The sequence below is a fragment of the Macrobrachium rosenbergii genome, chromosome 14 (assembly GCF_040412425.1).
Source record: "Macrobrachium rosenbergii isolate ZJJX-2024 chromosome 14, ASM4041242v1, whole genome shotgun sequence".
Classification (NCBI taxonomy): domain Eukaryota; kingdom Metazoa; phylum Arthropoda; class Malacostraca; order Decapoda; family Palaemonidae; genus Macrobrachium; species Macrobrachium rosenbergii.
Window position 1 is genome coordinate 50,928,648 of NC_089754.1, and position 72,089 is coordinate 51,000,736.

A 72,089-nucleotide genomic window follows, 5' to 3' on the forward strand; every position below is an offset into this window, starting at 1 on the left:
GTCTAGATTTCATAATTTGTACCTTTAGTTTTCTGTAGAAGAAAACTATTGTGCCGGCTTTGTCTGTCCGTCCGCACTTTTTTTCTGTCCGCCCTCAGATCTCAGAAACCACTGAGGCTAGAGGGCTGCAAATTGGTATGTTGATCATCCAACCTCCAATCTCCAGACATACCAAATTGCAGCCCTCTAGCCTCAGTAGTTTTTATTTTATTTAATGTTACAGTTAGCCATATTCGTGCTTCTGGCAACGTAACAACACAGGCCGCCACGGCCGGCTGAGAGTTTCACGGGCCGCGGCTCATACAGCATTATACCGAGACCACTGAAAGATAGGTCTATTTTCGGTGGCCTTGATTATGCGATGTACAGAAAACTCGATTGCGCCGAAGAAACTTCGGCGCATTTTTTACTTGTGTATTTGTGTGTATCTGTGAATTTCACCAATACACACACCGTACACCCTCAAGAAAATACCGCCTACCGAAGACCATAACGAACGAATGACCCATTCTTCTGTAATTGGTCTCGCATGAAAACATGGAAATTGGTAAGATTACTTATGGAGTTTAATGGGGGAGATTTGATCCCCGAGAATCTGCTGGGGAAAGTTTAAAAAGAAATTCCCATTGTTGACAAACTTCGTTGGGTGAAGGAGGTCCCAAAGTTCGAATTGGAATTAGGGAGAACAATGATGCTTGGCGATCAGGATTCAGTGATAAACGGACTGGATTTTTTCTCTCGAGAAGAAGCTTACTGAGAACAGCAAGATCTGTGCTTGATATAGAACAGTTCCCCGTCGCACCTTTGAAATCTTTGATCCTCGTCAGCAGGCATGTAAACAATAGGTAAATTTCCCAGGCATATATATATATATATAAAACAATAGGTATATATATATATATATATATATATATATATATATATATATATATATATATATATATATATATATATATATATATATATATATATATATATGTATATATGTATGTATTCCTTTGCCCTTTTCTTTCATCGCTGTTTCTCGGTACGATTCGTTTCTCCTTTAGGTTTTTTTTTTCAGTTTTAGTGTTCTGTAAAAGAAAACTATTGTGCCGGCTCTGTCGGTCCGTCCGCACTTTTTTCTGTCCGCACTTTTTCTGTCCGCCCTCAGATCTTAGAAGCTACCGAGGCTAGAGGGCTGCAAATTGGTATGTTGGTCATCCACCCTCCGATCGTCAAACATACCAAATTGCAGCCCTCTAGCCTCAGTAGTTTTTTCTATTTTATTTAAGGTTAAAGTTAGCCATAGTCGTGCTTTTGGCAACGATATAGGATAGGCCGTGGTTAAAGTTTCATGGACCGCGGCTCATTCAGCATTATACCGAGACCACCGGAAGGTAGATCTATTTTAGGTGGCCTTGCTTATACGCTGTAGCGGCCGTACAGAAAACTCTATTGCGCCGAAGAAAGTTCGGCGCATTTTTTACTTATTCTGTTCCTATACGGACGTGTTCATAATAATAATAATAATAATAATAATAATAATAATAATAATAATAATAATAATAATGACGATGGTGAAAAAAACTTCATAACTGAATTAGGTCTTAATAAACAGTAAAATTCATCGACTTACCTTTTTTTTTTTATCGAACTGCGTAGCATTGTTAAGGGGGAGAATGGGTTTTGTGAGCAGTAACATGGACACTGAGTTGTTGTCTCATTACTCATGAGGAACTTCGAGCATTCTTGCTCTCCTTACGAACTCAAGCCTCCCTAACCTCACACAGGTGCCATAATATGAGCCCCTGATGGAGGCTTTGAACTGGGGTGTCATGCTCGAGGCTCCCTCTGTGCAAAGCCTGACGTTGGAGAAGAGAGCAGACGAGCTTCATTGCCTCTGTACTGTATATATATATATATATATATATATATATATATATATATATATATATATATATATATATATATATATATATATAGATATATATATATATACTGTATATATATATATAAAATAATATATATATATATATATATATATATTATATATATAATCGAGTCATAATGAATTTCTGACTCACATCAGGATCGAACCCAGGTCTTTCAGTTGAAAGACGAGACTGCTGCCAACCAAGCCACACAGGTCATAAAAGATTTCGATCCTGATGTGAGTCAGAAAATTATACTGTATATATTAGGCTATATATATATATATATATATATATATATATATATATATATATATATATATATATATATATATATATATATATATATATATATATATATATATATATATATATATGTATATATACATAACTGTTATCCTGGAATAACACCGTGCTATATCCCCGTAGTGGGATAGTGCCGTCAGTGCATCTCATGTGGTGCACTGTAGGCATTACTTTAGGTTCTTTGCAGCGTTCCTTCGGCCCCTAGCTGCAAACCCTTTTGTTCCTTTTACTGTACCTCTTTTCATATTCTCTTTCTTCCATCTACTTTCCACCCTCTGCTAACAATTGATCCATAGTGCAATTCCGAGGTTTTGGTTACACCTTTCAAACTTTTACTGTCAATTTGCGTTTCAGCGCTGAATGATCTCACTGGTCCCAGTGCTTGGCCTTTGGCCTAAATTCTATAATCAGTTCAGTTCTGTATTCAACACCGTGGCATAAAACACAGAGCACTGGCCAAGAGGAAAGCGAATCAAAGAAGTGGGAATCGTTCGCCATTTTACTCAAAAGCATTTTCAAGCAAACTGCTTAGAAAAAGGAGGGCTATGTCACCAAAGGTATGCAACGGATTTTCTAATAAGGAAACGGTCCTGATTTGCTTACTCCCCCATCAGGGAATCGAACTCGGGACATCTGCTAGATTCATTAGCAGGCCTTGATAAAGAACGATATTTTAGCTGCCACTGTGGAGGGAATGAAGATGTATTAGCGACTCTTTGTTAAGTAGGAGATTATGATTTTAAACACAAGCTCATATGTGACAGTTTTCCCCATCACCCCCGCAGGGGTAACTTGAGGCAATATGCTATAAATAAACGACAGTAATGCTGCTCTTAGGTAACTTTTTTCTTAGGACTGATAATGTTATAATGTTATTTTGATTATTATAATGTATGCAAGTTTTAGTTTTCTGTAAAAGAAAACTATTGAGATGGCTATTTGTCTGTCCGTCCGCCCTCAGATCTTAAAAACTATTGAGGCTAGAGGGCTGCAAATTGGTACGTTGATCATCCACCCTCCAATCATCAAACATACCAAATTGCAGCCCTCTAGCCTCAGTAGTTTTGATTTTATTTAAGGTTGAAGTTAGCCATGATCGTGCGTCTGGCACCGGTATAGGTGCCAACAACACAGGCCACCACCTGGCCTTGGCTGAGAGTTTCATGGGCCGCGGCTGAGAGTTTCCTGCAGCATTATACGCTGTACAGAAAACTCGATTGCGCCGAAGAAACATTGGCGCATTTTTTACTTGTTTCTTATCGACGCAGGTTTTCAGCGTTTATTTATTTTTTTAAGAAGATCTTTGTCTTAACACGTTCGAAAACCAGCTGAACGTTTTTTCCTTCGGGTTTCTCCGTTGAGGCCAAATTAATCTGCTTGTCCTCTCCCGTCACGTCCTGCGCACGGGCGTTTCTCCCCCGTTAATTCGGCCGAAGTTCGCTGTGATGACAGAGCTGCGGCTAATGAGGTCAAAAGACATCACTAATGAAGTCCAGAGAACACCGATGTTTCGGTGTGAGGAATGTTTCGGGTCCAGAACTTTGTTTTTCTTGCCTCCTCGAACCTCATTTTTCCTCGTCTTCACCAGTTGCCCGATCGCGTCAGACTCCTGAGGTTCGCTGCAAGTTTCTGAGCCTTGGATGAGGCTGCTAGCCTCTTGCCCTGCTCCCACAGATGGTTAGTGAGTGAGCTCATTCACCAAACGCGTCCGGATTGGTCGGTGGGCACCTATTCAAATAATGACAGTTCCCAACGCTGCTAGCCTACTGTATACACATATATATATATATATATATATATATATATATATATATATATATATATATATATATATATATATATATATATATAATATATATATATATATAACTAGCCTACTGTATGGGCTTGTAAAATATGTAAGCACTAACGGTCTTTCCAAGTATTTAAATAAACAAATGGTGGTTGCCAAGAGACCAGGGTAGGTTAGTTATCAGAGATAAACTTGAATGATCTGTGAATAGCTCTTCTTCTTCTTCTTCTTCTTCTTCTTCTTCTTCTTCTTCTTCTTCTTCTTCTTCTTCTTCTTCTTCTTCTTTTCATAATGTTACTTTCAAGCGTCAGAGGCCTCTGCCCGAACTAGTTTTCCAGCTACTGATGTTCAGTTAAGTATAGATTTGTAAGTTGGTTGTTTATTATCTGTTAAAATCTTAGGCGTTTGACTGTAAGTTCTCCTTCCGTTATATATTTTCATTCTTCACGTATGGAAAAGCTTCTTTCAAATGAACATCGTGTTCTTTAGGAGGTTGATTTACAGGCCAGTGGACCCTTGTGGGATTGTTCCTTATTAATAGGGTTCATCTTCTGAATAATAATAATAATAATAATAATAATAATAATAATAATAATAATAATAATAATAATAATAATATTAATAACTGATCATGATACAGAGCCAGTGATTTTTATCACCCTGGGAGAGACGCGAACCCGCGACATCTGAGTAGAATACCACGACACTAACCACTATACCAACGAACCAGCTAAATATACGAAATACTTTACTTAGTATCTCCTTTTGCGTAATTTACAGCTTAGTATTAAGACTACATCTAGTCAATGGAAACAGGAAACTTTGGATTGGTTCGAGGCCTACGAGGTTCATTTGGAGGTTGACGAAAATTTATAATGAGAGAGAGAGAGAGAGAGAGAGAGAGAGAGAGAGAGAGAGAGAGAGAGAGAGTATACGGAATGCATTTAAACAAGACCATCTTATCCGGTCGAACAGAAAATTAAGTATACCTTAGTTTAACCAGACCACTGAGCTGATAAACAGCTCTCCTAGAGAGGGCTGGCCCGAAGGATTAGACTTATTTTACGTGGCTAAGAACCAATTGGTTACCTAGCAACGGGACCTACAGCTTATTGTGGAATCCGAACCACATTATACCGAGAAATGAATTTCCATCACCAGAAATAAATTCCTCCAATTCTTCACTGGCCGGCCGGAGAATCGAACGCGGTCCCAGCAGAGTGCTATCCGAGAACGATACCGACCCATCCAATGGAAACATTGAATGCACTACATTAGCCTTTGAATTATAACAATCCTGGAAGAAAGTATGAATTGAGTGAAGTCACTGTTCGGCAGTGTGATATCTCCGGTGGGAGAAAGCTTGAATAAGAGTGACAGCGATCGACCCGCCTTGACCTGCAAAGACCAACCGCCTTAGGCGTAGGTCAGAGGAATCACATCATCTTTGAAGTGACGAACGATAAACGTATAAAAGGAATAAAAAGAGATTAAATCTTACCTAAACCAGAGCATTAAGCGATGAGCATGCGCTTCGCTTTGCGGGTAATCCGATGTGCACCTACACAGAGATCTTACCTGTTACAGATTGGGTAATTAAGCGCAGGTATAATCAGCTTTCCTTTGTCATCGGCGTAAGACATTTGCGCGTTTTATACATGTATTTCCATGAAGAGGCCTAAGGGGAAGGCAACGTAATACAGTTAAGCAGCCCAGGCCGGCTGGAAACCAGAGGAAATGTGACAAAAAATGGTGTTTAATTATTATTATTATTATTATTCTGAAGATGAACTCCATTCATATGGAACAAGCCCACAGGGCCCATTGACTTGAAATTCAAGCTTCCAAAGAATATGGGGTTCATTTGCAAAGAGTAACGGAAGGTAACAGAAAATACAGACAAAAGAGATCAGTTATTAGAAACGAAATAATGAATTAACATATTAATAAATACATCGATGCAAATGTAAATAAAATACTGAAATACAAAGAGAATTGTTTAGGGCAGTAATACATTGCACCTTCGCTTGTATTTTTGAGGTTCTAGTTCCGATTGCAAATCCAATTTAACCCAGAAGGACCAATAGTATTATTATTATTATTATTATTATTATTATTATTATTATTATTATTATTATTATTATTATTATTTCAGTAGATGAAACCTATTCACACGGAACAAGCACATAGGGGCCATTAACTCGAAATTCAAGTTTCCAAAGAATGTTGGCTTCAGCCTCCCACCACAGACATCCACACTGCAGCAGTAACTGATCATGATCCAGAGCCAGTGATTTCTCATAGCCCCGGGGGAGACGCAAACCCGCGACATCCGAGTGGCATGCCACGACACTAACCAATGTACCAGCGGGCACACATCTACTGTAGATTGGTGATGGAATTTTGTAAACATCGACATCTCCAACTGACTACGATGATATTCTCGCTGAATGATGTACAAAGCAGAACAAAGACGTAGAATTGTGAAATGAAAGCTTATTCTGGATCGTGGAACAATCTTAACACAAATCTGTTCTATTCTGACCAACTTTCTGACAGTTGTTAATTAGGACTTAGGGACAGCTTGTTGAACTTTCGCTAGCACAGGCTTATAAAAGGGATTTATTTGTTCTATATTTGTTATAAAAGGGATTTACTTGTTCTATATTTGTTATAAAAGGGATTTGTTTGTTCTATCTTTGCCTAAAGTAGAGAATGAAAATTAATATCACATCAAATGAGCTTATCAGGCGTCATCAACATGGTGGTGGATTACAGAGTAAATTATAACTTGTTCTGTTTTAATTTGTAATCAGAGATTATGAATGGCATTAGTACAATTACCTACATTCTTGTTCTGTTGGCGTCCGGGCATTGCAATGACCCGTTGCCACCTGTTGTAGTGCACTTAGGTTTGTTGAATTGAACTGAATTGAATGTAGAGTTTAGGCCAAAGGCCAAGCACTGGGACCTATGAGGTCATTCAGCGCTGGAAAGGAAATTGAGAGTAGGTAGGTTTGAAAGGTGCAGCAGGAGGAAAACCTCAAAGCAGTTGCATTATGCAATAACTGTTATAAGAGGGTTGATAGCAAAATGGAAGAAAGATAATATGAGTGGAGGTACAGTAAAAGGAATGAAAGGGGTTGCAGCTAGGTGCCGAAGGCACGCTGCAAAGAACCTTTAGTAATGCCTACAGTGCACCGCATGAGGTGCACTGTCAGCACTAACCCCCTACGGGGACTTAAGTTTGTTGCAAGGTTAATGCCTGGTTTTCACCAGGAAAGGGAAGTGACAAGTATGATTCATAAAAGCTCTTATCATTAGTATCTGTTACTTATTGACTGTGCGTTCTACTCTGATTCTTTCGTAACACTTTACCATTATGCATCTTTAGTGTGTGCTTATTTATATTTTTTTTATTTGTTATGCATATCTCAGTGTTCTGATTTCGAATTACGGTATTCTTTTTCTTTTTAAATCATACGTTTGTCCAGGTCTTATAAGTAATAATAAGTCTTATGCCAGTGAGAGCTGTAATTGTTTAATTTCATTGTCAGTTATCAAATTATAGCACTCTCTCTCTCTCTCTCTCTCTCTCTCTCTCTCTCTCTCTGCATGTATGTAGTAGCACTCTCTCTTTCTCTCTCTCTGCATGTAGATAGTAGCTCTCTCTCTCTCTCTCTCTCTCTCTCTCTCTCTCTCTCTCTCTCTCTCTCTGCATGTATGTAGTAACAATGTTGAGTAGAATATTTTCAGTGTGTGTGGCATTTGAAGCCATTTCCATCCCATTTCCTTGGCATATTCTTGGCGAAAAGGTTCGCGTGACTCGAATCAAAGATAAGTCAGATACAAGATGATGCACATTAACACCCGACAGGCCACCATTTCTCGCATTGGCTCTGGAGGCGAGGATTCCTCGTCCCGTCTCGTTCTCTGGTTCCTCGTTGCTCGCTTGCGTACGAGGCTTCTAGGCGAGAAGAGGACCTCTACTACAGAATCATTAAACATCAGATCTTCCTTGGATTTTTTTTCTCCTTAGAGCAGGTGGCAGGATATATACATACATATATAATATATATATATATATATATATATATATATATATATATATATATATATATATATATATATATATATATATATATATATATATATATATATATATATATATATATATCTTCTTTCTTCTTTTTCTTTTTTTTAATTTATATATATATGCCTTCTTTACTTTTGATTTATAGATATATCGGCTGCCCTGCCTATATATATATATTACTCTAAGGCATTTTCAAGCAGAGAGTAAGGGGAAAGATCTTGCACTCCATTGTTTTAATTTCCTCGTGGCTATATACACTTTATTTCATAAGACATGGTTATTCCAGTGATGAAAAAATATATATATATATATATATATATATATAAATATATATATATATATATTTATATATATATATATATATATATATATATATATATATATATATATATATATTATATATATATATATATTATCTCTCCATCTCTTTACAAGTCAAGAAATCTATTTTATTCTTAAACAAATTGATTTTATTCGTCTTCTGATCTAGGACGAAATCCTCGTACCTTCCGCCTCTGTCAGAGGGTGCATGTATAACAGATCAGCAACCCCCCATTACATTCCCAAGGATTCCTTGTCACTTGTAATTATCCCGCGGACGCTCAGGTCTTTGAGTGTCTAGTCAGCCGGATAGGTGACCAAAACGCCGCGCGCCTAAAATAACCGCCAGCGACCCTTATATTATTATTATTTGTACCGTCCGCCTGATCGTTGAACTTAGCCGCTAAGTTAGCGGAGGTGAACTAGGGTTTGCAGCTATTCGAGAAAATGCGAGATGTTTACTTTTCACCGACGTTTGCGAAAGGGCAGGTATATAATTGTTTGGTAAGGAGCATTGCACGGAAATTTTAATGAATGGCTTTTGGGGGGAAATGGGAAAGACGTTACCGTATCAAGATTATTGCAAGGAAGTAATGGCTTTTGACATTGAGGAAAGATTAGCGCGAAGCAAATTATCTGGCAATGAACTGCCGATCTGGTTGTGACCCGTGTTTTGTATAGAAAGCGAGTCTTTCATTTGTGTCAGATGGAGGTAGAAAATGTCCTGCTTATGCGCGTTATGTAAGGGCAAAGACTCTCTCTCTCTCTCTCTCTCTCTCTCTCTCTCTCTCTTCTTCTTCTTCTTCTTCTTCTTCTTCTTCTTTTGGTAATGCGACTGAAACATCCAGTATATTCCAGCAAAGAACAGACATGGTTTATGGCAAATTAGAACCCACGAACTCCTATTTTATGGTGTAAGCTTAGAGCATCTAAGGTGCTTCTCATTTTTAGGTTGGATGTTCATTAATATATATATATATATATATATATATATATATATATATATATATATATATATATATATATATATATATATATATATATATATATATATCAATCGTCTAAACATCTGTCAGCTTGACGTCATATTATGATTCTAAAAAATAGCAAAGCATATAGTAGGACATATTGCACACAAGTCCTTTTAGGTGAGGATATATATATATATATATATATATATATATATATATATATATATATATATATATATATATGTGTGTGTGTGTGTGTGTGTATATATATATTTATATACATATATATACATACTTACATACATACATACACATGTGAGTTCATATGGTGGTATGTTGGAAATTGAGCCTGAATTCGCTCTTGTATGGAATTGGTTAGATTCCAAAAACTGTCGTAGAGAGTTTCGTTTAGATTTCCACACAAAATTTCTGTTGTGATTAATGAAGTGGAACGTTTTTGAATAACATTTTATGCATTCTACATTGTTTTAAGGATATTTTTAGATTGATCCTATCTTTACAATTCCCTATCATTCAAACACAGGCTAACCTGTCTTAGCCTTATCGAATCTTTATAAATGTCGATTTCCGTTTAGGGAATTCTTATTTTCCTCTGGATTCCCTTTTTAGTTTTCTGTAAAAGAAAACTATTGTGACGGCTGTGTCTGTCCGTCCGCACTTTTTCCGTCCGCTGTCTGCCCTCAGATCTTAAAAACTACTGAGGCTAGAGGGCTGCAAATTGGTATGCTGATGATCCACTAATAGAGACCAATAACCTTTCCAGATCCAGGACTAATAGAAAACCAATAACCTTTCCAGATCCAGGACTAATAGATCAATAACCTTTCCAGATCCAGGATTAATAGAAAACCAATAACCTTTCCAGATCCAGGACTAATAGATATCAATAACTTTTCCAGGTCTAGGGTTAATAGAAACCAATAACTTTTCCAAGTCCAGGACTAATAGAGACCTTTCCAGATCCAGGACTGTTAGAGACCAATAACCTTTCCAGACCCAGGACTAATAGAGACCAATCACCTTTCCAGATCCAGGACTAATAGAGACCAGTAACCTTTCCAGATCCAGGACCAATAGAGACCAATAGCCTTTCCAGGTCCAGGGCTGATAGAGACCAATAGCCTTTCCAGATCCAGGACTAATAGAGACCAATAGCCTTTCCAGGTCCAGGACTGATAGAGACCAATAGCCTTTCCAGATCCAGGACCAATAGAGACCCATAGCTTTTCCAGACCCAGGACTAATAGAGACCAATAGCCTTTCCAGATCCATTACCAATAGAGACCAATAGCCTTTCCAGATCCAGGACCAATAGCGACCAATAGCCTTTCCAGATCCAGGACTAATAGAGACCCATAGCCTTTCCAGATCCAGGACCAGTAGAGACCAATAACCTTTCCATATCCAGGACTAATAGCTCTTTCTGGAACATTTACCCCCACCATACTTTTATGATTTTTTTTTTCCTTTTCAGAGGAACTTGAACGCTGGCTGGTCTGTCTAACTTTTAATTACTCAGCATATAATTTTCTTACAGGCTTCCTTCTTCTCTTCATCGACCTTTCATTTCTGACAGCCTCTAATACTATTGACGATAATAAAAAGTTTTATTAAAGACGTTTTAATGGTTTCATTAATTCACAGAGTGAGAAGAGTTACCCTGTTGATTTTTTTTTTACTTTATTGCCGCCCACATCAGATCACTGATGTTTATTGTTCGTTTCGGTATTTTTGGTTTTCTGTAAAAGAAAATGTTGAGATGGCTTTTTGTCTGTCCGTCCGCCCTCAGATCTTAAAAACTACTGAGGCTAGAGGGCTGCAAATTGGTATGTTGATCATCCACCCTCCAATCAACAAACGTACCAAATTGCAGCCCTCTAGCCTCGGCAGTTTTTATTCTATTTAAAGTTAAAGTTAGCCATGATAGCGCGTCTGGCACGACTATAGGTGCCAACGACACAGGCCACCACTGGGCTGGAGCTGAGAGTTTCATGGGCCGCAGCTGAGAGTTTCATGGGCCGTGGCTGAGAGTTTCATGGGCCGTGGCTGAGAGTTTCATACAGCATTATACGCTGCACAAAAAACTCGATTGCGCCGAAGAAACATCGGCGTATTTTTTACTAGTTTACTCTATTGCCGCCCACATCAGACCGCTGATGTTTATTGTTAGTCTCGATGTTTTTTTCCTTCATATAAGGCAGGGAGGGCCGCCCATGAGGGCGCAGCTCGAGATAATTGAAGTATGATTCTCTCTTGCAGTATCTTTATTTTTTTTTTTAGTAATTAGAGTGAATTAGAGTGATCCTTGGAAAATGATTCAGGCTTGGCATCTCGCCTCTTGCATGGAGGCGGTTCGTGTATGGGTCTAATGCTGGTGATGTCTTTCTCCCGTAGACCGATTTCGCGGTGCTCATTTCCAGAGATTTTAAAAGAAGTTGGTTTTGCTGATGTTAAAAATGAAACTACCTTCATTTTTAGCTTATATTGTATGTGGATATATTACAAACACATATATATATAAATGTTTATATCTGTGTGTAACGTGTATATATGTATATACAGTATATATGCATATATATATGTATACAGTACATACATATGCATATATATATACAGTATATATTATATATATATAGTATACACATATGCATATATATTATATATTAAATATATGCTGTATATATAATATATATATATATATATATGTGTGTGTGTGTGTGTGTGTGTGTGTGTGTGTGAAGGTTGCTAGACGTAAACTCTGCCCCTTTCCACTCTGGGTGTAACCCACTGCACTCTAAAACTGCCTAGGTACAAAACGAACCGCTCCGATAACAGAGGGTCAACGGATGTTTCAGGAAAAAGACCCAACAGTTTCCCCTCCGTGGGATTGAACAACGTATCTCTCGCCGCCTCTTTTTCATAACCTTCAACAAAATCTACATCGGAGTGAGAGGCAGTAAATGTATAAATGAATAATCTTTATTTCCTTCGCACATTTTCTTTTTAAAAAATGCGAATGTAGGAATACAATAGAAAATAAAAAGGACGGCAGATAAGCAATGAGGGAACGACTCGCTCTCACCTGCTGTTGCCAGGGGGTTGCTGACGCTGTAGATGAAACTTTTTATAACGATAATGCCTGGCTTATCCTGACTTTCCCTGACTTTTTTTTTGTTTTTTTTGCGAGTTGCTGTAGAAGGGACTGTTGCACTCGTACTGCGCTTCTGTCAGTGTCCTGATTTTTAGCTTTCTGTAAAAGTAAACTATTGAGATGGCTATTTGTCTGTCCGTCCACGCTTTTTCTGTCCGCCCTCAGATCCTAAAAATTACTGAGGCTAGAGGGCTGAAAATTGGTATGTTGATCATCCACCCTCCAGTCATTAAACATACCAAATTGCAGCCCTCTAGCCTGATTAATTTTTATTTTATTTAAGGTTAAAGTTAGGCATGATTGTGCGTCTGGCGCCGCTATATGTGCCAACAACACATGCCACCATCGGGCAGTGGAGGAAAGTTTCTTGGGCCGCGGCTGAGAGTTTCATGGGCCATGGCTGAGAGTTTCATACAGCTGTACAGAAAGCTCGATTGCGCCGAAGAAACTTCGACACATTTTTTACTTGTTTTGTTTTATATAAATTCTTGTCAACTTTAAGATTATTTATCATCGTTGGAGTTGCTATTAGAGTTTGCTGTGTGTGCTGGAGATTTCTTTAGAGGGTATTTTTTGGGGTATTTTGAGTAGCGGTAATCTCTTGAGCATTTCGAAAGTTGTAGACGAAAGGTATTGTCTCTTGATTTTTACATGTTTAACTACATGATAATAGTCACAAGCCTTCAGTGATTACCAAGTTGTCAAGGGAACTGTTACCGTAGAGGAGATGGTTGACATTTAACTTTGGCTCTCAGTGTAATCCTCGGTACAGCTGTGTATGTGTATGTGTGAGTGAATATCTGAGTCCTTGACACTGTTAAGGTTTCGGCAGTTTTAGGTGCCTAGGTATTGTAGATACCGAAATTAATTCGCATTTCTCAAGTGTTTTCCTCAGACTCGTTAATTTTTTTTTCCAGAAGCACAACTTTCTTTTTAACCTCTCTCTCTCTCTCTCTCTCTCTCTCTCTCTCTCTCTCTCTCTCTCTCTCTCTCTCTCTCTCCGGGAACACACATTATCCATGAATGCTGAATGCTATTCGTGTTACTCTTCTTCAGATCATTTTGATACCAGCCCAATTTCCCTTCATTCTGTTGGGATTTTTGGCCTCAAATCAGCGTCATTCAACTCAGGCTCCTCAAGTCTTTAACACGTTTCAGGAACTCTGATAGTTTCCCGGAATTCACCGGTTTCAGCCTACGGTCTTCAGGGTTAGTTTGCCGTCAGTGCTCCTCATGCGGTGCACTGTAGGCATTACTTAAGGTTCTTTGCAGCGTGCTTTCGGCCCCTGGCTGCAACCCCCTTTCATTCCTTTTACTGTGCCTCCTTTCATATTCTCTCTCTTCCACCTTACTTTCCACCCTCACTTAAACAATTGATTCCTGTTACACCTTTCAAACCGTTTCAGCGCTGAATGACCTCATAGGTTCCAGTGCTTGGCCTTTGCGCTAAATTCTATATTCAGTTCAATTCAAATTAGGGGTAGTTTGATTTAGTTATGTAAAATGCTTACATTTTAAAACGTATTCTTATCTCTTCTTGTTAATCACATATATTTAATTTTAATTATTGTTATTGTTAGTGATTACAAATGTACCTTGAGATTTATTGTAATTTGTTATTAATTGTAAAAATTCAGCTCTATTTATTGTCTTTAATGTATATATATTTACAGTATATATATATATATTTATTTATTTATTTATATCTAGTACTTTGTCTTTTTCCCCACACTTGATCATTGTATCCTGTGGAATCGTCCAGTTAATAATAATAATAATAATAATAATAATAATAATAATAATAATAATAATAATAATAACAATCTATCCTGTCAATGTGTAGCTTGCAATGTCGAGCTGAATCGAATTTGAGAAGTTAATTTCCGTTAAAAAGAAATTTCTTTTCTACGAATCAACTTTTGCATGAAACATCAAGCCTTCTTTTTGTAAAAATACACAATTTCGCTGTACTTGTGATTCATTTTGCTTTAACCGTGAGAATTGCTAACATTACACTACCAGTTTATGTAATTTAAAATTTGCAACTGACGCCAAACAGAAAAAGGCTTAATTGCGATTCAAAGGTGAGTAGAGAACGTGAAATTAATATTTAATGCAACCTCCATCCTGCAATTGCTTTCAAAGCAATTTCATCTGGATGCCCCAGCTCTCTATCGGTTAAGTTGGTTATTATTATCATTTTTCTATATCAACTCCTCATTTACGTTCAGTTACATATGCTATCATGATCAAAGCCTTTATTTTATTCATTTTTAATTTTTTTTTTTGAATGATTTAAATCACTGGTTCACAACCTTTTTTTGTCCCATGCACCCTTACACCATATGTCAGAATGGCATTCTCTCCGCCCCCTTTCCAAAATTGTCTGCCTCAAGAGGTGAATTCCAAATAATATGCATATAATACAAAAAATCCTCGGTCACAATTCCCCCCGCCCCCAAAACTGAAATTTCCCCCTAGGGGGAAATTCCCCCTTGGTTGAGAACCACTGCTTTAGAGTCTAGAAGTTTGTCTTTCTCAGTATCCATTTTAATTGTTCCCTAATTACTATTATCATCACCATCATTGCTGTTAATACTACTGCAAGAATTTCCGTCACACTTGTGGATTTATATTTTTTCCAAAACAGAACTAAAGAATCAAACAGAACATTCAGATGCTAGCTGTCATTACAATAAGCACTGGAGGAGGAGGACTTGCACCTCACAGCCATCGAAGCCTTCCAAAGGGGCCTTCAGGAGTCTTGCAAATAAGTCTATCGAGAACGCTAGGCGTTCAGCACGTCATCTCATTTATTGTGGCAGTGTGTAGGTGTTAGGAGTGACAGATAGATGGGGAGAAAAGAGGAATAGGAACAGGGAAAGATATTCCAGTTGATTCCCGGGCAAGCGCATGAGAGCCGTTTGGGGGGTGGGGGTTGGGGGGAGTATCGAGGAGCACCTATTGGAGGCGGAGCCTGTCCCTTAAAAGACTCCATCTCTCCTCCAGCCCCACACTCCTCCTTCGAGCTCCATACGAAACGGTTTTGCCTCTCGTAACTCCACCAGTGACGGTTCAACGGCTCTCAGGTTTATTACCCCTTTGACGCGCGCCAGTTTTTTGAACCGGGAGCTGTCATTGGGCGCAAGAAGCTGTGAACTGATTGGTGATTGGTGGGACATACGAGGCATGCAAGCTCCTAACTGGCTCATCTTTTTCTTCATCTACTTAACTTTCGCTGGATGTCAGAGTTCTGCAGCAAGTAAGAGTTTTTTTTTTTTATTTAGATTCAGTTTTAACTCTCAAAACTTTGTCCCGCAAGTGTCAATAGCATTAAAAAGAGACAGGCTCAAGTTTACTAGTAATATCAGTCTAACAGTTTCAAGTCTTACGTATTTAAACAACTATTGCATTTTCTATTAATTTGGAACTTGTTCGGTATATAAACTAAACATGACAATAGAAAAATCTAAATAATTAATGAAAAGCGCCATTAATTTATGTAGACATTCCCAGCCCCTCCTCACCAAAAAAAAAAAAAAAAAAAAGAAAGAAGGTACGAAACTCCTACTTTCGATTATCTTTGAATCGGCAGTATTGACTCCCACACCTCAGCAGTAAACACAGTCTTAGACTAGTCTTTAAGACCTCTCGCGATTAAAGTCAAATTCGTATAGCTTTTGGTGGGTGGGGAGGAGGGAGAGAGAGAGAGAGAGAAGGGACAGGGATCTTACGTGATTAAGACTAGAAGCAACAGAATGATGATAGTGCGAGAGCATTGTTCCCGACTTGTCTTGGATGTGGCGACTTTTTTTTTTTTTTTTTTTTTTCTCTGGTTGGGCTGACAAGTGGTGGCGCGGGGGTTGGGGTGGTGGGGGTGACTGAGTCTAGTGATGAAGTACGGGATAATCCTGGGAATGGGAATATCTTGGAGAAATAGATAATAGGTGGGAACGTGTGAGACGACTTATGGACTTTTGAACACCGTTTCAGTTGACTTATAGATGAGCTATTTGAATAGAGTAATGTTTACAGATGAAATATACCGTTGAGGAGACAATTCTTTGTGATCAAAGAATTTTGCTATGCCAAAAATTTAGTCTTTGTGTAAATAATAAGCTGAACTAAATGTAAATGAATTACTATTTTGCAGATGAAATTTACCGTTGTGGAGACAAATCTATGTGATCAAAGAATTTTGCTGTGCCAAAAATTTAGCCTTTCTGTAAATAATACGCTGAACTAAATGTAAATGAATTACTATTTGTATAGAGTAATGTTTACAGATGAAATTTACCGTTGAGGAGACAATTCTTTGTAATGAAAGAATTTTGCTATGCCAAAAATTTAGTCTTTGTGTAAATAATAAGCTGAACTAAATGTAAATGAATTACTATTTTGCAGATGAAATTTACCGTTGTGGAGACAAATCTATGTGATCAAAGAATTTTGCTGTGCAAAAATTTAGCCTTTCTGTAAATAATACGCTGAACTAAATGTAAATGAATTACTATTTGTATAGAGTAATGTTTACAGATGAAATTTACTGTTGAGGAGACAATTCTTTGTAATGAAAGAATTTTGCTATGCCAAAATTTAGTCTTTTGTGTAAATAATAAGCTGAACTAAATGTAAATGAATTACTATTTTGCAGATGAAATTTACCGTTGAGGAGACAATTCTTTGTAATGAAAGAATTTTGCTATGCCAAAAATTTAGTCTTTGTGTAAATAATAAGCTGAACTAAATGTAAATGAATTACTATTTTGCAGATGAAATTTACCGTTGAGGAGACAATTCTTTGTAATGAAAGAATTTTGCTATGCCAAAAATTTAGTCTTTGTGTAAATAATAAGCTGAACTAAATGTAAATGAATTACTATTTTGCAGATGAAATTTACCGTTGTGGAGACAAATCTATGTGATCAAAGAATTTTGCTGTGCCAAAAATTTAGCCTTTCTGTAAATAATACGCTGAACTAAATGTAAATGAATTACTATTTGTATAGAGTAATGTTTACAGATGAAATTTACCGTTGAGGAGACAATTCTTTGTAATGAAAGAATTTTGCTATCAAAAATTTAGTCTTTGTGTAAATAATAAGCTGAACTAAATGTAAATGAAACTATTTTGCAGATGAAATTTACCGTTTGGGAGACAAATCTATGTGATCAAAGAATTTTGCTGTGCCAAAAATTTAGCCTTTCTGTAAATAATACGCTGAACTAAATGTAAATGAATTACTATTTGTATAGAGTAATGTTTACAGATGAAATTTACCGTTGAGGAGACAATTCTTTGTAATGAAAGAATTTTGCTATGCCAAAAATTTAGTCTTTGTGTAAATAATAAGCTGAACTAAATGTAAATGAATTACTATTTTGCAGATGAAATTTACCGTTGTGGAGACAAATCTATGTGATCAAAGAATTTTGCTGTCAAAAATTTAGCCTTTCTGTAAATAATACGCTGAACTAAATGTAAATGAATTACTATTTGTATAGAGTAATGTTTACAGATGAAATTTACTGTTGAGGAGACAATTCTTTGTAATGAAAGAATTTTGCTATGCTAAAAATTTAGTCTTTGTGTAAATAATAAGCTGAACTAAATGTAAATGAATTACTATTTTGCAGATGAAATTTACCGTTGTGGAGACAAATCTATGTGATCAAAGAATTTTGCTGTGCAAAAATTTATTTAGCCTTTCTGTAAATAATACGCTGAACTAAATGTAAATGAATTACTATTTGTATAGAGTAATGTTTACAGATGAAATTTACTGTTGAGGAGACAATTCTTTGTAATGAAAGAATTTTGCTATGCCAAAAATTTAGTCTTTGTGTAAATAATAAGCTGAACTAAATGTAAATGAATTACTATTTTGCAGATGAAATTTACCGTTGTGGAGACAAATCTATGTGATCAAAGAATTTTGCTGTGCCAAAAATTTAGTCTTTGTGTAAATAATAAGCCGAACAAGATGTTTTCTGTAAATAAATTATTTCTGCTAATTAACTGACGGCCAAAAGTTAACGTAATAAAGATTAGTGAATTGAAATAGTTTCTGAAGTTTTCAGAAGCAAGTTCTATGACCGCTACCACATCCATTGCACAAAATCATCTGTAGGATAATCACGAAATGTGAAAACACGATAGAATAATTAATATATAAAGGGGAAAATGAAGAAATAAAAAATATGTGAATGAAAGAGCCATAAAATATCAAGTGCTTTTTGCTAAAAGACGGAAAGTTGAATTTTGAAGAAAACTGGAAAGTTAAGAAATCGAAGGACTGGTGTGCTTGAAGAGATTCTCTCTTTGCTTTCTACATCCTCAGACATTATTTTATTCTTCCTTTTCTCTCTAATCTTTCCGGGACTCAGATATCGAGTATGACATCTCTGGCCAAAGCAAGCTCGGTCCTAAAAACTTCTTGTATACAGAAGATAGGTTAAATGACTGCAGATACATAGGAAGGTAGAGAGTTCGTAGTTTGGATTTGTAAGGTATAAGGACTCCCATTTTGATTTTTCAACTTGAAAATTATTAAATAGATTTAGCTTAAGTATCTATCACAGAATTTTAGGTTTTAAGTTACTCTGTAGTTTGGTGTTTCTAAGAATCAGTTAAACAGTTTTTTAGGTTTTTTGTTTTGTATTTTTCGTAAGCGCTTCTTTTTCACAAAACATTCTTTTTATTCATATTTGGGACCGGCATTATTGTATGGGATTTCAAGATAGAGTTTTAAAAATATACAACTACTCGATTTTAATATTTATTTTCCACAAAACATTATTTTTATTCAGAATTGGGACCGGCATTATTGTACGGGATTTCATAGTAGTTTTAAAAATATACAACTACTCAATTTTAGTATTTCTTTTTCACAAAACATTCTTTTATTCAGATTTGGGACCGGCATTTTTTACGGGATTTCATGATAGAGTTTTAAAAATATATAACTACTCAATTTTAATATTTCTTTTTCACAAAACATTCTTTTATTCAGATCTGGGACCGGCATTACTATACGGGATCTTATGGTAGAGTTTTAAACAACTTTAATATTTTTTCACAAAACATTCTTTTATTCAGGTTCGGGACCGACATTACTATACGGGATCTTATGGTAGAGTTTTAAACAATTTTAGTATTTTTTCACAAAACATTCCTTTATTCAGGTTCGGGACCGACATTACTGTACGGGATTTCACGGTAGAGTTTTAAAAATATCCAACTACTCAAGTTTAATTTCAGTTGAGCAAGTCACTAAAAACACGATTCCGTCTTTGACTTTCTCAGAAGTTAAAAAGTAATTTTCCCTCTACGAGAACAGATTGTTTCCTTCGAGGTGACGTCGATTGTTCCACAATTTGCTTTGCAAGCGTATTTTGTTCCCGAGAACAAATACCTTCAGAAAAAATCGGGACACCGGTAACTGCCACCTTCAGCATCTGACTGTGAATCAGACGTGGAAATAATTTTCATAATTTTTTTTATTAATTGTAATTTAGAGCTGGAATCTATGGTACCGGGAGTTTTGCATCTTCCTAATAGGCATTGGACATACACATTATATATATACTGTATATATATATATATATATATATATATATATATATATATATATATATATATATATATATATATATATATTGATATATACATATATTTTATATATACGAATATGTATATATATATATATATATATATATATATATATATATATATATATATATATATATATATATATATATATATATAAATATATATATGCAGTGTTAATTACGTGAGAGAATTATTCATCCTTATGGTAAAAAAAAATCAAAATAATAATCTGTCAATTTGGATAATAAATTTAACGCCGAAGAAATGAACGGCAAAAAAAAAGAATGCGCACGGCCCCCAAAAAAAAAAAAAAATAATGATGACATAAACTCTTGCCCAGACATAATAAACTCTCATTAGGATAGAGCCCCCCAAAAAAACGGTCTGCTTTGTGCATTTGAATTTAAATGATGCAAATTTGAATAAGGGGATGCAGCTGAATCGGGCCGAGAGAAAACACTTTATTCGCCTTAAAGACGCTCGTGCCATTTTCCTTATTTTTAATTCGACCTTTTTGTTTTTCAAGTTTTCACTTTATCTCTTCTTTCTGTATTTCCCTTTACTTCCTCTGGCTTCTTCCTAATGAACGCCATATTCTTTGGAAGCTTGAATTTCGAGTCAGTGGCCCCTTTGGTGTGCTTGTTTCGTATGAATAGGTTTCATCTACTGGATAATAATAATTATTATTATTATTTTTATTATTATTTTATTATTATTATTATTATTATTATTCTTCTTCTTCTTTTTCTTCTTCTTCTTCTTCTTCACGGATGAGAACGAACGGGAGATCGCGATTCGTCTCTGGCAGAAGTTTTTCTCGCGGCGTCGCCGTCTTCTTCTTTTCACGCCCCTGGGAGGCGTTGCCTCTGAGAAATCTGCGCTTTAAGTGCAAAGGGTTGTAGAGCCGCCCCGTCGGTATATTTCACGGGCCAAAACGCCCGCCTTGCTTGCGCTCAGAACCCGCTATAACTTAGTGGGACCTCCTGCTTGCGCTAAAGAGATTTAGCCACGGATGGAGAGGTCGTGACAGGACCACCGGGGGTGGTGATAGGCCGGGAAAGGGGATGGGGGGTGGGGGAGAGATTAGGCTTAAGAATACGATGGACAGTAGCAAAAAAAAAAAAAAGGTGAAGATATATAGTAGGATTTAGATCAAAATGCAAATCTCCCTCCCCAAAAATAAACAGTAAATGAATATGATCCCGAAGATAACACGGATGATGGTAATGGAGGTATGCTCCTTTTAGGAAAGTAAAGAGTGGTTTAAAGAATGCGGTGAACGGAGAGAGAGAGAGAGAGAGAAAGAAAAATGTAAATTCGGATCAGCATAAAAATGCAAATGCACAAATTTAAGAAGATAGGAGATACAGAGATAATGAAGTTGTTTGGATCAACATGCTTCTTCTTCTATATTGAGTTCTTTGGGAAAATGAAGGCATTTTTTTTGCCTCAAGAAATGCACAAGGCAGAGAACATTGAAAGCACCCTAAACATGGGGGGTAGTGGTGTCAGCGCACCTCATGCGGTGCACTGTAGGCGTTACCTAAAGTTCTTTGCAGGGTCCCTTAATTCGGCCCCTACCTGCAACCCCTTTCATTCCTTTTACTGTGCCTCCGTTCAAATTCTCTTTCTTCCATGTGACTTTCCACCCTCTCTAACAGTTGTTTCATAATGCATCTGCGAGGTTTCCCTCCTGTTATACCTTTCAAACCTTTTACTGTCAATTTCCGTTTCAGCGCTGAATAACCTCCCAGGTCCCAGTGCTTAGCCTTGGGCCTAGAGTCCATATTCTGAAAACATCCTTTTCGGCTATAACCCGTAAATGGAAAATATGGCGTCAAATCGTGAACATAGGATAAGAACTGTCAGTTTCACACCACACGCATTCAGTTACTGGATTTTATTTCGCCCTGAAAGAAAACTTTATTTTGGAATTTCTGGCCGCGCAACAGTGGCTCCAGAAATTTCTCCGATGAAAACTTTACCCTCTAAAAAAATTTTTTTTCAATAAAAATTTCTTTTAATAATTAAAGTTTTAACTTGACTCGTTATATTTTTATGCCATAGTCTTGAAAAGTTGTGTTTTTAATCGGTGTTTTACAGTTGCAGTAATTGGCAGCCGAGAACTTTTTCCTCGAAGGTAGAAACAAACTTTCTACCTTCGAGTTTGTTCCTCCGATATTATATGTGCTGAGTGTATATATCTGAATGCTCTAACGTAGCTCACACATATACACACAAACGCACAAACACACACACATACACACACACACACACATATATATAATCTGCTGATCACTTTCTTACCAGACACGCATGCATGCATGCATCTCTCTCTCTCTCTCTCTCTCTCTCTCTCTATTATATATATATATCTCTCTCTCTCTCTCTATATATATATATATATATATATATATATATATATGTTTATATATATATATATATATATATATATATATATATATATATATATATATGGAATAGAAATATATATCACGCCCTCAAGATTCAAGATTGAATCCGCTGAAACCCTTCACTCCATCTTATCCCCCTTAATGGGGGCTCGAGCCCCCCTCCCCCTCCCCTTTGCCGCAGATCTAGCGCAGCTAATAAGCAAGCGACGAATTCAAGATAAATGCACAGTTTTAGGACTTAGAAAGAATTCACATCTCTCGAGAGGCGCAGGAACGATGATGGTCCATATTTCGTGGATTTTCTGGAAATCTGTTGAAAGCGTCGGCACTTTGTTAACGCTAATTGGGGCCGACATTTTATTTCCAGTCTTTTCATCTATCTACCTTTTAAAACACATCTCATTGTGATCTTCAGAATGAAGAAATCTTGCGGGCTTTATTTTGAGAGTGTGGGGGTCCTGATTATTTAAAGCGGATTTACGAACAATTGTAGTAGATTCTCAATTTTGTTGTATAGAATTAAGAATTTTTTTGTTATTGAGCATTTCTGCACTGAACGTGGTTAAAAATATTTGACTTGCAGAATTTCAAAATTTGAAATGATTTTGTTCAGTATGGACAAAAATAAAACACTTTTTGACAGTAGCTTTATTTCTGAAAATATGTGAAACAGATTTTGTACCGTGTAATTGAAAAATTTAAAAATCTCGATTCGTTATCAAGAGAATAATTCTTCTTTTTCTTCAGCAAATGTTGCCTGTAGTTATTCATTTTACTTACCTGCCGTTGTCTGTAGAGGACACATTCGTATATCTGTAGGGATAATGAGAGTTAGTTTAAAAATATACAGTATGTATATATATATATATATATATATATATATATATATATATATATATATACATGCATTCAGTATATATATATATATTTATTTATATACACAGTATATATATGTATATATATATACACCTACATACATGCATACATACATTATATGTGTGTGTATGTATGTGTGGGTGTATAGATATCTACCGTATGTTCCGGGAGTTGACTCGCAATAATGAAAATCGATGAGTAGTTTCGCTTCTTCCGAAGCTATCTATCGCGGACAACTTACGTAAATATATAGTCCCTTTTCATTAGTAGCCTATGTTGGACCCGAGAACTCTTTCCGAAGGCGGGTTTGAAGTTCGTCGATTCTGCGCCACACAAAAGCTCGCTTACAGAGCGCCGTACCTGAGGTGTTGGATCTCGATTGTAATTATTCCTGTTGGAAACTGACAACGCAGATTGCTGTGTAGTTGTCTTGGTATTTAAGTCTAATTTGAGTTGCCTCTGTCTCGTCAGAATTTTAATAGAACCTGAGTATTTTAATTCATCTCCATACATATCCTTGTCTGCCATGATTCGTTAAAAACAAGGAAACGGAGTTGCCTCTCTCTCGTCAGAATTGTAACAGAACCGAATTTTTAAATTTTCTCTCCATACTGTTTTTCAGCGTAGGCCGATGGAAAGGGCAGCTTAATATCCTTATCTACCGTGATTCGATAAAAACGAGGAAAAGCAGAGAATATAAAAAAAAAAGTGCACGGTCCAACTAAGAATTAGAATCCCATCATGTCAGTTATGATATCCACGTTCAAACCGACGCTATTGGAACGGAATGTCGCTATATTAAAACTGTCCTTGACTGATATATATATATATGTATATATATATATATATATATATATATATATATATATATATATATATATATATATATATATATATATGTAGTCGTGAGTCCTTGTCTTCCGTGGTTCGAGACCACGAGAAGACGCACTTATTATCAACTAAAAACTCCCCTTCGGGTAAGCATATATGAAAATATATTATTTCGAGGTAGAGCGAATTGGATATTAAAGCACGTTTGTAGCTTATTGCTTGTATATGAATCACGGTGATGATAAATAATATATATATATATATATATATATATATATATATCGTTCTTAAGGTTACGTAAAAGACAGAATCTATATATATATATATATATATATATATATATATATATATATATATATATATATATATATATATATATATATATATCGAAATGAAAAGAGTTTTTCCTTTATTATCTTTCATTCAGTGCTGCTACAGGCATTGACAGTTGGCCTCAGATTTCAAAGTTTACCGGCAATGTCTGGATGGTGTTATAGAATATTTATAGCGATGTGCTTTGCCTAGATACCCTTTTCTAACCGTAATGCCTCTTGTTATGCCTGATTCATTTCATCCCTAAAATTACGGTTTAAGTTCGATATAAGCGCTCGAGCTGCTGAAACTAATAACAGAGATTCTTCTTTGGCTCCTGAATAGATCTTGGAAGCATGCAGTGAGTGGCAGCAGGTCACAGTGAGACCTGATAACCAGTGACAAAGGAAGACTTTGTAAAATTTCTAGTAACAGGCGGTGTTCTGAAAAATATAGACAAAAGTAAAATAAAGGCAAAAAGTGAATAAATAACCTAGACAGTGCAGTTCTCTAGTGTCTAAAATCTTAATTGTTTCTTAATCTGTTGGTGCTTCTGTAACAAAATACAAATTCGTTTTGAGAAACTATCTACTTAAGGTCCGCTGGTATAGTGGCTAGCGTCGTGGAATGACCTCAGATGTCGCGAGTTCGCGCCTCTCCCAGGGCGATTAAAAAATCATCTGTGTCATGATCAGTTACTGCCACAGTGTCGGGTCTGCTGCGGTAGAGGAGGTTGGAACCAACATTCTTTGAAAGCTTGAATTTTAAGTCAGTGGCCCCTTTGGTGCGCTTGTTCCATGCGAATAGGTTTCATCTCATGAAATAGTAATAACAGGACTGAAGAAGTATTTTTATCACTTTACTTTTTTATTCATGTGTGTTTACTGATCGTGGTTTACTGCATACGAAATAAGTGCATAGGACCAATGGAATGATAAATGGCTATGCGTTTCTTCCCAGTGGAAGGAAGATAATACTACTCTTCATTCCAGTGGAAATAGAGCTACCCTTCATTCCAGTAGAATGGCGAAAAATTCACATCGTGTGCTTCCATTCCAGTAGCATTCCAGTGAAAGAATGAGTCAGTACTATCTTCATTCCAGTGCAAGAAAGATAACGCAGCGTCCTTGATTCATTTAATGATGCAATCTAGTGTCTTCGTTCTAGCCGAACGGAGAACGAAGATAGATTTCTCATTGTTGTCTGGACTTTGAAAATTCCTTTTTTCTTTTGCCAGAAAATTAGTTTTTTTAAATTTAAAGTTGCGAGGACACTATTGTTACTTCGGCCACAGAGGTTTTACGTTTTTCGGTTTGCTTGTCTCTCTGTCTGTCTAGCAGCATGGTCACTTGAAAACTTATAGACAGACTTTGAATGGAACTTGGTGACAGTATTCATTAGGTGATATCGAGACGCTTAACGTCTAATTGAATTGAAAGCGGTGAAATGTCACGATCAAAGGTTTGTCAGGAAGCTTACGTGATGTAAAAGAATTTTTTTTTATAAAACCTGTTTAATTACTAAGAATATGGTGTATTGTATAGAGTGATTACATTCAGACTGTTCATAATATCTAGATCACACGGGATTTAATCACTTCATTGTGTTATGAATTAGTCCTTTTATGATGGTTGATAGGTGTTTAGATAATAGAAATGTAGTTTTTAGATAATGGAAATATAGTTTGTTCCTCCTTCTTTACATATGGAAGGTATTACCATATATAAAGATCTCAGGTTTGTGTGTCAGGAAAAATACAAATTACTTTAACATTTGTCATGTTACTACAGTCCTGTCTTTAGGAGGATTAGATGCTAAGCCTCGGAAATTAATAAGTTCCTTGGTGGAGTGTAATACGGTTGGTCATGACTGTTATTAACGTCTATTTTCTGAAGCAGTTTAAAGATTTTTAGCAAGTGATACACTTTAACTTACGCCAGTGTGTTCCAGGCTTTATTAAGACCCAGTTTCGTTTCAGCACGCCGGTAAGATTTATGATAAGTTTCAATTAAAACTTGGTCTTCACGAGGCTTTTTCACCGGTGCTTGCGATAGCTTTGAATGTAGAAAGAGATAGATTTTTGGTATCGCTTTCATAATCACGTTTGATTCGTAATAATAGCGCTGATTTAATCGTAATCATGTCCACGCTTTATCACACCTAAAGAGTTTTAACAGGTTGACAATGTTGAAAAGAGATCTTAGGCCTGCCAAGTCCATTAGCATATTCGTGGCTGTCAGGATTAACTACGGTACTCCCCACGAGACGAAGCCACCATCGTCTTCATTTGTAACCATTTGTTCTCAAATTATAATAACGTCTTTGCTGACTGCAGTGAATGCTAGTGTCGAATCAGACGTTGTAGCTTTTCGTCTGGTAGAAATGCGAACAGGAGACAGAGACACGGCATTTGAGAGCAGAGAAACAAATTAACAAATGGAAAGGTGATGGTGGAAGCGTGAATTTCTGTACAATGGAAAGTCACTGACTTTGGACCAAATTGCACCGACGCAAGTCCACAAAGACACATCCATAGAACCTGTATGTAGGAAAATGACCTGACCCTGTGTCAGTAATGTACTTACGCATTATCGAAGTCTTTTCTTTAAAGAAGCAAAAAAAAAAAAATCAGAAATGCATTCTAGTGGGACGCTGTTATATCCCTTCCACTAAAGGTAAATTTTAAAGTGGTTATATTGTAAGATGACAAATTTTGATTTTGTAAGCAATCAATGATGAAATTCTCTCTCAATGTTGATTTCAACAATACGATTTTTTATTTATGTATTTTCTCTTCTATCTGTGCCTGTATTTCAAGTTTTTTTTTTTATTGATTTTGTGAAGGCAAAGAAACCCACATCTCTATTTATTCTTTTATTAAGTAATTACCCAGAATACGGTACATTTTCACAAGCACATGACCTACAGTATAGCATCACTTAAACTAACGCTCTGACACCCACTTGCCTTTCATCAAGCCTAGAAACCATTATAAATACGTAGTATTGTGACAGTGTTATATTTCATTCACAATCTCCCCATCATTCGCAAAGGATTCAAAACCTTATTACAATAATAAACGTAATTGTTCATTTTCACTCGAATCAGATTCTCTGCACCTTCCGAAGCCGATTGTTGTTGCTTGTCACTCAGGTTTACTTACACGTGGTTTGACCTCCATTGTTCCTGAGTTTTCGTCTGATTTCAACCAAAGGTCACGGGCGGCTTATATAGCGCGCTCTTTGTTAATGGGCAAAGTATTTCCAGTTCATGATGGCGAACTCTTTTTTTTTTTTTTTTTTTTTATATTGCAGACTCGTCTACGATCCGCAACCAAACGACGAGACTCTGAAAGTTTCGCTCTTATTTGCTAATTCAGTCTTTTGGAGCTCGCGAGTCTCATTGTGGCCCACTGCACCTGGAGTTCGCGAGTCTCATTGTGACCCACTGCACCTCTCACCAGGCTCCCAAGGCCTGCTGTTACAAGCGTCAGTAATGCACGGGGGAGCTTGTACCGAGGGGTCCGACATTCATTAGGAAATTAACTAAATACCCGGGAGTTCGACGTTCATAAGGAAATTAACTTAATACCCAGGGGTCCGACATTCATAAGGAAATTAACTTAGTACCTAGGGGTCCGACATTCATAAGGAAATTAACTTAATACCCAGGAGTTCGACATTCATAAGGAAATTAACTTAATACCCAGGAGTTCGACATTCATAAGGACATTAACTTCGTACCCAGGAGTCCAACATTATTAGTAGTCCGACATTCATAGGGAAATTAACTTCGTACCCAGGAGTCCGACATTCATAATACCCAGGGGTTATGACATTTGAAATTAACTTAGTACTTGATTATTTTAATCCATTATAATTGTTCACTACATTCTACAATCGCAAATAGATCTTCTTCAGAAGTTTAAGACCAGTCTGTAAATGCTCAGAATCAAGGAGACACCATTTTCCAAACCCAGACAGATTTCCGGGAACCAGTACCCAACCGCATCATTATTAGGTGACACGATTTTGTAGGACAGTATCCCTCTCTCTCTCTCTCTCTCTCTCTCTCTCTCTCTCTCTCTCTCTCTCTCTCTCTCTCCCTTTGATGGGTTTTCACCAACTGTAACACTTGTTATAGGCACCGCTTTTGTAGATCAGTGGAGACGAAACTCAACCGCCTGTCTTGCTTAGAAATCCGGTTTATTTATCAATTCGGGTTCTCGGAACGACCTGATTGATATTTGTCACTTGACTGACTCCTGAATTTTCTGTATTTCATTCCTCACGCGTCGCCGCTCTTTCTCCTCAGTTGTTTGGCATTTCAGTGTCGAATTGGCGTCATATAACAGCAGAAGTCACCAACTCCGTCCTCCTTGAATTCTACAAACCCGTTGCATAACTGCCGCGACTGTTGGGTAATTAGGAACGCGAATTCTGTCGAAGCCATCAATATACGCTGTTTGTAGATGAGGTGTATTTGAGACCGGAGTTTGATCACTTACTCTGTCGAAGTCATCAGCAAATGCTGTTCACAGATGAGTTGTATTTGAGACCGGAGTTTGATCACTTACTCTGTCGAAGTCATCAGCAAATGCTGTTCACAGATGAGTTGTATTTGAGACCGGAGTTTGATCACTTACTCTGTCGAAGTCATCAGCAAATGCTGTTCACAGATGAGTTGTATTTGAGACCGGAGTTTGATCACTTACTCTGTCGAAGTCATCAGCAAATGCTGTTCTGTCGAAGTCATCAGCAAATGCTCAGATGAGTTGTATTTGAGACCGGAGTTTGATCACTTACTCTGTCGAAGTCATCAGCAAATGCTGTTCACAGATGAGTTGTATTTGAGACCGGAGTTTGATCACTTACTCTGTCGAAGTCATCAGCAAATTCTGTTCACAGATGAGTTGTATGGAGTTTGATCTTACTCTGTCGAAGTCATCAGCAAATGCTGTTCACAGATGAGTTGTATTTGAGACCGGAGTTTGATCACTTACTCTGTCGAAGTCATCGCAAATGCTGTTCACAGATGAGTTCATTTGAGACCGGAGTTTGAAACTCAACCAAAATGCTGCCTGTCTTGATCACTTAGAAATCAGCAAATGGTTCACAGATGAGTTTATTTCGGAGTTTGATCATTCGGGTCAGCAAATGCTGTTCAGATGAGTTGAACGACTGTCAGAAGTCATCAGCAAATTGATATTTGAGACGGAGTTTGATCACTTGACTGACTCATCAGCAAATTTTCTGTATTTAGTTTTCTTACTCTTCGAAGTCATCAGCAAATGCGTCGCCGGAGTTTGATCACTTCTCTCTCAAATGCTGTTCAGTTGTTTGGCGTTTCAGTGTCGAATTGGCGTCATGTCAACATGCTGCAGAAGTTGAGACCAACTCTGTCCATCAGCCTGTTCACAGATGAATTCTATAAACCCGTTGCATAACTGTATTTGAGCGGAGTTTGACTGTTGGGCAAATGCTGTTCACAGATGAGTTTAGGAGACGGAGTTTGATCACTTACTCTGTCGAAGTCATCCAAATCAGATGAGTTGTATTTGAGACCGGAGTTTGATCATACATCAGCTGCTGTTCACAGATGAGTTGTATGAGAGTTTGTATTTGAGACCAGATGAGTTGTATGTTGAGTTTGATCACTTACTCTGTCGAAGTCATCAGCAAATGCTGTTCTCAGATGAGTTGTATTTACTCTGTCGAAGTCATCAGCAAATGCTGTTCACAGATGAGTTGATTTGAGTTGTAGTTTGATCAGACTGTCGAAGTCATCAGCAAATGCTGATCACAGATGAGTTGTATTTGAGACCGGAGTTTGATCACTTACTCTGTCATCAACAGATGAGTTGTATTTGAGAACTTACTCTGTCGAAGTCATCAGCAAATGCTGTTCACAGATGAGTTGTATTGTATGTGTCATCAGATGCTGTTCACAGATGAGTTGTATTTGAGAAGTTTGATCACTTCATCAGCAAATGCTGTTCACAGATGAGTTCTAAGACCGGAGTTTGTCATCTGTCGAAGTCATCAGCAAATTCTGTTCAGATGAGATGGACCGGAGTTTGATCACTTACTCTGTAGTCATCAGCAAATGCTGTTCACAGATGAGTTGTATTTGAGACCGGAGTTTGTTTGTCATCAGCAAATCACCGGAGTTTGATCATACTCTGTCGAAGTCATCAGCAAATGCTGTTCAAAGTCATCAACTCTGTCAAGTCATCAGCAAATGCTGTTCACAGATGAGTTGTATGTGAGACCGGAATTTGGTCACTTATTCTATCTAAGTCATTAACAAATTCTGTTCAGAATTCTGTCATCAACAAATTATGTTCACAGATGATGAGAGAATTTGATCACTTATTCTGTCAAAGTCATCAATAAATTCTGTTCATAAATGGGGTGTATATGAGACCGGAATTTGATCACTTATTCTGTCAAAGTCATCAACAAATTCTGTTCACAGATGAGTTGTATGTGCGACCGGAATTTGATCACTTATTCTATCAAAGTCATCAACAAATTCTGTTCACAGAAGAGTTATATGTGCGACCGGAATTTGATCACTTATTCTATCAAAGTCATCAACAAATTCTGTTCACAGATGAGATGTATATGAGACCGGAGTGTGATCACTTATATAATGTGACGGCGAGGATGAGTCTCGCCCCCTACGAAGTTGCGGGGGAATGGAAAGCCTCGTAATTGGTGATTTCCGAAGGCCTTTTGAACGGGCCTCATCGATATCTTTGAAGAAGGGACGTAGAACAAATACTCGGATTGAAATCGGGCGAGATGACGGCTTGGCTCTGTATTTGCGTACAGTGGATCACTGCCTTTAATTTTGCCTCTTTTTTTGAAGGAAATTGAAATCGGCGTTCTGAGAATATGATTGTTCAGAGTCGGATTGACAAAAATACGGGGGAGGTTTTTCTTACGCGTACACGGTGCTTGGTGGCTACCGTATTTTGTTTCCCGCGATTCTAGCCGGAATTTTGGTCGATAAGCCATACCGTTTTGAAAGAAGTTAGGAGAATTAAATTTCAACTTTTTGGAAATTGTGATCGACAGGAACAGCGTTTTCTTTCTATGCGATGGAAGCTTACAAAGAATTTCCGTTTGTTTGTCGAAGGGAGAACTGCATTGATGGCTTCATGATATGTCTTAACGAAGATAAATCACTTTATCTCTTTCGGCAGTTTTTTTTTTTTTTTTATTCATTGTCGTTAATGCACTTTAACGTAACTAGTTACTGAGACGCAGTAAAGTAAATACCACTAGCTGATCGGGGGGGCTGGTGGCTCATGTCCTTCGGTCTAGATCTTATATTCCTATCTAGAGGAGATTAAGATAACTTTCGGTGAATAAGGAAGTCAAGTCGATAACATACGGCCGTCAAGTAACAAAATTCAAACCCGTCTTAGGATGACCACAATTTTTGAGCATTCAACACCACCTGGTGTTCCGCTACTTTGCTCTTGGTAGGTGACATTTAAATACAAATGGATGTCAACGTACGCAGCGTTTTTCTCCATTTACTCATTTTTCTTACTGAGAAAGTTGAAAGCCGATTTATATTAAGATATTTCCAAAATTACTTCGATGTTGAAAGCCAATTAATATTAAGACATTTCCAAAATTACTTCGCTATTGAGAGCCAGTTTATATTAAGATATTTCCAAAATTACTTCGCTACTGAAAGCCAATTTTTATTAAGATATTTCCAAAATTACTTCGATATTGAAAGCCAATGTATATTGAGATATTTCCAAAATTACTTATATCCAAAATGACTTAAAAATTCTACGGAAAGGGATCCATTATTCGAAAGGCTCTAAGATAAACATATGTGAGTATTCGTATGAAGTACACTTACGGAAACTACATATATGATGAATATATGGTTTTAAGTGCATATAAGTATAGTGACAACAATTTGTACGATCAGGCATTAGTACGGGAATGGGGGGCGGCACTTTCAGAGTCCGCCCCGGGCGCCACTACTAACCTAGTTACGCCACTGGGCACGAGTATATATATAAATTCACAAGGCAAAGTTGAAATATAATCATTCCTCGTATTTGGATTCGAACGGAACGCGAACTTCCATAGACACTCGACCCCGGCTGATCGGAAATGAGTCCGTATCAGGTGACTGTATCCGCTGAGCCCCTTTAAGTCATTTGAATTCGATGGTCCGGATGAAAGAAAGAAAGAGAGAAAGAAAAAAAAAAAAGGCGTATTTGCAACTGGCTGTCAAGAGTAAAAAGTGATGGAAGTTTTTGTAGAAACAGCGCGGACTAAAAATTCAGGTCGCTAAAACTTTCGTTATGTTTCTTTCGGAGGTCACTCTTACGAGGTGGGAGAGGGGAAAAAAAAAGCCCTCATATTTTGGGGATGGCCCTTCAGTTGTTTGGGTGTTCGTTTACCCTGCAGTTCCCCGTAGGGGGTTAGTGCCGTCAGTGCACCTCATGTGGTTCACTGTAGGCGTTACTAAGGTTCTTTGCAGCGTGCCTTCCTTAGGCCCCTACCTGCAGCCTCTTTCGTTCCTTTCACTGTACCTCCTCTCATATTCTCTTTCTTCCATCTTACTTTTCACTCTATCCTAACAGTTGATTCATAGTACAAATGCGAGGTTTTCCTCCAGTCACACCTTTCAAACAAACCTTCTGTCAATTTCCGTTGCAGTGCTGAATGACCTCATAGGTCCCAGTGCTTGGCCTTTGGCCGTAATTGTATATTCGATTCTGTCCAGTTACCCGTTTCTGAACCTTGGTAGTCTGGTGTCAGTGAGTCACGATGAGACCTAACAACTCAGCAGAGTGAGTGTGAGTGAATGTATTTTGCATCACTTGCCCATGAACTTATGGGCCAATGTTTTCAGTGGAGTCTGCAGTGTTTAAAAAACGCCGTAGCCACACACAGGGGAACGGGCATTCGAGTGCTTTGTCAGGCCGTCTGCGTCCTCCCCAGAGGTACGTGAATTTTAAGACTTGAAACCCAAAGCTGCAGCTTAAACTTAACCACAATTTAACAGGAGATACGTGAATTTTAAGCTTGAAACCCAAAACCTGCAGCTTAAACTTAACCAAAAGTTTAAGAGGGGTTTCGTGACGATTTATCCACCATTCTTTGGCAACCAAATGACACTAACCTAAACCAGAGAAGTTGGATCATCCAAGTTGAAAAAAACGCTTTTGGTGGTTTAACACTTCAGTTTCCCCTAAAGTTGCTAATTTAAATACGGGTCATTTTTATAATGCTGTTATTCCCGACGTGAAATACTGAGGAACACACACATATATATATATATATATATATATATATATATATATATATATATATATATATATATATATATATATATATATATATATATATATATATATATTATATTATATTATATTATATTATATTATATTATATTATATTATATTATATTATATTATATTAGTCCTTATACGTTCGTAAGTCCCGAAATAACAGCTTAGAAATAAAAGATTTCAGGATGGATCCATGTTAGTATCGCTCGACCGTATCTGTAGCATTCTCTTCGTAAGCGAAGGAAAATAGTATTACGTCAACATGCGTCATGTCCTCCTGAAGCTGTAATAGTGAAATATTGTTCCGTGCGTTGTCAGTATTATGATGTATGTGGTTATGTGTCGATATGTGTTAACCTTTGATAAAGAGAAGAGGCAGAAAGAAAGATCGTGCTGGTTAATGTTAATTTTTTAGGTTTCTCATGTCTTTTATTTCATATTATTTTACCACTACGGCTTGCGTTTGTATTTTATAATATTTATACTTTGTTGCTATTACTTTTGTATCTTCAACTTCTGTTGGTCTGATAATCATCCCATTTGAGAGTTCACTTGCTACCGAGAAGAGTAATCAAGATGATAAAATAAGGGTTAAGTTTTTACACCATGCGATATTTACAGACATTAGTGTTCTAATGTAACGTCACAAAGCAACTTTTTTTTATAGTGTTCTAATGTAACGACACACAGCAACTTTTTTTTTATAGTGTTCTAATCTAACGACACAAAGCAACTTTTTTTTATAGTGTTCTAATGTAACGACACAAAGCAACTTTTTTATAGTGTTCTAATGTAACCACACAAAGCAACTTTTTTTTTTTATATTGTTCTAATGTAACAACACAGCAACTTTTTTTATAGTGTTCTGATGCAGCGACACAAAGCAACTTATTCTTCTTGGGTTTCCAGCTTAATGTTTTCTGTGACGGCCCCTCATCCACATCGATAATTGTGAGTTCCATTTTGACTTTTGGAATTAAACAACTGATCAGGGTATTTGTTAATCACGGTAAGCAGATTAGGCTCAAAAGACTTTTAATCACTGAAATTCAGCGCATTAAACCTATGTACGATGAGCTGGCTAATGAATGAAAAAGCCGGTTTTCACATGAATACAGGATCAACGATAATCCGTCCAAAATGGCTGATAGGATCATTCTTTATTAATCTACATTGGCCGTTACGAAATCACCTTGCGTATTAAGGGCCCCATTATGTGTTATTTGGATTAACGATTACGTCAGGCGTATCTCCAGTGCCATTTTGATACTGCCCACGCTCAAATGCCGCGCATTAATTGGCACGCCGACAAAAGTGGCCTGCTCCAAAGAGGGGTCAAAAAGGTTGATGCAGTTTAGTCTCCTTCTTTATAATGACCTCTGGTTCAGCGGGCGCCGACTGCCTGCAGATGCAGATATTGAAGGAACGGGATCCTCTGTTTACGCCGGCGGGAAGCTCCTGATGCTTACGGTTTCAAGGAAGCTCTAATGATACTTCAGAGTGCTTGGCACTGTTGCCTTAAGCTTTCTGGAATATCCCAGTTACTAATTATGATTTTATCTTTCGTTTATTTGCTTGTCTGGACATTTATCCTCTTTTCCTGGTCTTTATTTCTCATGAAGCTCTTCCGTGGAACTTGCTTAGCAAGTCGATGGCCTTAATGGCCTGCACCGTATACATTATGTGCTCATGAATCATAAGGGTGGCCGTATACCCATCTCTAGCCCCGACCTGACATTATCAAGAGACAAGAGGGAAATGGAAAAGAGAGCAAGCAGAATCCTGAGGAACATCTCAAGAAATGGGTAACAAGCGGCATCCCCTTAGTGGGGGTAGTGCGGTCAGTGCACCTCATGCGATGAACTGTAGGCATTACCTCAGGTTCTTTGCAGGGTGCCTTCGGCCCCTAGCTGGAGCCCCCTTTCGTTCCTTTTACTGCACCTCCTTTCATATTCTGTTTCTTCCACCTTACATTCCACCCTCTCCTAACAACTGATTCGTAGTGCAACTGCTTTGAGGTTTTCCTCCTGTTACACCTTTCAAACCCTTTACTCTCAGTTTCCATTTCAGCGCTGAATGACCTCATTGGTCCCATTACTTGGCCTTTGGCCTAAATTCTATATTCAATTCAATTCGATTCAACAAACGGCATAATATATTGAAATAAAAGGCCAGAAATACGTTCATGTAAGCGGAGGGAACCAACACCACGAACTGGAAGTTTGCAAAAAGAGCGTTTTGGATAAATCTGTCGAATTCCCTGGGAAGAAGAGACGATCGAACGAGAGTAAGGTCGGTAAGACATCCCGAGTTGTAGGTCATTATGAAATTATAATTCCTCTTGTTCTGTTGGCGCTCAGGTCTCTTTTGGACCCATTGCGACTTGGCGCCAGACCGCCAAAGGTTACTGCAAGCTACAGTACAATAGCATTGGCGCTTTGACAATGCAGGGCCACACCATGTGCTAAAGTCTAGTGGTTCTCAACCTGGGGTACCTGTACCCCAAAGGGGTACGAAACCTTAAGTACAAAACCTTAAACCTTGGGGTACGAGACATGATAGTCAGTGCAATGGTACTGTATATTTACTGAACATTTATCATACGCTTGCATTGTATTTATACTGGATGGGGGTTTGAGAACATTTTCTCAGGTATCAAGGGGTACGGGCACTGAAAAAGGTTAAGAACCACTGTACAGCTAAACTCCCCTCTTGAGTGTAGACGGGAAGAAGAAGAGAGAGTGGAACTAAATCACTTAACTTTTTGCTTCATGCACATCGTCTTAAAAATCAACTTTGTAGCCATCTTGGAGGGCACTGCAAGAATGAAGGTTAGCCTGCAATGAATGCAATAAGGCCAACATTGTTTAGTATCCTCCCTCTGAAAAATCTTACCGTAATACAAATCGGTAAGAATTGAATTGAATATAGAATTTACCCCAAAGGCCAAGCATTGGGACCTATGAGGCCATTCAGCGCTGAAACGGAAATTGGCAGTAAAAGGTTTGCAAGGTGTAACAGGAGGAAAACCTTGCAGTTGCACTGTAAATCAGTTGTTAGGAGAGGGTGGAAAGTAAGATGGGAGAAAGAGAATATGAAAGGAGGTACAGTAAAAGGAACGGGGTAAAAATCGGTAAGTGGCACTGAACTTTGGAGAACACTTCCGACTTGTGTAGGAAAATGGAAGAATCCTAGTTGAATATTCTCCTCCGTAAAAGACGTAGGTTATTTAGGATTTTACAGAGGAATAAATAACTTTACCTGAACTGTCCCCCATGGGTGCCTTTTTCTTTTTAAATCAAAATTAGAAATATTTTTTTTATCCGAGGCAAAAATTACAAATTGCCGAATAACAAAAATTTCACATCAGGTTTTTACTTCAGTTTTTCCTGACTTCTTCAAAGTAAAAATAAAAAACAAAAATTTTTTTTGACTGCGAAGGCGCCTTGCCTCAAAGCTGACAACCAATCACTTTTAATTTGATAATTGACATCAGGGATTTTGCAGTATAAAAGAAATTAACTGCATTACAAAAATTTTGCTTCTGGAAATTCCAAATTAATCATTTGAATATTTTTTTTCTTTTTGTGATTCAGATTTGTAAGTCCTCGATTTTTCCTCTTTTGTACCGTACAAGCTTTTCACTTATGTTAAAAACTTCCTTATCAGGATTAAAATCCCATTTTTTTTTAAACCGTAGGGATCCACCAGAACCCAATTCAACCTTTTTCTTGAAACTGCGATCTGCTCACTCACTGTTTAAAATTTCCCAAGCCTCATTTTGACTCATAGCTACTCATACGATATTCCTAAGAGCTGTTGGAAGTTTCTCTTTAAAAATTTTTTTGGTAAAAATTTTTTTGGTAAATGGTAGATATATCCAACACCGGTAATTATAGTGGATATTTTTATTCGGTAATAGCTAAGCCAAAATATTGAAATCTTTTTTAATGACTAGCCTCAAAATATCGCCAAAAATCAAATAAAGAAATACTTTGATGCAATATCTTCATTCTCCATGTAGGTAACTGATGCAATACCTTCATTCTCCAGGTAGGTAACTGACACAGCATCTTCATTCTCCGTGTAGGTAACTGCCGCTCAGCTATTATATATAATGCCTAAGGCTGTGACTTTCCATTTCCAGACTTTTCAAGAAAGGTAGACAGAAGCCTCCTAGGAAATGGTATTCATTCGCAAGGTTGGGTAAAATTAATACCACTGGGAAAATGTGTAGATTATGCTGAGATAATTCAAAAGTTGGCAGCGAATAGATTTATGTTGTTACTCATTCTGTAGAGAAGAAGAAGAAGAAGAAGAAGAGAGAAGAGAGAGAGAGAGAGAGAGAGAGAAGCAAAAAATGCGTCGAAGTGTCTTGGGCGTCAAGGCCACCGAAAATAGATCTGTCTTTCGGTGGTCCCGGTATAATGCTGTACGAGCCGCGGCCCATGAAACTTTAACTACGGCACGGTGGTGGCCTGGACTATATCGTTGCCAGGAGCACGATTATGGCTAACCTTTTTATATCAAATGAGAACAACTGGGGCTAGAGGACTGCAATTCGGTATGTTGGATGATTGGAGGGTGGATGATCAACATACCAATTTGCAGCCCTGCAGCCTCAGTAGTTTTTAAGATCTGAGGGCGGACAGAAAAAAGTGCGGACGGATAGACAAAGCCGGCACAATAGTTTTCTTTTCAGAAAACGAAAAACTAGAATGAGAGACTTAGAAAACTCGTCTGAATGGAACCGCTTGTAACGGTCAGCGTGCACGAGCAATTGTTGTGGAAGGAGACCGTGGAAAAATAGCTTATTTTCACATCACTAAGATATTAATTTTGTTTGCTGAGAGGTTAATCTACTGCACAGGAGAGTTTAGCTGCCGAAGTGGTTCTGAATGTGAGAGTCTGAGCAAGTGGATGAAGGCCTGTTATTGTTCCTCTAAGGAGGACTCCAGAAGGAAAACAGTTTTTTTGCCCATGTTTTCGCTGTCTACTAAATCTTCTGTATTACATGAAGAATGTCATTCTCGAAAAGGAAGTTTCTCTCTCTCTCTCTCTCTCTCTCTCTCTCTCTCTCTCTCTCTCTCTGTAAGAACTGTTATTGTTAATACTATCTTTGTGGGCGGCTGTGCTAAAGAGTAAACTCTCACTCTCGTTTTTTCATAATATGGATTTCTTGAACCAGTGACCATTAGAGCTGTAACGCCTTCTCTTTCACTGGTTTTGTCATAGAGTTTTATGAGGAAATATGGATCTCTCTCTCTCTCTCTCATTGTAAGAACTATTATTGTTAAAATATACTATCTTTTCTCTCAGCTCTCTAAATTGTAAAACTCTTATTGTTAAAATACTATCTTTGTCTCTCTCTCAGATTTCTGGAACCAGTGACCATTAAAACGCCTTCTCTTTCTCTCGTTTTTGTTACAGAGTTTTATGAGGAAAACTGGATCTCTCTCTCTCTCTCTCTCTCTCTCTCTCTCTCTCTCTCTCTCTCTCTCTCTCTCTCTCATCTGCCTAATATGAAGCTATTCTCCAGTCCAGCATAGTATATCCGAGTCAGCATGTAGAAGCATACATTTTACCCTTAGTTCCATCCTAAAAGGAATTTGTTAACTGTGGTATCTCTCTAAAGTTCACATTTTTTTCACAGTCCTCTTTTGCGTCATCATCCTGTCATGAAGCCGTGGATTATTTTCTCTTACGAGGATTTCATCCTTCACATAGTCAGCTGCTGTACTGATTCCTCTTAAGCCTCCCCTCCTCTTCGTCGATTATCAACTGCCTTTTGCTAGAAAGAGGAAATCTGTTGTCAAATTCTTTCACTGAAGGAGTTTTACTTCGTGACATTTCTGTTTGCCTCAATGCAGGCATTATGCATGCATCGCTCCTCAGTGTGACATTATTTATCCCTACTCTGTGGTTTTTTAGTTTTCTGTTAAAGAAGGCTGTTGAAATGGCTATTTGTCTGTCCGTCCGCACTTCTTCTGTCCGCCCTCAGATCTTAAAAACTACTGAGGCTAGATGGATGGTAGTCCAGGAGCGAACCCAGGACATGGCAAGCGTGAGTTGAGAGCTGTACAACAGGGCAGCAGTTTTAATTATCTTTTAATTTTTTCATTTATCTAATTTGCATTAAGTCTTCAGATACATTCTTTCTGTTCTGTAAAAGTTTGCTTTGCTAGTTGATAAAGTTCCTCGTTGGATGGGTCGGTATAGTTCTCAGCTAGTACTCTGCTGGACCCGCATTCGAGTCTCCGGCCGGCCAATGAAGAATTAATGGAATTTATTTCTGGTGATAGAAATTCATTTCTCGCTATAATGTGGTTCGGATTCCACAATAAGCTGTAGGTCCCGTTGCTAGGTAACCAATTGGTTCTTAGCCACGTAAAATAAGTCTAATCCTTCGGGCCAGCCCTCTCTAGGAGAGCTCTTAATCAGCTCAGTGGTCTGGTTAAACTTTTTTGCTAGTTGATATTCATCTAGGGTTATTCCATGTGGATATTGATTCAATTTTTCAATTATAGGAATATAATTTTAATATAATCTAACAGAGTCAAAGACTCGGTTCCCTAAGGTCTCCGTCGGGGCATAAAACACTTACGAGATGAAGACGAAACGCTTAAATTCCTCCTGAGGAGCCGAGTTGAAATCGCACCGTCAGGATGATGAACGATTCCTGGGGGCATTGCAAAGAGCATTTCCTTTATATCAACGCCGAAGGTTTTCTGTCTTTCTCTTTTTTGTTTCGTTTTGAGAAATATATATATAACGAGTGAAAGAGCTCGGTTTCTTTTATTTCGTTTTTATTAATTTTCCAGTTTCTGAATGGCTTAATCCTGCTGAATGTGTCTTTTAATTTCCTGGCAATCCATCAAGTCTAACTCTCACCTCGGGCGATGCTAGGCGTTTATATATTTTATATTTAATTTTTTTCCACTTCAGATCCTCTGTAGTGCATGTATATATCGTTAATAGAAAGCGATGTAATAGTGTGGGAGGCGGCGGGTCACGGTGAGCCTGGCTTCCAAAGAAAAACTGAGGAATAAATGATAAATAGAAACATTTCCATATGACGCCGCAGAGAATAAGTGTATGGATGCGTGGTGTTTCATATAGTTATTCATCGCTGCTCTTTGCTTTTTTTTTAAGAATGTATGGTCGTGTGGAATAATAAAAATAACAATAACAAAGAATAAAAGAGACAAATTAATAATAAAATAAAATTAGGCTAATGGGGAGATAGCAGTTTGAAGACACTCGCGAAGTAGAATTCTTCTGGAATACCATCCCATGTTCTCCATTTTCTCTCTCTCTCTCTCTCTCTCTCTCTCTCTCTCTCTCTCTCTCTCTCTCTCTCTCTCTCTCTCTCTCTCATATAAATATACTGTACTTTACTGACATAAATGGGTACTAGGTTAGGAAGAACTTTGAAATCATTTCAGTCAATGAATAAAGAAGTTGAATGTGGTGACATTGTTGGCTGATTTCCTTGCCGAAATTTAACTCCATAAAGTTCACGTTAAGAAGTTATTTTTGCTCCTTTTAACTGTTAAGTATAGTAACTCGCAGGTATTATTGGGTTTACGGTAAGGAAAAAGTTAAGGAGAAGCCTTTATAGCAAGTTAAACTCATGCGTTTAAGACAAAGGCGTCACAATTTTTCAGAACGAGAAAAATAAAAAAAATGTAGACAGGAGATCAAGTGCATCTTTTTTCATTATTCTTTTTGTGTCTTTAACTTCTCAGAAATCTCGGGTCTCGAAACTGGCCGTTAACTGGTTGTCTCTGTGAAACACAACTCGATTAAAACTGCCAATGAGGCAGAATTGTCGAGGGCCCTCTGAGGTTTGATTTTGTCCTCATTGAACTTCGTGAGGGTCCAAGGAATATGCCTTGCAGGTTTTGCATCCCATCCCTGACGAGAAAAAAATAAAAAAGTTAAAAATGCGCCTAAGTTTCTTCGGCGCAATCGAGTTTTCTGTACAGCGTATAATGCTGTAATGAAACTCAGCCACGGCCTATGAAACTTTTAGCCGTGGCCCATGAAACTTACAGCCACAACCCGGTGGTGGCCAGTGTTTTTGGTACTTATAGCGGTGCCAGACGTAAGATTATGACTAACTTTAACCTTACATAAAATAAAAATTACTGAGGCTAGAGGGTTGCAATTTGGTATGTTTGATGATTGGAGGGTGGATGATCAACATACCAATTTGCAGCCCTCTAGCCTCGGTAGTTTTTAAGATCTGAGGGGGGGAGAGAAAAAGTCCGGACGGACAGATAAAGCCTGCACAATAGTTTTCTTTTACAGAAAACCAAAAAAAAAAAGAGCATTTCAGTTGTAAAATTTTCTTAAAATTTAGGTTTTTACGTTAAAATGTTTTGGGAATAATAGATCTAAAGGTCCTTATTTTCATCATGAATAGATTGGAACGTATTGAGGCGTTTTTCAACAAAGCACTGAATTATTATTTTGTCATAATTTATGTCTTATTAAATATATATATATATATATATATATATATATATATATATATATATATATATATATATATATATATATATATCTACCCCTGTCATCTTCTCTGATATTTTTCATTCGTTTTTCCCATATGGGTATTATATTTTGTGGAAGCTGTCAGAAATTTCAGGGCATTATGATTATGACAGAAAGAAGGATTTGTGCCCCTCACGGGTAATGGTAATAACAAGAATGACAGTACACCTTGCCCAGAATAACATTTTTGTTATTCTGTTGTTCGCGAGAGGTGGAAATGTGAGTTCAAGAAATTGTACGCCGGGTGGGGAGACGACTAAGGAATTTGGATGAACGGTAGAAGACGGAAAGTCAGGCAGCTGAGGACGGTATCCCCCCCTGTATGGACATTAGACGGTATCCCCTCTATGGACTTAGATGGTATCCCCCTATGGACATTAGACGGTATCTCCTCTATGGACAATAGACGGTATCCCCCTGTGGACATTAGACGGTGTCATACCCCCATATGGACATTAGACGGTATCCCCTCTATGGACAATAGACGGTATCCCCCTGTGGACATTAGACGGTATCCCCCTATGGACATTAGATGATATCCCATATGGATATTAGATGGTATCCCCATATGGACATTAAATGGTATCCCCTATGGACATCAGACGGTATTCCCCTAATGGACATTAGACGGTATCCCCTGTGGACGTTAGATGTATCCCTGTGGACATTAGACGGTATCCCCTGTGGGACTTAAGACGATATCCCTCCCACGTATATTAGACCATTCCTCTATGGACATTAGACGGTATCCCCTCTATGGACATCATACGGTATCCCCTCTATGGACATCAGACGGTATCCCCTTTGGACATTAAACGGTATCCCCCCTATGGGCATTTCAGAAGTTTTTATTTAATCACTTGATACCCAAGAAGTACCGGAGGGCAGTATCTTGCAGCCGGCATTACATCAAAGTAATGATTAACTGAAAAAACAGTTAATCTTTTTCAGAGAACAATGAAAGCGTTTTATATAACTTTTTGTGTCAATTAGAACAAGCCGTTGATCCGCTTAATGGAAGAGAGAGTGAATAATGTTAACTTTTATTTTAGTACTCCTCAAGCAATGGCTTAACCATTCCGCCCACATCTGTATAGCGTCATTTCTTTTATTCTCTTATTTCAGCAAGTTTATAGTCTTATTTAATATAATTTTGTATCTGAGGCGATCCGGTTCGAAAGTTGCGAACTCGAGAGTCAGTCTCTCGTTTACCATTCATCTAGCTGCAACCCCTTTCGTTCCTTTTACTGTACCTCCTTTCATATCTCTTTTTTTTCCATCTTACTTTACACCCTCTCCTAACAATTAATTCATAGTGCAGCTGCGAGGTTTTCCTCCTGTTACACCTTTCAAAACCCTTTTACTGTCAATATCCGTTTCAGCGCTGAATGACCTCATAGGTCCCAGTGCTTGGCCTTTGTGTATTCAATTTGATTCTCGTACCATTCACCTCAAGAATGTCGAACTCTCTCCCTTCTGTATTCCATGAATCATTCAGCCTAGCTCATCATATCAGGATGTTTTTTTTAATCACTTGAAAATATTAGTTTTCATTCTTCATATATAGGACCGTTTTATTTGTGCAAGTATGCCCGTCTCAGTCTCGTTTTATCTTAAAAAAAATAACTTCGAGCGTCCAAACCTTTAAAAAACAAACAGTAACGTTCTGCGTCCAAATCTTTTAGAAAAAAATAAACAATAATGTCGAGCGTCCAAATCTTTTTAAGATGCGGCCATAACTTCACAAGACTTCAGGCGTTCCATGAGAATTATTAATAGCCATAATGACCTCTTAACTTCTCTAAACTTCTCTGTTTCGTAATATTTTTGGATCTACTTTCCACTGGAAGCCTTGGAATCCGAAAAGGAATGAACGACGAAATTCTCTCTCTCGGGCGGTATTCGAACTCACGCTGGTTATAAGACACGCTACGGCTCTTCCCATCACACCACAAAGAGAAATGAGATTTTATCTTGGCTCATATGTATGTGTATCTGTTGAACATCAATACATTTTTACTAGAGCCATATAAATCCACTCTCGACTTAATGACGTAAATGGCTCGAGACACATTAATCTTGCAGTTATTATAGTTTTTGTCTATCTTCCCTGTAACATAATTAGACCAAAAACAAAGCAAGTTTAATGAATAAGTGCACATTACGTGGAAGTTATTCATTTTGAAAGTTGAAAAACTCTTCCATCCCGTGGAGGCTTGTTACGTATTTAATCAAATGAGATTTTCATTCAAGTTATCAAACCGCGTTAACAGATCTCTTGCATTTTTCCAGCTTTAATTCGACGCATGTAAAGTGTATACATAATTATATATTCCAGTACTCAGTAGGGCAGCGAGTTTGTGGATGGTCATTCCTAGCAAGTTTTCTGAAAAACTGATAATTCCTCCGGTTCCGTGAATTCCGTACTAAGACTCTCTTTGTAATCTGCATCAGCGTAAATGACATTTATACACATATATCTTTGAACATGTAATAATAGGGCCACAGTTTATTCGAATGCCCTTTGATCTTCTACAGAGTTCAGGGATCTGTTGTCATGTGTGATGTCAAACGGTACATTTGACAGCAAAAGGGAGACCTTGGGTTAATTTTGCTGCTTGAACCGCTGTTCCCCAGAAGCTCATTGCTCGGGTTGTCAGCTTTCTACTTTTGTCAATGAAATGCCGGAGGATTATTCGTGTAGTTTCACTCAGAAAGGCTGGGTCGTCAGGGCTTCAAGTAGCCGTTGCTCTCTCTCTCTCTCTCTCTCTCTCTCTCTCTCTCAGCTCTCTCTCTCTCTCTCCCCTTTGTTAAAAAGTTTATTGTTAATACTATCCTTCTGGGTAGTTGGACTAGAGTAAATTCTCTCTCTCTCTCTCTCTCTCTCTCTCTCTCTCTCTCTCTCTCTCTCTCTCTCTCATTGTAAAAACGTTTATTGTTAATACTATATCTTTTTGGGCGGCTATGCCAAAGAGTAAATTCTCTCTCTCTCTCTCTCTCTCTCTCTCTCTCTCTCTCTCTCTCTCTCTCTCTCTCTCTCTCTCTCAGTGTAAGAACGTTTATTGTTAATACTATCTTTCTAGGCAGCTGTGCTAAAAAGTAAATCTCTCTCTCTCTCTCTCTCTCTCTCTCTCTCTCTCTCTCTCTCTCTCTCTCATTGTAAGAACGTTTATTGTTAATACTAACTTTGTGGACAGTTGTGCTAAAGAGTAAATGTCTCTCTCTCTCTCTCTCTCTCTCTCTCTCTCTCTCTCTCTCTCTCTCTCTCTCACTAATGGCGTAGGCGGTTGAAATTGGTTATTGCAAAACTCAAGGCGATGAAACAGCGAAAGTGAGAAAATCCAATTTGACCCATGATTTATACTTCGATTGTGCTCTCGCAGATTAATTATCCTTTCAAATGCGTCAGTATATTTTTTTCTTATTCTTATTGAAAATCCGATTTTAATTAAGTAACTGATTTCGTTTGAATTATCCAAATATTTGGAATCGAAGTTGGAAATTCTTCGCTGACTTCATTGCATTTCAACGGGCGCGGATTAAGTATCGAATAGTTTACGGGCTATTGGGTGCGTCTTAATTCAGATATTGAATTCATCATTTTTTGTATTTACTGATTTAAATCAGGTCGTTCGTGTGGGCCGTGATACGACAGAAGGTCAGCTCGAGTGTTAGTCGAGCTCGCTAAAAGAATAAATTAAACAAAAAGAATAAAATAAACTGCCGTCAGTGTTTGGGACTAGAGTCATCCTGCTTTGGGGCTGAGCAAGAGGCAACTCCTACTCTTACTAATGCCGGCCCAAATCTTGGATAAAATGAAAGGGCTGAAAGCAAAAGAAAACTTCGTTATCTTGTAAAAAAAAAAATAAAGTGAAAGAAAAAAAGCTGCTGAATATTGCAACAAACCTACACATTATAGGTCGAGTTAGATTGGCTTATGTTACAAATTACTGAAACTCCCAAAAAATATTTGAATCAGACATGAATTGCAGCTATGAAAGTAATTGGAAGGATTTGTTAAATTAATTCAGGAGGAAGTGGTAAAGAAAAAATGTTTCGATCCTAATCGTGTGATAAGCTTTTGGAAGGAAAATATTCAAAATACATTGTTTACGGAACTGAATTTTTATAAAACGGCATTAAACATCATTTTGGAATGGTGATTTGAATTCCATACTTCCATGGAAAAGAAAAGACTGGCGTGACTTCTTTTATTTATTGTTATAATTTTTACATAGAGCTGAGCTTTCAGTTGAGGTGTAGCTAATGAGTGCCAGATATTCAGGAGAGCGTTCGGTGCAAGAGAAAAATATCTCTCAAGTAAAGAAAATCACATCTGCCTACCGGTCTAGGACCCGTAGAATTAACACCACGAATGAAATTGAGACTAAATTTGTATTACCCAATGAAATTTGTCTTTTTAAGGAAATTTAACTCTCTCTCTCTCTCTCTCTCTCTCTCTCTCTATCTCTAAGTTTATTATTGTAGCGTTTGCTTCTCAAACGGGAGTTGCAGTTTAGTTAGTGATAATGATAGTATTAACAGAAACCAATTACTGCCAATGTTTTCCTTTGTTCATCAAATTTCCGTACATTCTCATGTAAGTGAAGCAAGTGAAGGAATGTTTTTTGTATGGAAACTTTTCATTTTGAGATACTTTCTTCGTAAAAGAATCTTGTTTTTCTTTTTAGGATGATTTTGATTTCGATTTTTTTAGAGATCACTTATCTTTTCCACGAGTTTTACCCTTTCCATGAAAGTAAGTTTTTCTCTGAGAATTTTTTTTTTTAAATCTAGCTCTTGGGGGAAAGTTTTCTTTTAGTATTGAAAAATATATATTTCTTATTAAAAACGCTTTTAAATGAAGCTGCAGTTTATACCAGACCGTTTCTCTTAATCTGTAAAAACAAAAATAAGAAAAATAACTTTTTGAAGTTGCTTAGCTTTATTTTTCAAGTGTCATTTCTCCCTCTTGAACAGATTTAGATGCGGGTCAGGGCGACACTCCGCAGTCTTCTCAACCAGTGCCGTCTAAAGCAGCCCTTCTGGACGCCATCTTCAACTACCTCTTCCAGCTGTACCCTTCTTCAGAGTCGGTGAGTGAGTCTAAGGACGCGATTTTACTCCGCTCTCGTAAGTTGCCGTCCCCGTAGTGCCGTCAGTGCGCCCCACGTGGTGCACTGTGGGTCTTTGCAGCGTCCCTTCGGCCCCTAGCTGCGACCTCTTTCATTCCTTTTACTCTACCTCCGTTCATATTCTCTTTCTTCCATCTGGCTTTCCACCCTCTCTAACAATTGTTTCGTAGTGCAACTGCGAGGTTTTCCTCCTGTTGCACCTTTCAAACCTTTTTTACTGTCAGTTTCCGTTTCCAGCGCTGAATGGCCTCATAGGTTCCAGGGCTTGGGCTCTGGCCTAAATTCTGTTTTCTTTTCCATAGATTATCTTATTTCTTTTTTCTGTCTAATTGCTCTTTGGTTAAAGGTTAAACTGAATTTTCTATCTCGAATTATCTTTATTCCTATATTCCTATGGTACTCGCAGACATGTTCCAAATGGCAAAAATTTCTTATTGTTTTAACGGTATGACAATTCAGTAGGAGAAGTGAATATCTTTGTGTGTAACGCTTCGTAGATCTTGGATAATATTCATTGTGTCAAGTATGAATATTACAAATTAATATTTGTCGCATTTGATACAATGAAATATTATCCGAGATAATATTTGTCATATCTGATACAGTGAAATATTTTCCGAGATAATATTTGTCATATCTGATCCAGTGAAATATTATCCGAGATAATATATGCCAGATTTGATGCAATGAAATATTATCCGAGATATTTGTCATATTTGATGCAATGAAATATTATCCGAGATAATATCTGTCATATCTGACACAATGAAATATCCGAGATAATTTGATACAATGAAAAGAAAAATGAAAAAATACATATCTGAGGGATATTGTATCCGCTTCATGAAACTTACAACCTTCTTGACTTGAGAAATATTAATCTAAAACTCCTAGAGCGGGAAAGATATATCACTTTAATGCTACTTTTTCCCCTCTCCCGATCATAAGTTTTTTTTTTTTTTTTTTTTTTTTTTCCAATATTTGCCTCAAGCTTAGCCCCTGGAAAACTTAGGTAGTTTCCAGTTTTGATGACTGAAAAATGAACAGGAGATTCGATTTACTTTTACCTTTTTTACACTTTTTTTCGTAATTCGTTTCATTGATATCGGATGTCCGTCGAACAAACGGGTAAACTTAAAAAAATTTTCCATATAGATTCAGATTCCTTTTTATTGCTCACGTGTTTTATTGTGATGATATGATAACTATCTAATGTCTCTAATGGAACAAAAACAGGCCTGATTGCTACGTCAACTTACTATTTTATTTTATTGACGTTAATCTGATATTAAAAGATTACAGTACTTACAATAATTTGTTTATACAATATTTAGTTTTTGTGACATCAGAATGTATCAGAAATTGGAACTAACAGTAAATGTATATTCAGTATTTCATACAGTATACATGAAATCAGGGCATCGCATAATCATTTATATATGCCCATGTTATTTGAAAGGTGGCGATCCGCATATTTAAATATATCGCATTAGCTCCAGTCCTTAAAATTCAGCTAAGCTGAATTTATTTCTGCTAAAAGCGAGGATTTTTTTTTAAAAGTCCTTACGTATCCCATCATGAAATCAGAGCCTCATTCTGGAATATAAATTAATAAAATTATAATCATTTTTATATGCCTGTGTTATATGAAAGGTGGGGATATACTGTATATTTAAATATATTACATTAGCTCCAGTCCTTAAAATTCAGCTAAGCTGAATTTATTTCTGCAAAAAGCGTGGATTGTTTTTTTTTTAAATTCGTTACGTATCCCGTCATCGTTTTCATCGTATGAAGATAAATTTGATTATTAAATAGAAAACCAAAAGAGATTCTTGGTTATAGAAAAGTCATTAGTCTGGAAAGCAAACTTCTGATCTAACTCTGTTGTATATTTTCAGTCGCTTATAAGTATTTCTTCCCTTTTGGTTTGCAGAGTTACTTATTAATTTTTTTGAGTGAGCAAAGTCAGAAATGTTAACTAACTATGTTATTATTAATTAAATTTTTATATCCTTTTAAGTATGTTGCCTTCCACGAGTTCTCTCGCTTCTGAAGAGCTATAGACCGATATTTCTGTCATCGTGCTTCAGTAAAATCTACATTTGTCATTCGTAATCACTAGATTGTCAGTCCAAATTCATTCCAATTCACGCCTCACCCTTACATTGGTTCGTCCTTCTTTTTCATTCCGCATCACATTTCGCTAAGTCAGTTATTTTCATTTCTTTACAATTCTCTTCATACTTCACCAAGCCTATTTGTCTCAGTTATTCACTTCTCACACTTCGCCACTCCAGTGGCTTCTCCGACCGGCCAATTAGAGGAATTTATTTCAGGTGATAGAAATTTATTTCTCGTTATAAAGCGGTTCGGATTCCACAACAAGCTGTAGGTCCCGTTGCTAGGTAACCAACTGGTTCTGAGCCACGCGAAACAAACCTAATCCTTCGGGCCAGCCGTAGGAGAGCTGTCAATCAGCTCAGTGGTCTGGTTAAACTAAGGTATACTCAACATTTTTGTCCTTCATGTTCACATCACCCCACACTTCCCTCACCTGATACCTCATTTCCTGTTCCCCTCGCTGATGGCGTCACTGTTTGTCTTTCGGGACTCAGGGTTCATCGTCATCCCTGAGATGGAACGACGGGGCGATCGACTCCTCCGATGAGTACATGCTTGGAACGCCCAAGAGGTTCTTCTACCCACCCAGGGCCGGGAAGAGGAGCTACCCATTCTACGATGATGAGGCCGTCGGAGAAGTGAGTACTTTCTTGGATGGGATGTTTGCGAGATAGGGTCAGTGCACTTTGTGAATAATGGAAAAGTCGCTGAGAATCAGTGGATGATTTTTTTTTATAATGAGAGATTTTTAGATAATGGAAAAATCGTTTTGAGAATCGGTAGATAATTTTTCATGAGAGATTTTTAGATTATGGAACAGTCATTGAGAATCAGTAGATAATTTTTTTATACTGATAAATTCTTAGATAATGGAAAAATCGTTTTGAGAATCAGTTGATAATTTTTTTATAACGATAGATTTTTAGATAATGGAAAAATCGTTTTGAGAATCAGTAGATCGTTTTTTTATAATGATAAATTTTCAGATAATGAAAAAATCGTTTTGAGAATCAGTAGATAGTTTTTTATAATGATAAATGTTTAGATAATAGAAAAATAGTTGAGAATGAGTTGATAATTTTTTATAATGATAAGTTTCTTCAACGTTGCGAGATGAATATTTACCAGGAATGTTCGTTAATGTTGATATGATAGGACAGAAGAAATTCCTTTTCTTTAACGCTACGAGACGTTTCAATAGTAGTTTTTTACTATTGCGAAATGGCAGTTTTTATACCATACAATTTCCCTTCTCTGTCATTAGGAGATAAGTCTATATTTTAGTCAATATTTTTCGTCAATATTGCGGGAAGGATACTTATTTTTATTACGCTATAAAGTTTAGTCGATATTACGAGATGATTATTGTTAATATCGTGAAATAGGCGAGCTTTTCTTACTATTTTTACTAATTTCTGTCAAGCAAACGGCAAAATCTTATTCCCTTTCGACTGACGGGCAAAGGCTTGTCATATACTTGATTTAAGAATGATACTTTGTTTTTATAGCATTTGTATTCGAGTTATATCTGTTATACAAAGATTGATTTGCTCAATCAGAAGAGGTCGAACACTCGACGCAAAGTGCAGTCTCTCCTTTTACATGCGCAGAGAACCGCAATAGTAACTTGTAAGAAACAAATGTTCTCTCTCTCTCTCTCTCTCTCTCTCTCTCTCTCTCTCTCTTCTTCTTCTTCTTCTTCTTCTTCTTCTTCTTCTTCTTCTTCTTCTTCTTCTTCTTCGTACACGCTCAGAAAATTATAACAATTGTCCGGATGCTCACACAACGGTTTCCAAGGTCAATTGTATTCAGATCGCGGTTGTATTATACTTCAAAACGGAATCTGGTGTTCATCATTAGCAGAATTTCTTCAGTTTTTGTTCCTGAATTTGGTTCATTTATATTTTCAAAGATAAATGTTAGCCGTATTAGAATACTTGTTATTGCTTAAGATTAATAACTTACTGTAAGTAGCCTACAATATAATCTCTACCAGCTTACCTCAAGAACGACATTACCTGTTAGTTACTGAAGTATGTCATAAGTAACATTCTGTACTTAAATTGAAAGGAGCTGATTAATCGTGTATTCCCCTAAGTTGTTTTTAAGTTTTTTTTCCTACGCCGTTTTGTCTTATCTTTAAGACGTCTTTTTCTTGATTGTTCATTCCTGTCGTCTTTTACAAGACAAGTCCCGAACTTCACTCTTCTTTCTTCCTCGTCCGTATTCTTCTCTATTTTGGGTTTTGGAATTTTGTTGTCATTCCCTTTGCCCATTGGACCCATAAAATAGTTTTGTAGTTTTACAATTGATTTTCATTTTATTTCAGTTACTGTAAATTTTATCTTTAGTTGCTTCCTTGCTTCGTTCTTCTTTGTAAGTGTGGGCTTTTCTCTCCGACAGTCTGCGAAGGAAGGAGATTCTAAACCATCCGACGAAGGGTCGAGATGGAAAAGAAGTGTTCCCGAGACGCAGCAGAAAGAGGTGAGGAGGATTCCACGGTCCATTGTTAACTTCTTCAAAACGGAGAGAATATATCCGTGCATTTATATATAAAAAAAGAATGTCCATTTTTAACTTCTTCAAAACGGAGAGAATATATCCGTGCATTTATATATAAAAAAAGAATGTCCATTTTTTTAACTTCTTCAAAACGGAGAGAATATATCCGTGCATTTATATATAAAAAAAAAGAATGTCCATTTTTAACTTCTTCAAAACGGAGAGAAAATATCTGTGAATTGATTTAAGAAAAAAAGAATATTCAAAACGTCGTGGACAAGCTTTTAAAAAAAAACTCCAAAACGATTAGACGTGGGTAAAAATGATAAAATAGTGGAAAAGTTAAACTTTGCTTGAAACGGTTAGAATATAAGAACTTGTCTTAAACGGTTGCATAATGGTATTAAAAGCCTATAAATTTAGTTACAAATAATAAACTGGGAATCTCCCTGTTTTTCTTCCAGCTTCCAAGTTGCATGATGCAATATCGTTAGACTGATAACCTCGCGAGGAAACACGTTAACAAGGGATAACAAAATTTCTGACGAGATAGTAAAAAAATATTTGGGAAGAGAAGTCGACTCGCAAGTTAGAAAGTTCAATTTCATTTTTTCCCCATGAGTCAATAAGATTGCAGGAAAATCTTTTTTTTTTTTTTTAGAATACATCGTCGCTCTACTATTCAGAAAATCAAAAATTAAGGGGTCTCTCTCTCTCTCTCTCTCTCTCTCTCGGTTTAGAAGTTGTGAACGAATTCTCTCTCTAGATAAGCGGACCAGTTAGCTGTAATAAATGGGATCCTGTAATTTTTCAGTCTGACATTAGTGTTAACTAAAATTAAAGGTGTCTGTCACTGCTAAAGTGTGCAATTTTACATCTCTTCTCGTCTTTGTGCATCATTTCCTCCCTTTCACATTCGGCTTTATACAAATACAAACGCATGAAGAGTGTTATCTAATACACATTTAACAGAGCCCTATCTCTCCTTGCAGGGGTCACTCAGGAATATATTCTTTCTTTTGTACGTTTTCTGTTGCATTCCTACGCTAGGGTACGTAGATAAATTTTTCTCGTGAATTTAGCCGTTCATCTGTTTTTCGCTTTTTTCCAAGTATGAACATTCTATCGATAGTCACTTTGAGCAAGATATACGAATTCGCGGTTACTTTGAGCAAAATATTGATACGAATTCATGATCACTTTGAGCAAAATATTAACACGAATTCGTGATCACTTTGAGAATAATATGAATATACGAATTCATGATCACTTTGAGCAAAATGTTGACAGGAATTCGCGGTCACTTTGAGGCAAAATATTGAGACGAATTCATGATCACTTTGAGAATAATATTAATATACGAATTCATGGTCACTTTGAGCAAAATATTGACAGGAATTCATGATCATTTTGAGAATAATATTGAGACGAATTCATGATCATTTTGAGAATAATATTTATAGACGAATTCATGATCATTTTGAGCAAAATATTGACATGAATTCATGATCATTTTGAGAATAATATTAATATACGAATTCAGCAGATCACTGAAAGAGACGCAAAATCCATTGACGAGGAATTCTCTGATCACTTTGAGCGAAATATTGAGACGAATTCATGATCACTTTGAGCCGAATATTGATCACAAAAATGCCATTTCTTTTTGTGGATCACAGGACGACAGCAGACGAACCGAAAGAGACGCCCCTCAGTCCAATGACGACGATCAGGATGACTCTGCTCCTACGTCCTGGTGGTGGACCCAAGGTAAAGGGAAGATCTTTCTAATTGTATTGGGTGTGAATTAAGCATTACGTATACTTGACCTTGAAGGATTTATAAATCTTGTTCTCGTAGTCTTGAAGATTTTCCTAGTAATAACATCGCGTACCTATCCTATATATATATATATATATATATATATATATATATATATATATATATATATATATATATATATATATATATATATGTATGTATGCAAGGTAAGGGAGGATCTTTCTAATTGTGTTGGGTGTGAATTAAGCATTACGTATACTTGACCTTGAAGGATTTATAAATCTTGTTCTCGTAGTCTTGAAGATTTTCTATATATATATATATATATATATATATATATAATAATATATATATGTCCCTATATATATATATATATGTATGTATGCAAGGTAAGGAGGATCTTTCTAATTGTATTGGGTGTGAATTAAGCATTATGTATACTTGACACTCGAACATTTATAAATCTTGTTCTCGTAGTCTTGAAGATTTTCCTATATATATATATATATATATATATATATATATATATATATATATATATATATATATATATATATATATATGTGTGTGTGTGTGTGTGTACTGTATTTGTTTTCTTCCGAAAAGTCCAGAGTTACAGTCATACCTATAGAGATATACTTATAGTATTAAATATGCAAACAGGACTCCGCATGTGCAGATATACAATCCCATAATGACGCATTTCGTTCCTATTTCACCACACAACAGACAATAAGTAAATAAAATTGCTGTCGATCAGAAAGCAATCCTAGACCCGCATGAATTTAGGCCGAGAGAAACATAGCAATTCATTCGCGCAATTCCAATTCAGGTCTCGTTGATGGAAAACCGCAAAATATCTTTCCTGATATTGTGGTTTTCCGACGATTTCCACTACGCAGAAAGAAAGGATAGGATATTAATGAAGAAGATAAATGAGTTTAAAGGTATTCGTGGCAAGGAATAATAGGCCTATATGGTTTGGTCCCATAAAAACAAAGTTATTTTTCGACATAAATAGGTGGAGAATTTAAAATCAGAAGGAAAAAGGATTGAAAGAAATTCGGGAAAAGGGCCGAAATTTAGGATTTTCTACCCGAAAATAAACGGATTATTTAGTTTTTTGGTTTCAGAATGTTATTTTACAACAACTTTACGAGATGGAAGGAAAAAAAATGGCGTGAAATGTAACCCAGAATAAGGTCTGTAATTTGGGATTTGCTGACCATCAATACATGTTTAGCTGGTCCGCTGGTATAGTGGTTAGTGTCGCGGAATGCCACTCTGATGTTGCGGGTTCGCGTCTTCCCCAGGGCGATTAGAAATCACTGGTGTGTATCAGTGTGGGGTCTTTGGAAGCTTGAATTTCAAGTCACTGGCCCATGAGTGCTTGGTCCATGTGAATAGGTTTCATCTGCTGAAAGAATGATAATAATAATTAAACTAATAACTGTAAATTGCAAGAATCTCTAACGCTTCGTGTATCTGATTTAACAGCGGATTAGCAAAGATAAAATCTAAGGCTGCGAAACCGTTATAAGCTCCGATGCTTGAGCGATCGCCTTCTCTCCCACCTAATCGCCCGTGAAATGACTTATTGCCTCTTGTTTGCGTTCAATTTGGGAACGAATAATTATTGCGCCATTAATGTGCTCTGTATCATCGGCGGCAATGCCAATGTGAAAAAAAACACGTCTGATATCAGGGAGGAAAAATATATTTTATTACTAATATCGTGAAGGAAAAATAGATTATTTTATTATTTTTACTGATGTGAGGGTGTTCTTATGGGAATAACTAAAAAAACCTATTAACTTACAAAAGGAAATAAACATTTTTGATCTTATCGATATAGATAACAGATTATAATTATCTTGTCGCGTGACTTTCAAACTTACCCAACAACCCAACAAGCTGAACTAGACTGATGGAGAAACTAGGGGAACACTTAGTCTATTATAGCGCAATCATTCCTGTTGCGCAATGATTTGGAAACCTTACGAATAGAGCCAGCTTTCTCCATTCCGCCCTTGCACTGCTTTCTAATCTGCTGCCGTGCTCTTGAAAGCCAATAATCCTCTCTCCTCGACGGAAAGGAGAGAGAAGAAAGGGAAGAAGATTTATTCCAGTGACGCAGCCATGTAAAATTAGCAACTGAATGACTTGGTATTATGACGCATGCGCGTGTTTATGTTCTAAAGATGAGTCTGAAATCGACTTTCAAGTGACATCCACTTAAATTGCTTATTCCGGAAAACGCGGCTTCCCTTTGAAGTCAATTTGTAATTAATTACGTTTTGAAATATACTGGCGTGGATATTTTTTCAGCGATGCTGATGAAATGGTATCGGACTGATATGTGTAAGAGAAATTATTATTGATGCTTATCGAAAGTGACTTGGTTGTACTACTGAAAGATGTATAAGGTGGGTAGATGCTTCTTGGAACCTCGCCTTACTAGACTCATAGATGTAGTGAGTGCACTTTGTTTAATGATAAAAAGATTAATTATAGTGAGCATGGAAAACAACAGAGAAATAAGGTAGGTATGCATGCTTAAAGCATCACACATGACCGAAGAATAAGTGATACCCTTTGACGTAGCTTTAAACAGACACCTTTGAAAACTTTGTTGTCGGTTTTTGCAAGAGCAAATATTTCTCGGCCTCATATCGTAAAGAGAATTGGCAGAAAGTCACATGTTGTCCAGTATAGATTTATGTATGCACCTTTAAATTTCAGTAAACAGTGAGGGAGTTAGTTTTTTAAACAATTTTCATTAGTTCGAGATCTCAGCACCAGGCGTTATTAAGGTCCACCCTGCTGAAGTTCTCATTCTCTCTTCCCCAGCCACTGTGCGCAGGTCTCCCTTCTCCCCTCGCCTCGGAAAGAGGGACGATGTCCAATATGGCGTCTTATACGACGACGACTACCCAGACGTTGATGACGTGAGCGATGACGACTCCGATAACGACCTCGAGGAGGGTTTCGTGATCTCCGACTACTCGGAAGAGGCCCTTTCACCCCAGAGGCTCTCTCTCAGGTCAGCTTTGGTCCCACGCTTGGGAAAGAGAGATTTCGCCTTCTCCCCTCGCCTCGGCAAACGAGTAACAACAGCATTCATCCCCAGACTAGGGAAGAAAGACTTCGCCTTCTCCCCAAGACTTGGCAAGAGAGGAGATTTTGCCTTCTCCCCTAGGCTGGGCAAGAAGGCCGACTTCGCCATTCTCCCCAAGACTTGGCAAGCGCGGAGACTTCGCCTTCTCTCCTAGACTAGGGAAGAGGGGCGACTTCGCCTTCTCCCCAAGACTTGGCAAACGCGGAGACTTCGCCTTCTCCCCAAGACTAGGGAAGAGGGGCGACTTTCCATTCAAGCCAAGAACAGGAAAGAGAGTGAATGCGTTTAGTCCCCGACTGGGCAAGAGAGACCAAACTTCCGCTTCATCGGCGTCTTCTTCTTCTTCTTCTTCTCCCGAAGAAACCTGGAGGCCAAACACCGCCCAGGTGCACCAGCGCTCGGTAGCATTCAGTCCGCGGTTGGGTTAAGTCCGCCTCTCAACCTTTCATGCCAATGCCCGAAATAAGGTGGGACAATGTCTCTCACTCACCCTGAACCATTATCCTTATCCCTTATTTGTTAACGTCCTACGCATAACCCTATTCAGAGACTTATATTTAATGTACCTACAAGACGAAAATGATAGCAAATGTTGTTATTAACCTTAGCAAGTGGCTGAGTTTGTGATCGCTGTTGAATAAAATGAATGTTCATCGGTCTTATGCTGACTTACCATTTATTATGTCGCAAGTCTAAACATGAATAGGTCTAAATACAAGTGAGAGTAAAAACAGGAAGATTGAAGTCAAGAGCTTGAGATTACCATAAGGTTCCAAGGCTGAGATTATTGCACCTTAAAATGAAGACAGTGCTGGACAATGTTTTTTTTCCTTATAGCATCAACAGAAAAGGGAAAATCAGTTTATCAAGGATAACTCATTACAATCAGGTCTCTGCTTTTCTAAAGGTAAGAACTCTGCATTTTTTATCAATTTTACGTAGCGCTTTCCAAAAGGCATCCTTCGGATTCCTGACTGATTATTCATTAAAACTATGACACTCAGGAACAACTGCTCGTCAGTTATGTTTGCATATAATTAGCATTTTCATAAGTTACTTTGAGATTATTTGTTTATAATTATAATAACATACATCTGACCTTATGAATTTGGTTATAACGCCAATGGGTCCCAGTGAGACCTAAAAAAAGGCAACAAAATGAGTAGTTCAGTGGTTCTTAACCTTTTTATTACTACGCCCCCTCTGAGAGTTGGTCCTTCCCTCCACGCCCCCCTTGCATAGGAGTAAAATTCCCTCCCAGATTTAAAGGAAAATAAAAAAAAAAAGAGAAAGAGAAGGGGTGTTTTTATTCCAAAGCCCAACGAGTCTAACCAGAGTTTAGACTACAGGAAACTAACGTTATAAGGCTATGATACTTTTGAGTTTGTTCATAAACTTCTGAATATTGGTTCCTCACTCTTGTTAAGAGAAGAATGAATATTTATAATTAAAGAATTTTTAATTTTTTCAAAGGGCTTGCGCGCGCCCCCAACCCTGGAAATTGCTGACGGCCCCCAGGTTGAGAACCACTGGAGTAGTTGATCAATAATCAGTTTAGTTTTCTCATCAGTGAAAATAGAAGAGCCATTTATTTCCTGGTTCTTTTTCATTTTTTTTTCGCCATCAAATTTATAAAGATTCTTCTCGATGTAAAAGCTTGATCATACAAGAGCGAAATTGTTCATCAGAAATTAAAATCTGTTTTAATTCAGAGGCCGACTCTCGAAACAATTCCATTTTGTTCATTGCGCATCAATTTGATATCATTTAACATATCAATTTTTGTTTTGTAATGTAAAAGAATATTTTGGTACCTTGGGATATATTTGAAATATGATTTTTCTCTGTTTGATAGTTTTAAAGAATTTGTGCCTGGGTTATATGAAAGTGTGATGCCCCTGAAGCCTTTCCCTGAATATTCAACTAAAGTATTCTGATTTCATCACTCTACAGTTTATTATTTTAATAAACTGTACTTTATTATTTCCTAAATCAGGTACGAAGGCTTTAAGACAGGCGTTGCAAATTTTTATTATTGCCCAAAAATGGGCTTAAAGATCAGTGTCATATTTTCTTATGTCAGTTAAGAAGGTTTAAATTAGTGGCTGCAGATCCAATTGGCAAAGCTGTAGGAGTGGAATAACAATAATGTCTTAACAAAAGAATTATCCGCTTCCTGTGATAACCAACTAGCTTCTGCCTTACCCGTTTTGGCGGATATTTATAGTACATTGAGTAATAAAACTTTCAGTCATTGCTAATCAAATCAAAATTAAGCATAAATATCGGTACAAGGAATTATTACTGATATTCAGAATGTATGAACATTTGTAGGGAACAATCCTAAAAGTCCAACATAAGGAAAGATGCACGAAATTCAGGAGTTAAAAGGAATTTTTCAAAAAATGGGTTATTCATCACCGATGGTCGTTTTTCCTCAGTACACAGGAAGAGTTTGAGAAAAATTGCTAAAACGAACATAAACTAGGAAAACGTTGCAGTAATAGAAAACTGATTCTTGGAAGATACATTCTCTTGATTTAATGTTATCGCATACAGAAGAAATCTTTTTTTTATATATGGCGGATGATTGATTCGGTAATATATAAATTACTGTCACCATAACTGTGGGCATCAATTTAGCTGAAATAATTCATGTCTACTTAAAGAAAAATCTTTTGGTAGGATTTTTCCTCAAGTTATACCATACGTATGATCCACTCATTATTAAACTATACCACAAACTGGAACTGTGAAGTTAAATGGAATGTAATGGTACAGAGATTCATAAAAAATAAAAACTTAGGAAAAAGAACCTCGCTGGAGTTAAAGATTGGGGAAAAAAGACCCTACTAGAGAAAGAATGAGGAAAAAATACCTTAATAGAGACAAAGAATGAGGAAAAAAGACCCTACTAGAAACAAAGAATGAGGAAAAAAGACCCTACTAGAAACAAAGAATGGGGAAAAAAGACCCTACTAAAACAAAGAATGAGGAAAAAAGACCCTACTAGAGACAAAGAATGAGGAAAAAAGACCCTACTAGAGACAAAGAATGAGGAAAAAAAGACCCTACTAGAGACAAAGAATGAGGAAAAAAAAGACCCTACTAGAGACAAAGAATAAGGAAAAAAGACCTACTAGAAACAGAGATTTAAGTAGAAAAAAACACTCATTGGAAATACATCTAGTAAAGGACTTCATATCCACGAAACTCCCAGCCAGCAGATAGGATGCTTCTGACTAAGGAGAACGGAGGAGGCCTTCTTGGTCGGTAGAATCCTGTCGAGGTTCCTGCCCCTTCCCTGTTTCATTCTTTTTTTTTTTTTTTATCCGATTCCATACTCACATTCCTTCCTTGTTCCTTTCCCTTCAGAATGGTTCAAGTAACAAATATACCGGTTTCAAATATTTCAGCCTTGAAGTTTTTAGTTAGCAGAGTTATTCTGTTGCTTGAAGAAAGTGGAAAATGAGAGAAAAGTTTGCTATTGGTATTGTGAATAGTATAAGAATTTGGATGCAGGTATATATTGTGTGTAGACATATATATATATATATATATATATATATATATATATATATATATATATATATATATATATATATATATATATATATATATATATATATGAGTAGTATATCACACGCAATGTACTCATGAGAAACAAATATTGTAGAACATCAGAAAAAAAAAGGGGTTGTTATGTTCAGTAATGTTGTTTATCATTCCCATCTCTTGTAATGTACAGTATAAAAGAGATATTGTTTTTATGAAAAATAAAGAGTGCCATCACAAACCCAGTCATTGTGTATCCTTTTCGATCGGTTCCCCCGCCCCCCAAAACGATGCGTCACGCAAGAGGACGAATAAGACCGAGCTCATATCCTGAGACCTTTCCGCAAACTTGGATGGTACTAGTTCTCCCGCCCGCGCCAGAGCGGTGGTCTAATAATTGTTTACGTTAGCATGAGTTTCGAAGCGGAGCTGTAGTATTTGTTTACTCTGCTCTCCGACCAAACTGTTGCGGAGATGGATACACTGTCGCTTGTGCAACTGAGTGTAGGAGGAAGATCGGGATGGATTATACGCCAAGTGCACGGGATTCCTCTGTAGAGAACCTGCGAACGGAGCCGATTTACATGTAAGTTTAGCGGAAATTCTCTCTCTCTCTCTCTCTCTGATGGATGGTAAATTTTCGGAAGACTCCAGCCAGCCATTTTTTGCGTGAAAAACCATTTTGGGTTTTTCATGTAAAAATGGCTAGGAAATGATAGGGCACTAAAAGAACCTAAAAATACCAACCTAACCTAATCTAGGGATGGTTACTGATCACAATTTTGCAGTATTACAGTAGCTGTGGAGGGGGGTGGGATATTATCTTACAAGTCATAATTTGAATAATTTTTTTTTCTGTTATTCAGCATTAGCGCAGGTTATGTATTGAAAGAAAGTTTTTGTTTTGATGTGTTTTATCCAAGAAAAATATCAATTATAATGTGGGAGGTGGCTGGAGTCTAACGAAAAATAACCAAATGGATTCTTTATGCCCTTGTGACAAGGGGCCAAAAACCAAAGAAGGATGTAAAGTTATATCCGACTGCCAAAAGTATCCGGTATGAATCAGCTCCTGTCGTCACATGAAAAGGCGTGAGATTTTATTAATGCCAAGTTAAGTTCCAGCTTATGGACGTATTCCATTGATAAAAGCAGCTCTTAATAAGTTTTCAACTTAGAAGCACGGTTGGAAACAAAAAGATAGTGGTTAAATTTTTACTTTGAACCGTAATCGTATTCCGTAGTTGCGCTACTTACGGTTCTTTGCAGCGTGCCTTCGGCCCCTAGCTGCAACCCCTTTCGTTCCATTTACTGTATCTCCTTTCATATTCTTTCTTCCACCTTACTTTCCACCCTCTCCTAACAATTGATTCATAGTGCAACTGCGAGATTTTCCTCTTATTACACCTTTCATTACTGTCAATTTCCGTTTCAGCATTGAATGACCTCATAGGTCCCAGTGCTTGGGCCTTTGGCATAAATTCTATATTCAGTTCAGTTCAATATTCCGTAGTTGAAGGTATGGCTTTTCTATTTTTCAAGTCCTATTTTGAACGTTTCGGACATTCATTTCGGCAGCAAATAAGCAGTTTTGGAGATAAGAGATCCGCCCTCATATCCTATGGTTATTGGGGACCACAGTGCGAAACAGAGATTTCTGGGTGAGGGAAACATAACCTAACCTAACTTTGGGCACTGGGTCCTTGCCTGACTGGAGGTGCTTGGACCCACAGGACCACCTTTAACCTTACCTAGAGCACTGTAGATAAAAATAAATAATAGAATATGACCTAACCTAACCTAACATAGGATGCCAGGTCCTTATCCAGCAACAGGTGGGACCTTCGCCCCCTAGACACCCCCACCTGACCTGATGCAGAGCAATGTAAATTAGAATAAATAATAGGTTGAGATCTAACCCAACCACACCAAACCTAACCTAACCTAGGACTCCTGGGGTCATTACCTTGCTGTTGGGAGTCAATGTACTTCAGTGGGACCTTTCCTAGATAGTGACCCCCAAGGGTTTTCAGGGGTCGTTATCTAGGACTAATAATCTTTGGGAGTCATTATCTTTATGACATTTACAGTCTTGTACTAGACACGCCGCAAAGGTGGATACATACCTGGCTAAAACCCTTGTGGGTCACTATCTAGGGAAGAACCCTATAGTCTGAGATTGGGGACAGTGCCTAACTTTCTTCTCTTTAAATTGTCATTTTTTTGACGTTCTGGGTACAATAGGAAATAATATAGTAATTCCTGGAAGTAAAAAAATGAGCTGCTTTTAAAAAATTATCTAAGTCATTGCTCTCGGACGCAGAAGGGTTTTTGTAGACAAGTCCATATCAACAGTGTTTTTAGCAATTCGATTCGGCATTGTAAAATAAATGTAATATTCAGCCGAAGATCATATAGATCACTAAAAAAAAAGAGAGAGGAAGATTGCCTGTTATTCATATATTTTGGTGCTGGAGGTAAATGCACATAAGCCTGACAGATTCGGAAAGGTTGTGGGGGGAGGTGGGGGGTAAGATTCCTTGACTTACCAATTGCCAGTTTTTTTTCCTTTCAAAAATGTAAAGATATATGTGTTTTAACTAGATTCGTAAACGTGAGACTTCTGACCATTAAAACGAGTACAGTGTCACGTGTTTTCATTAAAAATGGTAACAAGAGTAAGTTAGGAAAGAATATGCCAAGCCCAATGTCCTACTACACACGTAAGATATTCTAACGAGATTTCAACTGTTTCGTATTAAATTAAAGGATCTTTTCTAGATACTGACCCCCACGGGTTTTAACCCGGTATGTATCCACCTTTGCGGCGTGGTTAGTACAAGCCCCTTAGGGATGACCATAAAACATAAACAAAAGACTGTAAATATCACAAAGATAATGACCCCCAAGAAAAATTGTTCCTAGATAACGACCCCGAAAACCGTTATTAGAAAGATAGATAACGTTGTATTCCATTTCTGGTGTGATTGAAGTTTGCAAAAAACTGATTAAAGGTCTTACACTGCTAAGAGTATTTCATTTCAAAGCATCCTGAAGTCATATAGTTTGTTGGACGGGTAGTTCTATTTCTGAGGCCCGGAGTTCGAGTCTCTGGAAGCCAATGAAGAATTAGAGGAATTTATTTCTGGTCATTAAATTAATTTTCGGTACGTTCGGATTACAATAAGCTGCAGGTTCCATTTAGGTAACCAATTGGTTCTTATACGTAAAATAAGTCTAATCCTCGGTACTAGGAGAGCTGTTAATCAGCTCAGTGGTCTGGTTAAACAGTTTTAGTCATATTGTGTTTTTGTTTTTCTTACGTATACATCGTTGACTTTGGAACTGAAACTGGTAAACAACATGTACAGAACATACTTTAAGATATCGAGTACGAGGATTGAAGAAAGTCATAAAACTGATTAAAACATCTCATCTTCTCGTCACTATGGATAATAAGTTTCACTGCAGAGGAGAGACAAGTGACAGGAAGCTGTCTATGGAATAGATTCTACTCTAGTCTCGAACATGAGGTTTGAAATATTCATTACGGTTAGATACGTAGCTTGTGACAACGCTTGTCTTGTCCATATACCATTGTTGCAATATACATCTTGCAATTAACTTTGCATTAGTGTATGAGACTCAGAATGACTTCAGACTTATTTGGAGAACAGCGACCCGTCTAAATTGATTCACCAGAGAATTCTCTCTCTGTATTCCCACAATTGACCCCCACCATTTCCCACGCGACCAGAGCCCTCCTGGAAAGGGAAGCAACGCATGAAGCTGTTTAACGAACAATGCTTGGGTAATTCTGATTCCCGCGGAAAGGTCATTACTCAAAAGGAGATCAGGTGAATAATGAACACGTAGTCGCTCTGAGCGCATGCATAACTTGAAAACTACTTAATTGCCACTGGAGATGGAGAGGCATTGTTGGTTTTCAGGTGAACATTTCTATGGAAATTATCATCGCTATTATTACTCACAATGGATGTGGGAAAGACAATTAATTACTTTGCCAGCTTCCTCGTATAGGACATACGAATGCTACGCATAGATACTTAATACAAAGTGGAGAAGGGAGATAGGCCCCAATCTGCAGTTCCTGTTAAGAAGTTTTAACAGTAAAGAATTTATTGATCGATTGCCCAATTTTTACCCGAGAAAGGAGAGTTACCTCCACTCTGTGGCAGGTCCATGAGTGAGTACTTGATGGTAATTATGATTTAAGTAAAATAATGTTTTTAAGGAAAATTAACTTTTATATCAGAATTTAACCTTTTTAACAGATTTTACATATTTAACTCGTATTATAAGACTATATCATTTTTGGGGAAAGTTTTTTTTATAATTTTGGGCCAAATATATTTTTATTCATAGTTTTGATGAAAGCTGAATTAATGTTTAGTTTTTAATACCATAGTTTAACCAGACCACTGAGCGATTATTTTTTAGAAACGTGGCTAAGAACCAATTTTTATCTTAATATGGAATCCGAACCCCATTTTGAAATGAATTTTATCACCAGTAATAAATTAATCCTTCATTGACCGGCCGGAGAATTGGTTTGCCAGCGAGTACGATATCGACCCATCCAATGAGGAACATATTTTTTTTGTTGCCCCAGTGCTTAGCAAATATGTCTAAAATCTATAAATCAATCAGTCAATCCTCATATTAAGATTATAGTATACGTATTTTTCAAACGAGGGCGTGAGCGTTCGGTTAAATCATTTTATAGGATACCTTAGTACTTTACGGCAAACTTAAATGCTCAGTTCCTGTCTACTATTATTATCACTTTTGTACGTGATTCATTTATCACACATTACCACAGGTGAAAAATAAGAGGTCCTGACCGGTTTCGACTTTATTTCCAAGCCATTGACGAAGGACTGATACAGGGTATAAGAAGTCACCAATATATATACTACAGGAACAGTAGTGACTTCTTATACTCTGTATCAGTCCTTCGTCAATGGCTTGAAATAAAGTCGAAACCGGTCAGACCTACACCCTGTCTCTTATTTTTCATGTTGTAATGTGTGATATATATATATATATATATATATATATATATATATATATATATATATATATATTTATTTATTTATTTATTTATTTAAGAGGGAAGTTTGTTCTTGTATGTAAGGTATTTGACAAACAAATTAAAAATAAGTAGACGCCAGCTTTCGAGAAGTTTTCGATCTCATATCCATTTGATGCACATGCAAACGCGGTGTTACGGCCAAGCATCTCTTCAGACTTGGGTTCGAAGTCGCCTGGATTTACATGTTACATTCTTTACATTAATCAAGAGCCTAAGGAAAGGAAAAGCATCAGAACCTAAATAAAAACTACGAGTACATAAGCCTACAAAATAATTTATACATTCCGAAAATGTTACACTTTAAGAAACTGAGGATGAAAACGTATAGCCTACTACATGGTACTAGAGTCATCTGAAAAAAGTGACAGCTTGACTGTACATTGTACGTTCAGATAGGTCCCGTAGCTTGATACATGTATTAATCCGGATACAATCTGCTAGCTATAATGTGCTATCAACTAGCATCTGGCGGTAAGAGTGTCTTGAAGTGTATGTGTGTATGTATGTGTGTACATGTCTGCTGCCCTAAAATGGAAAACTGCAGTATCTGCAAAATTTTCGAAACTGAGATATGCCACCTGTTGGGCTCGTGAAACATTAATACTCAAGTTACTGCAGTTTCAGAATGATTCTTCAATGTTTTCCACGAGTATTTAGGGGGTCCCATTTGCAGTATCTGCAAAATCAGTAGTAAGGCAAGGGAGTATCGACCATTTTTCTCAGTTTTGTATCTTTACAGATACCGCAGTCTTACATTTTAGGGCAGTATGTTATAACGATTGAAGCACTCACATAAATTCCCAGGATGGTTATCTGAACACTCACTAAATTTTGTAAATGGTCTGATCCGGTACGAAATCTTTCCTCGAGGATTTGCAGATTTGTCCGTATTTTCCCGTCACGCCTCTGCGAGATGAGGCAATCGCTGCGATGCGTCAAAGTTCTTATTCTGGCATGGGAAGGTCATCCGTTTGCTTATGATAAATTATGCTGGATAAGGATGACGAAAGGCTAAGTTGATCCCAAACATCTTTCAAGGTCCCTTGAGCACGAGAACGCTCGCTGGTATTTCGTCATGGTCGTTAGGTCGCTTAACGAATTTGTCGCTTGGAGACTTTCCGGAAACGGACAAAGAAAGGAAACGGTGTCTGTTTTGACGTATGACAGCGCCTGGCCGTTTGCGCATTTTTCCTTAGATTTATTTTCATTTTCATGGAAAGTTAAGTATACCTTAGTTTAACCAGGCCACTGAGCTGATTAACAGCTCTCCTAGGGCTGGCCCAAGGATTATATTTATTTTACGTGGCTAAGAACCAGTTGGTTAACTAGCAACGGGACCTACAGCGTCTTCCATTTTTTCCGTAAGGGGTTAATGCCGTCAGTGCACCTCACGCGATGCAATGTAGGCATTACCTAAGGTTCTTTGCAGCGTTCCTCACCTTTCATTCCGCTTACTGTACCCCTGTTCATATTCTCTTTCTTCTGTCTTGCTTTCTAGCCTCTCTTAACAAGTGTGTTATAGTGCAACTGCGAGGTTTTCCTCTTGTTACACCATGAAAACCTTTTTACTCTCAGTTTCAGGGGTGAATGACCTCATAGGTGCCAACGCTTGGTCTTTGGCCTAAGTTTTATATTCCATTCCATTTGCATTCCATCCTGCTATCCAGACTCACTTCAAGTGCATCTAATGCCCTTTCTTTGACTTCTTACTTTACTCCATCCATAAAGACACTGGAGAGCCATATTTTTACACCAAACCAGTCACTCTCCTACCTACAAATTTTAAAATACATTTCAATTAGAACTTTATAAATTGCCACCACATTTGCATACATTTATTCATTTCCCAACAGCCTGACCTTTGATCCAGAGTAACCTAAACCGCTGGTGTAGTGGTTAGTGTGTGGCATGCCACTCAGATGTCACGGTTTCACCTCTCCCCCGGGATGATAAAAAATCACTGGCTCTGTATCATGATCAGTTACTGCTGCAGTGTTAAGGGGGTCTGCTGCGGTGGGAGGTTGAAACCAACATCCTTTGGAAGCTGGAATTTCAAGTCATTGGCCCCTTTGGTGTGCTTGTTCAATGTGAATAGGTTTCATGTAAGGAAATAAAAATAATAATAAGAATGATACTCTGTAATTAGGTTTTAAATACTGCGGAGGAGAGGGAGCAAGTACATTCTTTGGAAAAAAAAATTACTCATGGGAGGGAAGGATGTAATTCAGTGGAAATAATTATGAGGGATTTCTAGAGAGAGAGAGAGAGAGAGATTATAGCTATTGCAAGAATGAAAATTTTATGAAATGTGAAAAGTTGGAATGGTTTGCATGTTTTTGCAATCGTTTTTTGCGAAGCGGAAATAAAAGAGGCGAGGATTAAAATTTAGGCGAACGGTTAAAGAAATGACAGGAAATTACTTTCACAACACGGTAAATACACACACACACACTTGCCCACGCACACACATATATATTATATACTGAACTCTCCATCTTCATGGCTTTTTTCCATTTCGTCTCATTCTTATTCAACATTCACGCTTCACTTCTGTGACGGAAATTAAGGCCAATAACCTATCATTCATTCGGTCATTCCAAATTTTGCTTTTTGGAAATTCCTGTTTTTTTTTTTTCAATTCTTTTTGCAGAGATCCTGCTGCCTTCCTTTCTTCACCGTTTCTGCGACTAGTCTCCCGTTGCATTCTACCCTCATTCCTTACGCTTATTCCTTCGAATTAAGGTTTGTAATCTCTGAAGATATTTAGCCTTAGGGTAACCAGATCCCACATTTGCCAGAAAAAGTGACACAACTCAAAAAATGTGTTTTCTGAGTTATTGATACCAGCAGATAGCCCGTTCTTTGTTCCACATTGTGGTAAAAACGACTTATTTGTGTTTGTAATACGAACCGCTAGAGGGCATGACATGTCACTATTACACTATAGAGAGTTTTAAACTTTAAATTACTTCTGAAAAATACCAATTTATGAGTTATGTCAATCTTCTGGCAAACTAGTGAGATGATCATTTTCTCTTCTTGCCATAATGCTACATGAACAATAAGATGAGACGTTTTGCTTCCATCTTCTCCCTCGTAGGCTATCAGCCTGAGGAAACATATTTGAAGCAATTAACGATGTCCCTCCCCACCTGTCAGGGGATCTGGGGCTGCGATGAGGAAAGCAACTGATCCCTCGGTTGTCACCGGTGTCTTGGAACCTCCATCATCTTGTTTGTAGCAGAAGGAAGCAGTTGCAATTTCCCAGCGACCCACAACTTAGGACTACAAATCACGGTTCAAGATCAAGACAATCTAGACCAGAATGGTGTCAAGAGATTAAGAAAAGGCAAAATTACATAAAACAGTCTTTTATAAAAACTTTGTTCCTACACGAATACAAACACTCGGTCTTTACATATGGGATTGTAACTGTTACCATAACCAACCTTGCAAAAGTTTAACGGTCGGGCTTCCAGCTCGCTGAAAGTTAGTCCCATATGTAAAGACCTCAGGTTTGTATGTTAGGAAAAATAAAAATTACTTTAAAAATTTGTCAATTTTTGAGGAAACATACTACTAATGATTTCATGTAAAGAAAGTTGAGAATCAACTGTACTGAATCAAAAGCATAACCATGTGAAAGTTTTGACAAAAGTTTGTCTTCCTTTTCAACAGATGACTGTCACAGAGCGCACAGGTGAGTTGGGGCCTGAGAGGACTAGGACAAGTTGCTGGAATGACACCTGGGCTGACAGTAATTTGTAAGTTTACACCCTTGTGTTAACAATATAGAAAGAACCTACCAAGAAGGCCATGTCTAAGGATATCCGTGGAGTTGTTTTATCCCTGCCTGCTGCCTCTGCCAATAGTAATGCCTTTGATGAAGTAGAAAATAAAAAGAGAATTTACTTGGGGGAAAAAATATGGGCTATCCGGAAGAAGCGATAAGCAAAATGGAGATACTTAAAATGCATCTTGTTTGACAACTTTTTTAAGCTATCATTTATACTACACAGGTGTAGAAGAGAATGGACAGCAAAACGTTGGAAATAGTAAGCACTTCTGGAAAAGACAATTCCACGGAGAAATGCTGAAATCAGACCAAAGCAGGAAAGAGTGGAACATGTTACAATATATAAAAAGCCCTTATTATCCAGGCAGCGAGAGAATGCGGGCAACAGACAGGTAGATGGTGCAGTGTTAGTAGAAGGGTTCTTCGTGCTGCTAATAAGCCTTGTGTATAAAAACGTGAGGTGGCTGATGTTTAGATACTGTAATTTGCATGTAAGGATCACCCTTGATTTGCTTTTTGAAGAATATGGACGTGACTATAATCTTGAGTTTTCTCCTGAGCCACCCACCGTTAGAAGCTGCTTAGCGTTGAAATATAATGTATATCTATCTATCTATCTATCTATCTATCTATCTATATATATATATATATATATATATATATATATATATATATATATATATATATATATATATCAAGCAGAGGACCGTTTGCAGCCGTGTTCCATTTATAATTCCCTGAGCGAAAAAGGTGCAACGAACACCCACATAGTGAAGATGTGCCTCGCATATTTTTCCTGTTTTTTTTTTTGGGGAGGGTGAGTTCTTGACTTTTCGTGATACTGGATTTATTTTCAAAATCATAACTGTCGTTGTTGACGTTCATGTGAGATTGATATAATTTCAGTTGATAGCTATGTAGTTTCACGGACATAATTAACGTCATTTAATCATACGTTTCAGGATATCTTTAATGCAATATGTTTCACGTCATTCGTGTTTAGTTCAAGGTACGTTATTTTGGTAGCGCGAAAGGATAAAGAGGTTTTTTGGCACCAGCTGTAGAAGCTACTCACCCCACAACACATGATCAGTAGACATTCTCTTCTTCATCTTCTCGTCCAATTCTTCTTATTTCTTTTGTAAGTACTGAGACACACTGTCTCCTTCATACGCACAGATACACACACACACACACATATACAATATATATATATATATATATATATTAATAATATAATGGTGATTCATCTTGTTGCATGGTGCAGCCAGTATGCTATTGTAAAGTATAATTTATATGTATATTTATGACCAAAAACCAGACATTTATATATATATATATATATATATATATATATATATATATATATATATATATATACACACACATATATATATAGTGCGTGTAGGGAAAAGGAATAAAAATATGCAATTAGTGAGATAACGAAATCAAAAGTCAATTGACTATGAAGATTTTTTTGTGTCGTTGCATACCAGAAAAGATTTGTGTGCAGATGATAAAAGACTGAGGACATGGAATTAGAAAAGCAATTGAGGAAAAACAGAGGAAATAATAAATCATTGGTGTATCAGGGCAAGTACTTCAAGAACTTTGAGCAACGAAGTTAATGTGGAAGGAAGGTTAACAAGGAATAAGGCAGATGGAAATTTGATTTATAAAGAGTGCAGTTCAGTGTCGATGTTGTTAGCCTTCTGAAGAGTTTCTGAATGTGGAAGGTAGAAGAGAGGCAGATACGAACGATAAAAGGGTAGAAGAATAAAGGAGGTTAGTGAACATTTGAAAATGATTGCAGAAGTAAGAGTTGAGGATGTATGCAGAGCAATGAAGTTGAAAATTTTGAAGGTAAAATTGAGATAATTCTAAACATTAGTCTAGAGTTCTGCTGCTCAAGTTCATTGCACCTAATTTGTATTATCTGAATCCTGATGACCATCCAAATGCGGATTTACCTAATGTAATCTTACTAGCGCTAACAGAACCATTTATTGAGGGACTGAGTTAGTAGGAAACACAGCAGGGGCTGTGGTCATAACATGTATCGTCCTTCCAAACATACGCATTCCCCGTTAATTAACGTAACTTGACAAAGCTGGTGCATTGAACCATCACCAAACGCAGACAACTGGTATGATCATTCCTTGGAAATGTTGTCATCCTTGTTCAGTACCATTCCGTTTAAATTAAACTGTGGAATGACTGGCATCTGAAAGGTTCAAGTGTTTATGGTAAGTCTATCATATATCTTATGTGTTTACTGTATTGATACCAAACCTGCATTTCCACATTTGTTTTTCCCATACAGGATATTTTATAATTTAGTTTGGCAGGTCGGATAATATCACTGAAAGCAACAGACATTTTTATTCAGAAAAACCATAATTGGTCATATCAGTACCGTTTTTTGTTCATTAACAATATTTTTTATTTGATT

General features: G+C 37.3%; 1 pseudogene; it reads left to right on the top strand.

The window, feature by feature from the left end:
- The first annotated feature begins 15,571 nt into the window (after positions 1-15,571).
- On the top strand, positions 15,572-57,825 carry LOC136846137 (uncharacterized; annotated as a pseudogene).
- The last annotated feature ends 14,264 nt before the right edge of the window (positions 57,826-72,089 follow it).